Source organism: Ipomoea nil, unplaced genomic scaffold (genome assembly GCF_001879475.1).
Source record: "Ipomoea nil cultivar Tokyo-kokei standard unplaced genomic scaffold, Asagao_1.1 scaffold3198, whole genome shotgun sequence".
NCBI lineage: Eukaryota > Viridiplantae > Streptophyta > Magnoliopsida > Solanales > Convolvulaceae > Ipomoea > Ipomoea nil.
The window spans coordinates 1-56,407 of NW_017619626.1; the positions used below are offsets into that span (position 1 = coordinate 1).

Below are 56,407 nucleotides of genomic sequence, written 5' to 3' on the forward strand. Positions count from 1 at the left end.
TCTTTCCAAGCTTTCTGCATTCTGCAATGTAAGCAGCATATAGATCCCTGACATCACAAAACAGAACAAAATGTAATTAGGATGATCTGAGCAGCAAAATCAGCTTTCTTTTTGATGTGTTTCATGTAGTTGTGTCAACATACATGGATTTCTTGATAGCAGCAACAGCCTCTTCTGCAGGCTTGAAGTCTTCCACTTGCACTGATTTTTTCTCATTCTTCTTGTCTATTCACAGATGGTGAAGGATTATTGAAGATGAAACAAGCATGAAGCAAGTGCAAACACAAACATGCAAAACTTCTGTAAGTGCATATAGTAATGGATACAGTCCTCAAAGAAACTGCGGATCTCAGCAAGGCGATGTGGAGGGAGTTCCCCGATCTCATTGTAATGACGAAACTCAGGATCATCAGCACACACTGCTATTACCTTGTCATCTCTTTCGCCCTGTAAAATCATTATATTACCTCTCTCGTTTTCTCTGCTACATGTAATTCAGGGGAGCAAACTTTAGCGATGAACTAACCTGATCAATCATAGGCATCAATCCAATTGCACGGGCACGAAGAAAGGTACTGGGTAGCACAGGCTCCTGCAATGAATGAACATTTAGAAAGAATGAAGTAAAGAGATTCAAGAAAATCTTAACCCCAATTCAAGTAACCTGCATAAGTATCAGAACATCCATGGGGTCACCATCTTCACAAATTGTCCTTGGAATAAACCCATAATTGTGTGGATAAACAACAGACGAGTAAAGAACTCGATCAACCTACCAAATAGCATATGAGAGACCATGGCAGTGGCAGATTGAATTAAAATTCCAGGCTTTAATTAGCTGAACTCACTTTGATCAGCCCACTGCTTTTATCAAGCTCATACTTAACTTTGCAACCTCTTCCAACTTCAACCACCTTCAACATAAATAAATAAAAACCTTTGTTCACATTTACAGAAACACTGTAACCTTCCAGCATATATCAGTATCTATCTAATACAGCAAAGAAACACTTACACAATTAAAAACCTTTGGTGCATCTGGCCCTGCAACCACATAACATTGAACATATGAGCACTAAAGATAAGTGAAAAATAATAAAAAATTTCCTTACAAAACTTGAAGGTGTATACTGTAAGAAGCAATTATTACCAATTTCTAAGTCATGCCATGGATGAGAAACAACACAAGTGCGAGACATGGAGGACAGAATCCTTGGATTCAGAGGGGTCCCCGAGTTTGTTCCACTAACTTCAGTGCTTGTTTTAGCCATTTTCAACTAAGATAAGAAGCAAGGGAATAGCAGCAATATAAGTAATCCTCAAAAAGAGCTTCATGGAATTCAAATTTTCTTGATCTCTCCTCATTTATCATTGGAAACTAAAACTACAGTAATTGGGGCAAGATAAATTAAAGAAACCAGAGCAATAATACAGAGATGATCAGATAAAAATAAATCAAATAACACAAACAAAATATGATTCTTTTCAGTGTATGATATTCATTGTTTTAACACACATTATTATACTATTACAGCAGTGAACACAATCCAAAGAACAAAGTTTTTACGGTAATTTAGAGCTTATAACATCGTCTACATGCAGTTGTGACGAACAATCCAATAAGAAACATTACGAAGTCATATTCTGCAGATCAGAGAAACTTATTGAATGAACAAAACAAAACAAATTAAAGAAAATGAATCGCTTACAGTGAGAGGAGAGAGATATGATAATGAGATGAAGGATGAAGCTTTTGTTTTCGGATTCCGGTGGTGAATAGCGCGAAGAAGCTTTGCGTTTTTGAGAGGTCGAATATATTCATTGTGGCGGTTAGTTGGACAGTTGCCGTTTTTCAAGGAGTTAGTTAGTTAGCCAGTTTAGAGTCAATGCAGGTCGTTGGATTATCATTGTGCTTTGATCGAACGGACAGTGGCGCGGCAGAGTCGGGCTTGCTATTTTTATATTAATATAATAATTAAAAAAATAAAAAGGAAGGAATAGCTCTCTCTCATCATCAATCCAACAATAAACCACCAAATTCCTAGATCCTAACGACTCCCCACTCTCTCAAACCGCATCGGAATGGCGGAGGGGGAGCCGGTGCCACACAGCTCAACCTTATCCCCGCCGGATTCCTACGCCGCCGTGGTTCTCGGCGGCACCTTCGATCGCTTACACAACGGCCACCGCCTCTTTCTCGAGGTTCTTTCAGCTCCTCGCTCCGGTCAAATTTGCGGTGTTCCCTTCTATTTTTGGTGAATATCTTACCTGCTTATTTTGCAGGCGGCAGCTAAATTGGCCAGGGAGCGAATTGTAGTCGGCGTTTGCGACGGCCCAATGTTAACTAAGAAACAGGCATTAGTTTTTTTATTTATTTATTCTGGCGTTTATTCATTTCTAATTACATTTTTAAGAATTTTAAGTTTTTAAACTCAGATCAACAGTTCAAACTTGGAAGCTTTTGAATTTTGACTTGGTATTAAGATTTTCTGGGAAATTGTGGCACTGCATAATCACTTTTTAAGAACTGATATAGTTATTGCCTCATTTTGACCATATTTGCTGCCTTTTTAGCTTTCTGTAGTTCTATTCTTGTTCTGATTATAGCATTTTGATCATCCACTTGAGGTACTAGGGCTAGGGCCATGCCATGACTGGGTCTCTTCCTTTTTCAGTATGCTGATCTAATAGAGCCTATTGAACAAAGGATGGAAAATGTCAAGGGTTATATCAAGGTACTAAAAATTGTTCTAAATTGCGTCTTGCTTTGCTCTTTCGTGTTGTAATCGGATGTTGAAAATGTGATCAAGGTACTAAAAATTGTTCTAAATCGCGTCGTGCTTTGCTCTTTCGTGTTGGAATGTGATTTAATCCTCATTCAGTTAAAGTTCTTTGTGCTATACCAATTTCTAGTTTTACTCCATAAGTCTAAGTATGCGGATGTTCTTCTTCCAGGCCTGAAATTATTCGGTTGTTTACAGTATATAGCAACTAAGCAGGCGATTAAACTTGCAAATAAATGAATAACAGATAAAGCTGGTCCAAAATAAGGAGTTTCCCTTTTGATGTGTTATGATAGTGACATGTTCCTTTAATATTTTTTTTTTTTTTTTTTTTTTTTTCATTTTAGTCTATCAAGCCACAGCTGGTTGTACATGCAGAACCTATTGTGGATCCTTATGGCCCTTCAATAGTTGATGAGAATTTGGAGGCTATTCTTGTCAGGTTCTTACTTCTAATCTTTCCATTTCTAACTTTGTTAACCTTCACTTATACAGTTATACGTAGTCTTCTGTTTCTCTACTCGTGAATGCTTTTGAAGAATAGAGAAGATTTCTGTACTGTTTATGAATATTCTCTCTTTGCTCTTGATCACCAATTCACCATTCGCATCTTTCTTATATGTTGTTGATCAAGTATAAGTGTAGCATAATTGAAATGTGTTTATGTCATTTGTGTGATAGCAAGGAGACATTACCAGGTGGAATCTCTGTCAATAAGAAGAGGGCTGAGAAAGGTCTCTCGCAACTAAAGGTCTGTCTCGGGGACAATTGCATATATACCATTCTTGATACGAGACATCTAGGTTGCTTTATTGAACTAAAAAGCCTCATTCTTTAGCGTATTCTGCAGATTGAAGTTGTGGACCTAGTCTCTGAAGAATCAAGTGGAGAAAAACTGAGTTCCTCGGCTCTGAGAAAACTTGAAGCTGAGAAGCTCAGGAATACTCATCCTGAAGTTCAGATATAGTACAGTTCATGTGGCCCCTTACACAACTGGAAGGGGGTTGTTCTTAGCTTGCTAGTTTTTGAAGTTTTTCTTTTTCTTTTTTATGCAAGAGGAAATTTATATTTGCCCTTGTTAGTGTATGAGGTTTTCAGAAGCCTGTATATTTCAGTACCACTCATGAATGGTTTCTGTAAATCAGAATTCTAAAGATATTCTTTTGATTTATCCATTTCATTAAAAAATTTTGGAAAGAAATTAGAACTAGGGATGTTAATCTTAGCCAAAAACAGATAGAATGACCTGATAAGTCAAAAAAATTTTAGAGTTAGGGCTAAGAAATTTTGGCTCAATAAAAAAATTAGTCTGATAAGCTCGATGCTCAAAATTTAGTGGGTTAGCCTGATAGGTGATAGCCAAAGCCATTTGCTATTCTTTGTTTCACAAGTGATGTTGAACAAACTATATAGTAAATTTATCTATTCATCTTTAGTAGTAATTTTTATTATATTTGTAAATAAAATTTAAATAAATTTATTACAAAATAAAATATTTTTATGAAAAATTAAAAAAAAAAATTATAATTATTATATTATAGTTTGAATATATTAACTGTTTTTAGTTGGAATTTAGAAATGGAGGTTTATATTGATTGAAGTCATTGAATAAATATAAGTTTATATTTATTAGTGTAAATAAAATAATTTATTAAAATTTAAAGTTTAGAATGTTAATTTGAAAATATTAAATGAGTCCGCCACAAGCTTCAATCATATTGTGTGGACCATAGTCCACACAAGTTGTATAGACCATATTTTGTATAGTGTAAAATAATGTACATCCAATACAAAAATAATGTACATTATATTCAAGGGATGTACATTATTTTTGTATTCAAGGGATGTAAAAATAGTGTACATTGTGTTCAAGGGATGTATATTATTTCCGTACTGAGTGTACATTATATTGTATAATGTACATACAGTACAACAATAATGTACATTTAATATATTAAAAATGTACTTTTTATTATGGTCCACATAACATTGTATGAACCATGATTCACACAATAATTTGCCTAAGCTTGACAACTAAATATTCTATAATGTAATTTGAATTTGAGACAAGTTATTAAATTACATTATTCTTCCAAAAGGTTGAACCCAACCCTCATTAAATTACATTATTGACCTTATAGTTTAACGGAAATTTTAACGAAGGATCACTAGTGACAATCAAATTAAAGTCAAGAATGTAATATGGTAAAATTAAAAGAGTATGACTAAATGCGACAATGCCACAATAGTCGAAGACCAAAAAATAGAATTTGCTCTAATAATAATAATAGTAGTAATAATAATAAAATCAAGATAATAATAATAATAATAATAATAATAATAATAATAATAATAATAATAATAATAATAATAATAATCCTATATATAATAAAGCCATATGGTCTTGTGAAAATTAAATGGTGATAATTAACATTGAATTTTCACAAGACCATAATAATATTGTTAATTATAATAACAATAACAATAATAATAATAATAATTGAAAAGAAGCACAACATTTAAAAAATAAAATAGCTATATATTATATAATCATATAAAAAATATACTTTTGAAAAATAAAATAGCTATATATTATATAATCATATAAAAAATGTGTTCAATTAGAGTTTAAATTTACACATACAAAATTTGAAATTTGCTTTCCAAATGTAATTATCTTAGTTATTATTCGTATTGTGAAAATTATAATATAGATGAAATACAATTAAGAATAAATCAATGTAATTATGTAAATTCTCTCTATAAATTTATTTGAATATGCACATAATTAGAGATTATATTAATCATACAAAATTATAATTATAATTATAATTTTAATTGTAATTTTGTATTCTATAAAAATAATAAAAATACTTGACTAATGGAAGTTCAAAAATATTATTATATTAAATAATTTAAAATATTTTAATTTTTTATTTTATATATATATATATATATATATATATATATATATTTCAATTTCTACTGGCAAATTATTGTGTGAACGATGGTCCACATAATTGTATGGATCATGAATATCAAATACATCTTTATTATATTAAAAATACATTATTTTTATATTGAAAGTACCTTGCATACATATATAATGTACCCTTAGTATATTTAAAATATACTTTTTATTGCATGCAACCCCAAAGTTCATAAGTTTGAAATTAATATATGGCATAGCTAGGCGGCCTAATATTTAAGATTGTTGATGTGCATATTGAGGACTACGGAGACAAAGATGCGTTATTCGTGGATTCATCGGATACTATCCAACAACACTCTCCAACTTAATTGACGTGAAGTAGGCTTAGTAACATTAAGATTATATTCTCAAATTATTAGTTCTCATCTTTTATTGATTACACACTTAATTCGATAGTATTTGGAAGAAAAAATCAATGTTCGAACTAAGATTGTGATTTTGGTCTTTAAAGGTCAATTGTATGTTGCTACATCTAGAGTTAGAAATCTCAAAGGTCTAAAAATTTTGGTCCGTAGTGACTCTAAAATTGTAATTCAATTACTATTGTAGTTTACTAAGTTCTTAAAAATTTGTAATATTAAATACTATGTACTAAGTTTTTAATATAGTTTAAGATTTGTAGTAATCACCCACCTTAAATATAATTTTAATTGTAAATATATTTATGTTCATAATTTTATCATAGGAATTCACACATAATAATTATTAAATAACAAAAATTTTATATATGAATAAACCTCATATAGGATATATTTTTATAACATATTTTTCGTGCATCGCACGGGACAAATACTAATAATAATAATAATAATAATAATAATAATAATAATAATAATAATAATTAGCCTGCAGTGAATAAAAATAACAAACCGGTTAAAACGGGTTAAACGGCTATGATTTCAAATATTTGAAACTGAAGGCTTTTAATCCTATCATCTCCTTATAACCTCCTCAAGTTCTTCATATTTGGGAGAAGTTCTTCATATTCAAACACAGAATATCATTTGTTCATAGTGCCAACCGCAAGTGTACAACATAATCTACTTCATAGTTCATTCATCTGGAAGGAGTTTTTGGAAGTGTTGGTTTTTGAGTAAGTTTTATGGTTTTCTTGAGATCATTTGTTTTGTACAGTACAAGCATCATTGTTCCTTGATCAAAACCTTAATCTGCGATTTCTTGTTCCTTAAATTGTTAATTCTCGTTTTCAGGTTGTGAATTTCTGCGTATTCCGATTCTGAATCTTGAAGGGTATGAACATCAATGGATTTCATCATCACTTCTCCTGTATGGTTTCTCAAATTCAGAAACTTTATTTAAAAGGGTGTTTGATTATGGTGTTTTCTTGGATCCATTGCAGGTTCATATTCTGAAAAATGAATGATTTGATGACCAAATCGTTCTTGAGTTATGTGGAACTGAAGAAACAGGCGCGAATTGACATCGAACCAGAAGAAAGAGACATAGAATTAGGGCAACTCAGCAATGAAGATGCCTGTAATCTCTCCCAATTCTTCCAACAAGTTGAAGTAATACAGACAGACATAAAAGGGCAGATCTCCTGTCTGATCTTCAATCCCTGAATGAAGAGACCAAAACCACCCACAGTGACAAGGTTTATCGCGGCCTCAGGGACCGGATGGACTCAGACATGGTTGCTGTTCTTAGGAAAGCCAAGATTGTCAAGACCAAACTCCAGGAACTGGATCAATCAAACCTGGGAAACCGGAAAATATCAGTGGCATTCGCAAAAGGAACTGCAGTTGATAGAATCAGAGCTTCCACCACTCATGGACTGAGAGTCAAGCTTAGGGACATAATGAACGATTTCCTGGCTCTGAGACAGAAAATTGTCCTGGGGTACAAGGAAGATCTAAGGAGAAGGTACTACAATGCAACAGGAGAGGTTCCCAGTGAAGAAGTGATAGAGAAGATGGTTCTGGGAAGGGAGGATGTTCAGATCTTTGAACAGAAAGCAGAAATGAAACAGGAGAACAAGGAAAGGCATGAAGCTGTGATGGATATTCAGAGGAGTCTGGATAAGCTCCATCAAGTGTTCCTCGACATGGCTGTCATGGTTGAAGCTCAGGGTGAACAGATGAACAATATCGAGCGGGCAGTCTCCACTGCTGGAAGCTTCATCAATGGTGGAACCAACAATCTTTTCTATGCTAAACAGATGAAAAGGGAGAAGAAGAAGTGGCTGCACTGGGTGTTTGCTGTACTGGCTATCACCTTACTGGTATGCCTCATTAGCTTGCTAGCTTCTTGAGAGAATCTACGATATCTTTAGGCAATAAAAGATCATCATATCAATGTTCTATGTTCTATGAATCATCATGACAACAATGGAGAAATACTCGTGTTATATATACCATGAAGGGCTATGCTTGATGCACACCTTTATTTGCATTTTGCATTGTTGTCCAAATCGAGGAAAAATCTAGGAAAGCATTACAACAAAATTGAGAATTATACTCGCAATTCTTCAAGGAACACTTAAATGTTGCACAGCAGTCCAGGATTGGTTCGGCTCTAACTCAACTTGTCCAATCTGAGGTAAACAGAGTAAAAAACATACAAAAACTAAATGAATGACACTTTCAGGCATTTCAAAATTCTTCCAGGAATGTTAGGGGCAACCCAGCCAAGTTGATCAGGTTGTTGGCTTGGTAACCACAGGGTTCCAAGTTTAACTCCCAATGGGAGCGGCCTATTGGCCTTCTTGGTTTGACCCGGTCAGCTAGGGTCACAATGCGGGATTTACCCGGTGCACACTCTCAGGTAGTGGCCGCGGGTTTCCCTCGTCATCCAAAATTATTAAGGAATCTCGGGTAGAGCACGGGCAAAATTTCCAAATTGTTAAGTAGTGAAATAAAGGCAGAAATAGTATAAAGAATCATCAAGTGCCACTCTCACCTTGGCATTTTCAACACAAACAAAATCTTTGTAGCACGCTTCCATTGTAAGATGTGGGTTCCACAGAACAGCATCCGACCAACTGCACAAAGTAGATAGGCACGCACCAAAACTATAATAAGTGTTTTCTAGACAACATTAGCAAGGACTTTGAATTATACATAAAAATGGAATTGCAAAGTTAAATGAATGTTGAGTCTCAATAAAGAAGGGAAATTCTTGTCTCGTCCACTATTCCTTTCTCGTCACCAATTTGCATTAACTTACTTCGTATTCTTGATGCTTATTGTGTCACCCAAACCATTATCCAGCTGTAACTCATTAGGAGCATCGAGATAAATGCAATCTACAAAGCCAGGAAACGTAACAACATCCCTGAACCATGAAATAAAAGAAATAACGAGAATAAGCACGAAATAATTAGCCTAGGTAACAACTATACTCTCTTTGCTCTGAATTTGCTGAGATATTGATACAGACCTTTCCTCGCTACCCTCCACAGGATTTTTAGGATCGGGATGTTTGTTCAGTGTTTTACAACCCTTTAAGCCTCTAACTGACACACTCCCAATAGAACCCTGCCAAACAGAAACTTTGAACCTTCAGGCTTTGTGCAGATGGCACGACCTCTAATAATCATCTGCAATTATACAGAAGTTTACTTACACGGAAGTAAGAATGCAAGGCAGTAGTGAAAGAAAATGGTTTTTGGTCAGTATTTGTAACTCTGAATTCCGTAGAAAGTGTCTTCTCACCCAGAGTAACCTGAGAAAGAAATTCCATTCATGAAATGGTTTGGCATACGTGGAGTAAATAACATGATAGTATGTTATTATTTAGACACCGAACCTGTTCTTGCAATTAGAATATCTACCGACTATAAATTCCAAGTTGTGAACTTCAAGCATAAGGGATAAATAATCAAGCCACTAACCTTATATAAAGCTTGGAAACTATAATCCCACATAGAACGGCTATAGGGGCCATCCTTCAGCTCGACAGTAATAACAGGATTTCCTTCGACATTTTCAGAATTAACAAGCGACCAGTCCACATTCCTTGCAAATCCATGCTGTAAGCAATACAAGCATCCTTAAGAGTCAAAATTAACACTGAGAAAGTGACCACAGTTTGAAACTATCGTAACAATTGTAGTGGATTTACCTGCTGAATTTGACCAGGTCCAAACTGCGGGAAACAATGTGGTATTCCTCCACTGTGCCAATGGGAAACTGTCAGTAACTTGGTATATTGGTGAATCTCACATCTCTAATCTCTCCTAGAATTCAAGCCTAAGAAACAGAAAATCCCAGAGATCCTTTAGCAATAACAAGTCATTAAACATTATTTTCCCAGTAATCACGAATGTATGAAAGCTTTCGCCATTTTAATGAGAAATGACAGAGAGGTTATCAGACTAAAAGTTTTCAAGTGAAATTAAACATTTTGATTACGGGGAATAAGAGCAGAAAAGGATAACCTGATCGGTTTTTGCCCATTGAATACAGCATCTGGCCGAACAAAAAGGAGATCTTTATTGCCTACTTTCCACGATGTAATACACCCTCCAAACAAATATAGCTCCGCCTCACTGCAAAATTTCAAGAATCAGATAAACCAAGGCACCAACAAGTGCATTCTTAAAGTTGCAACTTAATATCCAGGAGAAGAAACATAGCCAGCAAACCATAATATCACATTGCAGTAATCAATGTAATAGTAAAAACGTTTGATTTATGAAAATAAGATGAAATTAAGCAAGAACTATAACACAATTAAACTCAAATTAGTAATGTACCTTCCAGGAGAAGAAGTCAAAACAACCTTGGGCAAATTCCCAAGCCCTTCAGTAACCTTCACGCCAAAACAAGGGCTCTCCTTGTTCCCACTCGCAAATGCCATTCTAGAATACCTATCAGTTCGAGCAATTTCTCAAATAAAAACAAGAAAAGCCCCAAAGATTGCATTTTTCTTATCTGGGTTCTTTATTTTCATCTTATAATTAGCTTTTTTAACAGCAAAATGTGATTTGACTGACAGAGAGAGAGAGAGAGAGAGAGAGAGAGAGACAGACTCACCGGTTGACTCGCCGTAGTTTCGGCGAGGTTAGGGGAGAAGCAGACCACGTCACGGACATGGAGATTGTCGCCATCGTCGACCTTTTTATGGTGAGTTTGTATAGATTTTGAGGTTGCTGGAGCAATGGATACAGTCGCTTAGAACCCGAAGCTCAACAAGCAAACGCCAAAACACGGCTCATGGTATATGCTTTTGCTCGGTAATCATATGATGTTTCACTAGAAATTCGCATATTCTTTTGTGGCTCTATGCCATTGATGCTCTATCTTAATCTGGTTGGTGCGACACCTGTTTTTTTTAGTCACGATGGTAACTGGACTATTTCATTTGAGAGAGATATTGGTATTTTTGGTAAAATAGTTAGGCTATAGATTAATTTTGATTTATTTGACTATTATTATCATTAAAAAATTCATAAGTGCTTGATTAATTAGATTTTTGTAACTTCAAAATGTTAAAAATTTAAAAAATTGCTCAAAATAACTTTTTCAATTAACTTTTTGATAAAAGAAATTATACTAAACAGTTATTAGCTAACAACTAATTTACCAAACACCTTTCTATAATGAGCTAATGTTATCAACTAGTTTTACACTCTTATTAACTCAATCAGCTAACAGCTAACATCCATTTACCAAACAGGATTATTGTACTATGTTTAGACAAAAATCAAGCATATAACATTTAAATACGAGAGTCATATTCTACTCTTTCAAAACGTGCAACACATATCAAACTTGTAATTTTCGAGAGCGCTCCACAAGTCTCACATAGTCGCATCAAAGAATCAAATGAAGAGAAACTACAAGAACATCCCATAGCTATATTCTCGTTTGCACCGAGGACTAATTAATGGACAAGGGTTTTGAATTCTCAACTTCTCTTAGGAGCATCTCCATCTGTGTAGATTTTTATGGGCTTTATGTCATAAATTAAAAAATAAATAAATAAAAGAATTGACGACCACCCTCAACACGCCCAATGGGCGCATGTGCGTTGCTGATGCACTTAACGCGCACCAATAGTAACTCTTTTTTATATTCATTCTGTGGGGCCCACCTTTGAGATAAAAATAACTCTTCCTCACTTTTTGATTCTCTCTCCATTTTTTATTTCTTCCACCTCAACCACAAACTCTAAAAAACCAAGCAAAATTTATAATTGAGGATGTCAAGGATGAAATTGCACAACCACAGACCACTCAAGCCAACCAAGTTGGTTTATTAGTTTTTTTTATTATTATTATTTGAGAGGTTTATTAGTTATAATATAATATAATCCATGAAATTTTTGGTATGATATAAACTTGGTTTAAATTTTAGACATATTTAATTTAAATAAAGAGAAAACATATTACAAAATGTAATCAATGTTTATTTTGAAAAGAATAGAAATATTTAGGATACAATAATATTTGAACTCAACATGAGAAGACAGAAAACAATGAAGAGCAAAACAGTAGGCACTAACTTTGCGGTCAAGCACGGACAAAATGATACAGCTAACTGCATATGCTTCAGCTTTGGTGTCATCTCAAATATGTACGTATACATACATGTATATATACCCCAATTCCAGCAAATACTATGTTTGGTACACACGTTTCTAGAACAACCTCAGATTTGATATATACAGGTTTTGGATATGATCTATGTATATATCCATTGGTTTCAACTTTCAAATTGGAATATATATATATATATATATATATATATATATATATATATATATGAAAAAATATATATATATATGAAAAAATAATAAGTCATTGTAAATTTGATGATGTCGAAGTATGGTCTACTTTTGAAAGTAATAAAATATTGCAGGATAAAGATATATAATGCTTTTATATTTTTATTTAAGGGTCCATTATTTGGAACCCAGAAAATGACTTTCGGAAGTCATTTTCAGAATTTTTTCGTGTCTGGGTATTTAAGGAAAATAAAGTCAAAGAAAATATTTTTTATGGTCAATGGAGAAAATACTCAATTTGATTGAAAATGCTTTCCTAGATTTTTATTTTTTAGTTGGAAGACATTTTTTGGATTTTTTATTTTTTTATATATTTTTTTTATTATAAAGAAGGGGATACCCTACATATACACACTACTTGCCTCAACTAAGGTTCCCACTTAGGAGCAACCGGATACCATTGTATTTTTCCATATTTATTTTCTCTCTTATCTCTTTTCAAGTTAGTTTTCGGATTATTATTACCACCACAACCGCCCCTTATTATTATTGTTGTTATTATTATTATTATTATTATTATTATTATTATTATTATTATTGAGAAAACACCCATTTTTGTCCCACGAGTATTAGCAAAATGACATTTTTGGTCCATATGTTTAATTCCTACCAATTTTCATCCACGACTATTATTTTAGTACAAAAATTTATCATGTTGGTCACCCCTTCGTTTAAGACATGCCGAAATATGAAATTATTAAGGGTATTTTTGTCCATTCCAAATTAAGATCACAATTTGAACATGAATAAAATGATTTAAGCCATCGGATCGATCTCAATTCGCAATTCTCCTCCTCAAATTAAGGTAGGATGAAGATGAAAACTGCGAATTGAGATCGATCACAGGGCTTAAATCCCTTTATTCATGCTCAAGTTGGGATCTTAAGTTGAAAATGACGAAAATACCCTTAAAATTTTAGATTTCGACATGTCTTAAACGAAAGAGTTACCAGCGTGATAAATTTTGACACTAAAACAAGACAAATTATTGTGTGGACCATGAATATCAAGTACATTTTTAATATATTAAAAGTACATTATATAAAATAATGTACCCTTAATATATTAAAAATGTACTTTTAAAAAATGTACCTTACGTACATAAATAATGTACCCTTAGTATATTAAAAATGTACTTTTTATTTATGGTCCATACAATTGTGTGGACCATGGTCCATGCAATAATGGTTGCTAAAACAATAGTCTTGGATGAAAATTGGTAGGAATTAAACATGTGGACCAAAACTGTAATTTTGCTAATGCTCGTGGGACTAAAATTGGTATTTGCTCTATTATTATTATTATTATTATTATTATTATTATTAATTTTCACTTGCAATCCTCGACTATTGTAGTGTAGTCACATTTAGTCTTTTTTTTTTTTTTTTAATTTTGCCATATTACATCCATGACATTCATTTGATTGCCACCATTAGTATTCCGTTAAAAATTTCGTTAATTTACCGTTAAAAATCCTTACACATATCATAACTTATATTTTGAACACATTATAAATATTATAAATATCATAAGATGTAATATCGTAACTCATAGAAATACGAGTTACGATATGTGTAATGATTTTTTCATTTGTTATTGGTCAATTTAAGGATATCACTGTGTTTTAATATCGTAACTCATATTTCGAATACATTAAAAATATCGTAAATATTAAAAGATGTAATATCGTAACTCATAGAAATATATTCGGAATATGTGTCTCACTAGTAACAGTGTGGGAGCAATCTCTCAAAAGGACAATTCCACTTTTTATCACAAGAAAATGAAAATGATGATGGATCTTGACAATGCATTGATTCTTTTTGGTCGCTTAATTCTTTTACATTATCATAGAGTAAGAGCAATTACAATAATTTCACATATATGGATTTCGCTTAATTCTTCTGCATCATGGAATAAGTGCAATTACAATAATTTCACATCTTTTATATATATATATATATATATATATATATATATATATATATATTATAATCGTTAATCATTCTAAATTGATTTTAATCGGTTAATATGTAAATTCTCAAAGAAAGGCTAGTTTTTATTTGAACTTAATATTTCTCTCACATGTGTGTCACGTGTGCTCGCGCACACACACATATAGGTAAATTCAGGTGCGGCAAACCCTTCTCGTGCGGCAGTGCGGCGTCACCAATAGTTAAGCAAATATACACCATCAACGTTAGGAAATGCACCACAAAAACACACAAATTAAGTACTCATCACAAAAAACACACCATTAGGTGTGAGTAAAAACACATCCAGTGTTCGGAAATACACTATTAGGGGCGTGGTGAGTTATATGGTGTGTTTTTTTGAGTGTGTTGTGTATTTTTTGGTGTATTTTTATATTTCATTGTGGCGCGTTTCCATTTCACTGTTGATGCATTTCATTAACACTGTTGTATTCTGAAACTCCGCCGCACCGCCACACGGAAAGGTCCCGTCGCATTTGAACTTTTTCATATATATATATATATATATATATATATATATATATATATATATACACACACACATACACACACACTGGTCTTGTCAATCATAAAATTAAATGTTAGAAATTATATATTCAACATCACTTATTGATAAGAAAAGAAATACATGATAATTTTGAGTAAACAAAAACGAAAAAAAAAAAGGAAAAAAAAATCTGAAGTGAATCTTGCTAATAGTGGATGGAATTGAGTGATATATAATATATGATCGAAATGAGTGAGTTGGAACTTGAAAATGAAGGAAAAATGTCATCTCTGCCGGTACACTTTTGCTGTAGTGAGTGGGATTGGGATATCCACTATGAAAATGATTGGTATTCAACACGGTTAAAAATTTGGATGAGACGGTCTTACAAATTTTTGTCTATTAAGAAAGAGTTGGGTTAAAATGAAATGTAATATTTATACTAACAAATGTAATGCTAAATCAGGAACATGGTCGGATTTTAGGATGGGCAAGCAGAGCTACCGTACACAGTCCTAAATTTTAGAGGGCCTTCAAATTTTAGAGGGTCCAATATTTAATTTTTACCTAGCTAGTTTGGAAATAAAAACTAAAAGTTTTCAATTAAACTTAAAAGGCTTCATGAAAGAGTGGTAGGAACATGTGCTTATTGTATTTCAACTTGCAGGTTAAAGGTCTGAAGCTTAAGTGTTGCTCCAATTTTGAACATTTTTTTTTAATCCTTTTGCATTGCGAGTTCCGCACATTATTATTATTATTATTATTATTTTCTTTGCGCACAGCAACATTTCACCACCTTATTATTAGAAAAAAATACGGTATTGATTTTAAAGATTGTGATTTTGGTAGGGCCTTATTTATTTACCAGAACGGGGCCACCAAAATCTAAAATTGGCCCTGATTAGGAATAAAATATTTATTACTTATATGAGAAAATGTAATACTTTTGATGAAAATGTAATATTTTACATTTTGATGTAAAAATATTACATTTTTTCATCAAATGTATTACATTTTCCTTTGGCTAAAGTGTCATTTCGCACCCTATACCATAAGCGATTCTTCATGCCGCACCTTGACCTTTCATAAGTGCCGATTATGTTCACAAACTAAAATTTTTTGTCGCCTAGAACTTTTTGCAGGTTTTCCTGTTGCTCAATGACATGTCATCGGTAATATGATGATGTGGACCATTTATTAAGCCCTAGAAACCCCTGTAAAGTCCATGTATGCATTTTTAACGGCGATGGAGCTGAGAGGCGACAACAGCAACACTGGGGAGTGAGAACCCCGTGCCGGCGACTGCGCCTCAATCGTACCAGAATTCTCCCCTGCTGTGGAGCAGCTTGTCGGAGATTTACCCAACCTCTCTCCCCCCCCCCCCCTCCGACGTTCTTGACCTCGAATCAGTTCTCTCCAATCTGCCCGTGTCATTGGATTACGGGCTCCGTCGTTACCACCCTCTGACAGTGGGTTCCATGTGGGGCGGCGCTGACGAGTCTCCCGGGTTGCGATCGGACCCTGTCCCTGGGACTGGATACCAAGTGACGAGTGACCTATTGCCAGGAAACCACCACACTCTCCCATTCCCTAATTTGCCAAAATTTTGCTCAATCTATGGATGGTTCAATGCCCAGAAATATGAGCTTTTCAAATGCTCTGACCTGTAATTTGAACAAGAAGGATGAAATTCATCAGGGAACCTTGAATCTTGAGGATATTCGAGGAAAGATAGTGTCTTTAGCAAAGGATTAAAATGGGAGCAGAACATTGCAGGAAATCTCGTTTTCTTGGACAATGAAGGAATTGAGATTGTGCTATCTGAGGTTATAGAATACGTGGGTGATTTGATGAAGAATCAATCTGAGAGTTACCTTATTCAGAAGCTTTTCTCAGTGGGCAGAACAAAGAACTAATATTATTATTGCAGTGGACGGGGTGGTTGGAGGTGTCTAGGAGCAGCGACGAGACGAAGTGGAGTTGTTGCCATCACCGTTGTCCGTTGCCGACGAAGAAGATGGAGGGCGAAGACTGTGTTGATGAAAAAAAAATTGAAAAGAATTCCATGTCAGCAAATTATAACCTACAACCTATAAGTAACCTGCAAAAAGTTCTAGGTGACAAAAAAAATTTAGTTTGTGCATCGAATTTGCACTTATAAAAATTCAGGGTGCGGCATGAAGATTCACTTATGGTTCATGGTGCGGAATGACACTTTAGCCTTTTCCTTTATAAGTGCAACATCTTACATATAATAAAGCTATATGGTTGGGAAATAATTAATGTTATAATTAATTACCAACATTATTATTATTACTAGCTATAAATATAAAATAGCCACAACATCTTTTACTAAAAAAAAAAAAAAATACAATATTTGAAAAATAAAATAGCTATTTTTTTTTCTCGCCCATAACAAAGGATTACATTTATTTAATTAATGGAGTTATTAAATGTTATGATATTAGGATTAAGGATTCCGATTCTTGATTAATAGAAAATATGAAACGATGCAATATTAGTTAAATCTCTGGTTTTACAATGAAAGTCTATTTGATATGCTTTTGTTATTTATGGTGGTTCTTGAGATTATAATATTAATTAAATTTTTGATGAAAGCATGTTCAATATCTGAAACAGTGCAATTAATGCAAGCCTCTACATATAATTTTTCTCCATCTCAAATGCTTCAAAGAAATGGCAGAAGCGAAAATGGATGAAGAAAGCAAATGTTGCAGGCCGTGGGTCAATTATTGGACTTCATAATTAAAAAAAATCATTTAAGCCATAAATAAAAATTTAAATATATATAAATGTATATATCGTATGGGTCTTTAATGTTTTTCTCGATTTCTAAACTTATGACTTTTAAAAGAAAAAAAATACATTTGAATTATCTCCACAAAAAGTGGTCTTGGACTTATAAAATGACATTTGAGTTTATGAAATGCCATGTGCATAAAGAATATATTATATAATCATATAAAAAAATGTGTTCAATTAGAGTTTAAATTTACTCATACAAAATTTGAAATTTGCTTTCTAAATGTAATTATCTTAGTTATTATTCGTATTGTGAAAATTATAATATAGATGAAATACAATTAAGAATAAATCAATGTAATTATGTAAATTCTCTCTATAAGTTTATTTGAATATGTACATAATTAGAGATTATATTAACCATACAAAATTTTAATTATAATTTTGTATTCTATAAAAATAATAAATACTTGACCAATGGAAGTTCAAAAGTATTATTATATTAAACAATTTAAAATATTTTTATTTTTTCTATTTTTTTAATTTATATTTATAATAACATAAATTTTTCCCTGTGCATAGCGCGGGTGAATTACTAGTTACTTATAAGGGAAACTATAATACTTTTGATGAAAAAAGTAATACTTTTACATCAAAATATAAAAGTATTACATTTGTTCTCAAAAGTATTATGTTTTCCTATATAAGTAACAAACATTTTATTCTCGAATATATATATATATATATATATATATATATATATATATATATATATAAGAGATCATATGCGGATACTTGTTCAGGTAAAAAAATGTGGTTCACCTCATCCATCTAATCCAAATCAACAATCCATAATGAAGAAAAAGTTTAAAAAAATATGGTGGCATTATAGTAATTTTGTGTAAGTAAGATTTTTGTTTTTGTTTTTGTTTGTATTTGGTGCATTATTTCTCTTTTTTGAATGCATATTTTTTCGGGTGCACAGTTTCCTTTAAGAGACATGAATATTTCTAGTAAGCATATTGTTAATCAAATCCAGCCAATAGCCAATACAACTTGTTTTCATTTAGCGATCTGTATAAAAAGCAAATGAAAAACTCAAACCTATTAGCATATCACATTCACCTTTAAAGTCAAAAAACAAGAATTAAAGGTTTCGGAGTCATGATACACTTCTTGCTTCTCAACATATAGGTTCATTATTTTTCTATCTTCAAGTGCATATATTTGTCTCTTCGAGTGCATATTTATCTTATTAGCTTCTCAAACAATGGGTGCATTATTTTATTTATTCAAGTACATATGTTTGTCTCTTCGAGTGCATAGTCTATTTCTGAGTGCATGTTTACTTTATTAGCTTCTCAAAAAAATGGGTGCATTATTTCTCTTTTTTGAGTGCATCATTTTCCATCTTCAAGTGCATAACTTTGAACATTGAGGTGCATAATTTTACACTGTTGGGTGCATACCTTTAAAATGTTTAACTTTGAGTTTAGCCTACGAGTGCATAATTTTTAATCATCAGTTGCATAACTTTGTTGCCTTAATATGCATAACTTTGACTCTTCAGGTGCATAATTTTAAACATTGAGGTGCATAACTTTGGTTGATATATTAAATTGTTAATTCCAATTACTTGACTAAATCCTGATGAATCAAAATGCATCCAAGATATAATTGAAGAAGTGTGCAAAAAACTGGAAGCCATTAGGGAAGAGCCTTACAATAATAATGTTGCAAAATATGATGAGGAAAGAAAAACAATAGCGAAATGCAACAAAATACCAAATGTTTTTTGTTGTGAATTCAGTGTGCGAATGGTTGAATTTAAGTATTAGAAATGGTTGAATTTGATCTTCAAACTATTATTAGTAATATAATCGTAGTGAATTGCTCTAGGAAGCTACGTTTTCTTTTTAAATTTTTTCATTCATTCTAGACAGTTGATTTAAATTAGATCAACGGTTCAGATCTCACTCTATTTTTCACTGAGAGTCCTTTTGCACATGAACCATCTCATATATGTGTGTGTGTGTATAAAAGACATTTTTGGTCCTAGACTTATAGTGACACGGATAATTTTGGTCCTCCAAAAAAAATTTATCATTTTATGGACAGACTTACTGTGACGAGGACATTTTTGGTCCCTCGTCTGTAATTCTGTTAAATGGCCATCTAAGAGGATGGCAATTGCAGCAATTAAGCCTATCTCCTATAATGGCCGCCTGCTTTCCTCCTTCCCGGGGATGATGATACCTTTCTTCTACAATATTCCTCAGTTGATGAAAGAATCCAGAAGAACCAATACCCTGCTGCTCTCCTTTGTAAACTGCTCACCGACTGGAAAATCTCCGGAGATGTGATTGATGGAGATTTGTGCGAACAGTTCCCAAGTTTGCCTATGGACATGCAGCGCAAAATTGCAGATGAGCTAGATCGAACATCAGGGGAGATTTTGAAAAAATTTGGAAGAAATAAGGAACAAAATCATATGAGAGATAAATCTTCAACATAGGTAACCTTAACCAACATTTATCTCTTTTTTTTTTCTTTTTTTTTTTTTTTCACGCAGCTAGTTGAAAAGATATAGCATCATCTCCTTGTCTTTTACAGTAGAATTTTTTTTTTTAGTGTCAGTTGCTTAGTCCACATAATTCTTCCGCATTTATGCGTGGTCACCATATGACATTACAAGTCCATACGATTAATATGTCCATCAATACATCCTTTAACAACACAAGCATTTGGACATTTGTTTGTACAGATCATGGTTTGCGTTTCTATTAAACTACATCTAATGGTGACTATAAGATGATGGAGTGTGCTGCATACGAGCCTGAGGCTGATCCATCCGTTTTATCAAAGAATGCAGTTGCAGGAGGATTTCCATTTTATAAAAATGTATATATGCAGCTTCAAATGATCGCTTGGGCTAAAATTGCAGTCCCTTTGTGGTACCAACAGCAAGAAGTGCCCTGTGCTCCTTATCATGGAAATTTACAGTGCATATACTGAATGCAACTTCATTGTTCTGAAGTTCTCTAAATTGCCATTGGCCCCCATTCCAGCATCAGCAAAGCACTCCTTTTTAGCATTTTCACGTTCTTCTGCAGTAAGTGCTCATTGATCACTCTCAATGATTACCGCTAGCTTCCGTTTAGGTTGAAGCACAAATTTCCTTGGGCTATACCTCAAATGTATAGTTGTTTCATTGAATGCTTCCCCTCATCTTTCAATAGTAAAAACCCTCAAGGCATCACCAGCAACAACAACTACACCTTCAGCACACTAATCAGATGAAAATGATGCCGCCGAAGTGGATCACGTTCCTTCACCACCACGGCCACTACCGTTACCACGGCAACGGTGAAGAGAAGCTCGCAAAGTATGTGTCAAAATACTCATCGCTTCGATCTCGAGAAAATTGAGAAGAATTACGTTTTGGAAAGCGAACTCGCCGCAAGTTCCTGAAGTAGTATCTTGATTGAAGATCATGACTAAGGGGATACTCATGCACGCGGCACGTCGTCTGAAATCAAGAACAAAACAGGCATGGATGAAATATAGAGAAGGAGATAACATGAAATGACGCAATTACCCCTCACTTACACGGTCATTTAACAGAATTACATACGGAGGACCAAAAATGTCCTCGTCACAATAAGTCTGTCCATAAAATGGCAAAATTTTTTATAGAAGACCAAAATTGTCCGTGCCACGATAAGTCTATGACAAAAAATGTCTTTTACTATATATATATATATATATATATATATATATATATATATATATATATATATATATATATATATATATATATATATATATATATATATATATATATATATATATATATATATATGGTTGCATTCACATGCAAACACCTTTAAAATACAAACATATGGACATATACCGTGCGCACACCTAAATACGGGTATGCACAAATCCGTGGACGACAGTGCACACATCCAATGTAGTATGCATGTGTGAATCCACAATATTTGGGCCGGTGTGCACACGTACATAAACGACAGTGCACACAGGCAGGCAGCACACAAAATCATAAAAACTAATCACAATCTTAAATAACTAAAATCCAACGATCCAGAAATGCCCACACGTTTATATTTTAAGCCCTGTTTTTACATGAATGTAATTTTCTTTCTCTCTCTCTCTCTATATATATATATATATATATATGTATATATATAATCAAACGAGAACATGATTCTCCTGTAAAAAGTGAAGACTGATCTTAGTCATCCATTAGGGTTCATAAATTGTTTATGGTTTTAGTAAAAAAACACGAAGTCAATTTTATAATTATTGAAAATTTTTAAGAAAAATTTAAGAAAAATATTGTGACATTTTAGTAAATTTTTTTTAACTTTGAAGTGCATAATTTTTACATTATTACAAAGAGAAAATTTCAATTTTGGTCAACTGACTATTGGGGTTGTGTTAATTGCAACACTTGACTTTTAAAAATGTTTATTTAGTACCTTGACTATGCAATTTCTATCAATTTTGGTCACGCCGGCCAAATTGCCGGTCAAATCTCACCGGAAAATTTTAATAGGTCAATTTATGAGGGTATTTTAGTAATTTTACTCCTCTTTTATCTTCTCCGATGAGCTTCTCCATTTCCGGCGATGTTCTTCTCCGGCCAGTCAATGGCGATTTTGGGGAGTTCTTGTTATTTCTCGTACATCTCTAAGAAATCAAGAGTTCAAAGACATGCCTGAGTTTATGCATTCTTAAACACTCTTGGATATGAATGTACTGCTATATTCTGAGATTACTACTATATTTCTCGTACATCGCCATTGTCTGTAAAGCTTGCTTCTTCTCTTGAAAACTGTGCAGACACAAATTCCTGAAGAAGCTACACGTTTGCATATTAACACGCGGGCTTGAACACGACTCGTCTTTGGGTTCCAAGCTTCTCAATAGCTACGCCAAGTTCGACCTTTTAGCTGAATCCAAATGGATATTTCACAGAATTAGCGACCGCGATTTTTCTATTTGGAATCCGACTTTTGTTGGGTATTTTAGAGCGTTTCACTACGATGAAGTCCTCGGGTTGTATGCAGAATTGAAGAGAAGGAGCATCGGAATCTATGGCGCAGCCGTGACATTTACAGTGAAGAGCTGCGGCATGTTGGGCGACTTGAAATTCCCCCCGCTGAAGAACATCGCCGGAAATGGCGAAGAACGTCGCCGGAAATGGAGAAGCTCATCGGAGAAGAAAAAAGAGGAGTAAAATTACTAAAATACCCTCATAAATTGACCTATTAAAATTTTTCGGTGAGATTTGGCCGGTGTGACCAAAATTGATAGAAATTGCATAGTCAAGGTACTAAATAAACATTTTTGAAAGTCAAGTGTTGCAATTAACACAACCCCAATAGTTAGTGGACCAAAATTGAAATTTTCTCTTATTACAAATGTACAAATTCTCTACTACATGTGCATAAATTTCGTACTAAAAGTGCATAATATTTACACATGCACAAAAATGCACTCATTTTTAGAGCCTTTAATATGGACGCATAAGGTTATATTACGCGTGCACATAACTATTCTCATTTTTAGAGCTAACCGTATAAAATATATCTTCCCGTATATTACATATTTACATGTGTCCCAATCCAACCGTATAAAATACATATATCAATTTGTTATCAGAGTCGATCTAATCTTGGAACTCACACATAAAATAATTTCATACTCAAAAAGATATTTTATTACGGAGTATTAATTTAGTCCATTAATTAAAACAAAACATAACCATTTTTACAAATTACGAAATCTCCTCTCGAGTTTTCACACAATATTTAAAACATCTATCCATATATCCATATATCCATATATCCATCCACCCATCAATCCATCTTATCAATGGCTGGTAATTGATATGGAGATGACACATGCACATCCTTCATGCTAGCAACCTTCTGATTGTTCCTATGTAGACGATGATGAGAGCAAAGGCCTACCTCGTTGACGTCTTCTTCTTTTATTATTATTATTATTATTATTATTATTATTATTTAATTCTTTAATTTCTGTCGTCTTAACCATAGATACATCTTTTCTTTCTTGTAACCCGGGATCTGGTTGAGTGAGAGTGACTCATGACTCATCCATTCTTAACTAAAAGTTAAATGTTTGATCTTTGGCTACACCCAAAAGAGATGCATACAATTCAACGAAAGGAGTAGTCACTGTGTCTGGCGATGAAAATCCGGGGTATACCAAAAAAAAAATAAAAAATCTTCACATATAAGTATGCTATTTGCACCCCGATTGTCAACTTCATCTTCCTTCCATATTCTTTTGTGTCTTATTAAACATTATTCTTTGTGTGAATAACATCAAAGTCTTAATATATTTCAGTCAAAATTGTAGCAAGTCAAAAATAGATGCCCTTCTCGAGTAACCAATGCTCTAACAATTTTGACTGGACCAACATCCTACAAAGTTTGAAACTTATGAAAGTTTTTAAAGTTTTATTATATTGCACTTTTTTTTAGTGACAAAAAAAAAAAAAAAATCGATGTCACTATTTGAATGTTTGCACTGGGTAAACCTTATTCATTTGTAATAGCACGTAAATCATATAAGAAAAGTAAATTATATTAAAAAGACTCCATGTGACGAGCTCGATCAAAAGGTTTATTGCACTTTTAATGCTTAAAATAGGAAAGAATGATGAAATTAATTTATTAACTACCCATGCTAGAGAACCATAACTATTATTTCTTATTATCCGCCCCTGATGTGTCATCTTTTTATTTGATTTTTAGATTCTTTATTAAATCACGGGTGAATTAACCAATTCACCCGTAATAAAAAGAATAAATAATTTTTGTTTTAATTATAACAATCCGTTTGGTTGACTACAAATTCTTTGAAGTTTTAATTCCTTCAAACATGAATTTTCTTGGTTGGTAGTATGAAAAAATGTTCCTTTGAGTTTTTTTTTTTTTTTTTTTTTTTTTTTTTTTTTTGGAAATAGGAAATTAATTCATAACTTCAGAAAGAATACAATCAACGAGGAACTGGGGAGGATAATCAAACCACTCCCCGCAACCAGACAAAGAAACGACTTCCCTAGCAATAAGGTGGGCAGCACGATTCGCTGATCGCTTAACAAAGTAAAAGTCGACATCATGTATATAGTAGATGCCACTTCTTTAAAACATCGTACACAATAAAACCAAAAGCAAAATTAAAAGAGTCGGAAAGTAACAAAATGTTCCTTTTGGAGAATTGAAATTCTATTGACTGTTTAGTATTTTAAATTTTCATCACTTAAAAATTAACATAATGAAACAATATTATTTTCTCACACTTTTATTAAGTATAAATATTTGAGTATTTATACTAATTATAGATAGTAATTTTTTTTATATCAACCAAAAAATAAATCTAAAATATGCATTAATTCATTTCCATGAAATCAAAAAAATATATATTCTTCATAACTTTTGTTGTTGTTGTTGTTGTTGTTTTGTTTGCGATATCTTTAATGCTAATTATTATGAGTAAGTCACTCTTGTAATTAAAAGGATTACTGCTTTAACCATTCTTACATATCTTAGGTTGAAAAGTGCAATTAACCCACAAATTTGCCCAACATTGTTATGACAAATATTTTTTTGAAAATTTACACCGCATTTGGTTGGGATGAAAAAATTAGAGAGGAAAATAATTATAATTTGATGTGAAAAGAATAAGATAGAAATTCAAATTACATTATTTGATTGGAAGAAATAAAATTATTAAGAATGAAAAGGGAAGAAGTGATATAAATAATAAAATGTCCTTATGTAATACGGAGTAATAAAAATAATACTCACTGTCATATTTTATCTGGCATACTTACTATTCATTGGTCAAATCAACTCTTTCTTCTTTGTATATTTTTTTTAGTATTTTTTACTTATTTTTAAATTTGATTTTTTTTTTTGTGTTTAATAGTACTTTTTAGTATAGTTTATAAATATATAAATGTTGTATACTAATACTAAACTTAATATTATGAAAAATTGGATTAAAAATAACTTTACTCAAGTATTGTTAACCAAACGCAACACATAAAATGGAACGGAGGAAGTAACTACTAAGGGTAAAAAAAAGTGTTTTTCTTATCATTTTTTTCCACGCTTCATTGAATTGAAATTCATAACTCATAAAGGAGGTATGAATTCTAATTTACAGAATTACAATTCCTTAAATCAAACAATGTAATTTGTCAAAGAATTACATTGTTGTTGAAGGGAAAAATAGAATAGAGAGAAAAAGGGGAATCTCATCTGTCACTCTATACAACAAGTATGAAATATATATACATACAAAGTAATTAACAGAAGCAATAATAAGAGATAATTATATAACGTTACAAACGTTATAATACTATATAATAATGTCCATAATAAGCATAATGTTTATAAGAATTGTAAAAAAAGAATTGTAATTACATTGGGAGAAGAATTGTAATTAGAGTGTATCAAACATCTACGGAAAGGATTGTATGTATGGAGATTGGGATAGGTCGAAATCAATGGTTTTATGATAAGCCACGTCATGGGTCAATTTTGGGTATTTGATTTAAATAAATAAAAAAGGAAATGAGCTTAAAAATCTTACTCGTATTTAGTTTTAGTGGAAGTGGATTAAAGACCACACAGGTGTGAACATACTAGTTTTTTTTGCTAGAGAGAGAAAGAGAGAGAGAGAGAGGAGCTGTCTTGTCCTTTTGGTCTGAGATCCCTTCTTTCCTTTTCACCGGACGGCGGCGGAAGAGAAGGCGGTTGGTTTTAGTGGTGGCAGCAGCAGCTGTGGCTCCGGCGATGTGAAATCCGAACGGAACATAATAACAATGCGTAGCCGATTCACTGTTCCGCCAGAGAACACGGTCTGCATTGGCCGTGCTTCTCCGATCTAACCGTTTTCTTCCGCGATCTCTTGCGTTTTCTGATCGATCTCTTCGTTATTTTCTTTCCGAGGTCCACCGTCTTTACCTCACTCTTGTCCCGATGAATTTCGCATTTTTTTTTTTTATTTTTTATGTTTTTGTTTTCAGTATTTATATTTCCAGCTGCGAAGTTTGTTCTTTTTCTGTTTTCATCTCTTCTTTAATCTTTAATTAATACGAACTGGTTTCTTCTAATGTCATGTCAAGCTAGGGTTAGCTCGGTTTGGTTTCTAGGTTATTTTTCTTTCCGTTTATCGCATTGTCCTGCGAGGTCTAGGCTTTCGAATAGATCGATTTTGCAAATGTGAACAGTTTCAATGGGATAATTCCTGATTACGTGAAACAGCGTTGCTTTGATTTAGCTAAAAGATCAGTTTTCTATTTTAATGTGTTCTAGTTCTAGTTAAAAATGAGTAGAAAGTTTGAAACTTTTCTATCAGATATTCAGATCTAACTCTGAAAAGCCCCGAAAACATGTGGTTAACGGGACAAAGATGAGTTAAAGTTTCGTTTTTGAGAAAGAGCAGTCTGATTTCCTGAAGTGTAACGGAAATTAATAAGATTGGTTTCAACTTCTGATTTATTTTTCATTTTGAATCACATGATTAAAGGAAAAGGCTTGATTGATATGATCAGACAACATGTCGTTCAAGAGCATTGTGCGCGAGCTGAAGGAGATGAAAGATGGGATAGGGAGCATATCCAGGAGAGGGTCAGAAGGGAGGCATTGGCGAAGCAGGACACGGTCACATATAGCGCCCGATGTGGCGCCTTCTGATCCAATTGAGCAAGGCCAGTGGGCAAATTTACCCCCAGAATTGCTTCTGGATATAGTTCGGAGGGTTGAAGAGAGTGAGACATCATGGCCTGCTCGGACTGTGCTCGTCTCCTGTGCTTCTGTTTGCAAGTCATGGAGAGAAATCACTAAGGAGATTGTCAAGACTCCCGAGGAATGTGGGAAGCTTACACATCCTATTTCGCTTAAACAGGTAGCTGCCTGCTTGCTTAACTGTTATGCTGTTTTGTCATCTGACTGTTAAAGACACAAAATGAAACTGATAGGAATACATGTTCTTCTCTATATCTTGCAACAGCCCGGACCCCGTGAATCTCCTATCCAATGCTTTATCAAAAGAGATAGAGCTACTTCGATTTATCGCCTCTACTTTGGTTTGACTCCATGTAAGTTATTATGTTCTAGATTGAAATGTTTCCTTAGCTTCTATAATTTCCTACTTTTGAATCTTATCAAATGAATACTGTCTGTGAGGATTGTATGTGATGAAAATATGCACCTGTCTACCTGAAAGTATGTATCTTATGCTGAAATTCTATCTATATATGTAAGTCATGATATTAGTAATATGGAGAGCTCTGCAAGGAGGATTCTGGTAAAGTTCCTGTAAGGTATACTGCTAACCTTCTTACCACTTGACAGCTGAGGATGCGAGTGATAAATTATTGCTGGCAGCCAAGAAGATCAGACGGGCAACAAGCACGGACTTTGTCATATCATTGGTTGCAGATGAATTTTCACGAGCCAGCAACACTTATCTTGGGAAGCTGAGGCAAGTTTTCTTATATTTCTGTCTGCCCATCAAGAACTCTCTGCTTACCCCTCCACCCCACAGGCCACAGAACAATCTTTCTATGATAGAAAAAAAGTAAAAAGCTTTTGTATTTTGGTTGTTCTATAACTGATATTGGAGCAATTTGAGCAGGTCTAACTTTCTTGGTACCAAGTTCACCATATATGATAGCCAACCCACCACACATGATTCAGTGGTTCAGCACACTCAGCTTAGTCGAAGATTCCATTCTAAACAAGTGTCTCCTAGAGGAGTATCTGCTTGTAACTACAGCATTGCCACTATTTCCTACGAGCTCAATGTCCTTCGCACCAGAGGGCCTAGGAGAATGCAATGTGTTATGCACTCTATCCCCGTCACCTCTATTCAGGAGGGAGGCACAGCTCCTACACCAACATCATTCTCGCAGTTTCTCGATGACAGGCCTTCTCACACACCAGTCTCGAAAGCTAAGGATCCAAACATGGATTCCAGCTCCCCTGGACATTCAGGTTCTCTCGTGCCAGAACCACCTTCTCAAGAGCCCCTTATGCTTAAAAACAAGGCCCCTCGATGGCACGAACAGTTACAATGCTGGTGCTTAAATTTTAAAGGCCGTGTCACGGTGGCATCTGTCAAGAATTTTCAGCTCGTGGCCGCTGTGGATCCTTCTCACAACATACCCGCTGCAGAACAGGAGAAGGTAATCCTGCAATTCGGAAAGATTGGAAAAGATATCTTCACCATGGATTATCGCTACCCGCTCTCCGCTTTCCATGCTTTTGCAATCTGCTTGAGCAGCTTTGACACAAAACCAGCCTGTGAATGATTTTCAGGTGGTTTGTAAATGATGAACATCTCTTGCTTTTTGTTGCTTCAGAATCTTGAATTATGCTTACTATCTATGAAGTATATCCATTGGCCATAAATTATTACTACTTCTTTAGCTGCTAACTCTCTGCTATGAACATTTTCAATCCAACTATAATGTGTTGTGAGTAATTTACATGCAGAAAATGGATTATGAATAAAGTCCCTTTCTTGAAAATAGTACATAATATCTAAAAAATAATTTTAATTATTTTATGGATCGCCATCAATTTTCTGCAAGTAGCAATCAAGCTGCGCTGGTTCTCCTCCCCTATCATGTTTTTTTCTATTCATTTTTTTCTTTAGCTTCAGCCATGAACAACTAAGCTATTTTTCTCTTTTTCTCTGCCTCACGTTTCTATCCTTCTCTGCCTTTCCTTTTCATTCTTTCTTCTCTCGCTTTCATCAAATTAGGGTTGATACTTGATAGTTTTGTATATTAAACAGGATTTATTTTTAAGTTAAATAGAGATAATTATATTATAAATTATAAATTACGAGTATTACTTCTTGGGGCAATTACTAGCAAGTTGTACGCTCGGCAAGCTGGCATCAAATCATTTTTTTTTTTAATAATCAGGGGCGTTTTAGGGAAATTTAATTTCTCCCACAACGCTAACTGCAAACGCTGCATTTTGTTTGCAAAAGTAGCGGTTTGGAGCAACCGCTGTTCTAAACCGTTGCTTTACCAATCATGTTTTGCGGATCTGTCATTTATCAAACATAGCCAATATCCAAAGCAAAACAAGACGATAGCCGAACAAGTAGCTGAATCATATACGTCCAAAAAAAAGTCGAATGGCTAGAATGACATCAGAATTAGTTATGTTCAGTATATTATGTGACGATACATGCCAGAAGGCATTGTAGTAGGCACGAGCACAGAGGACAAGCGTAATTGCCTTATTTGTAACCATTTTGCACATTATAAGAAGTAGCTAGTATAAGTATTATCTTTGTAATTGAGCTAATTTCAGCAATGGTCCTCCGACTATATTGATTTTTCAAAATTAGTCATCGACTTTTAATTTGGACACTTTACGACCCTTGACTTTCAATTTCTTTCCAATTGAAGTCCTTTCGTCAAATTACGGTAAATTGGACTTTAAATGAAAGGGTAAAGTAGTCATTTCATCTGCTTAATGTATAATTATTCGTATTTCTCCCTTGTATGCGCGACTTCGGACTTTAAATGAAAGGGTTTGACCCGTTTCCTTTTACCTCAACCCGTAGATCGGGACCGAACCGCTTGACCCCGACCCGACTATAAGCGGGAACACGGACCAGGGGTATATATCCTACCAAGAAGCCCTCTCAGTCTGTGCCCTAACGACGAGTTAACAAGGAAGGGTTCGGGCTGGAAAAACTGGTTACGCGGTCCGTGACATGCGCCGGTTGCCTCGTTAAAAATCTTAGGGTAATAAAAAACCCAGTGGGAAAAAATTTCAGCCAAGGAAATACCACGTGGTCGTGGGTTCGATCCCCACAGACGGCGCCAAAATGATGGTAATAATTCTCGGTTGTACTCGTAGAATGTATGTACCGTATGTATGAAGAACATAGTAGACAATAGAATGTAGCTCAAGTCTTCTTTTATTGATATTCTTGTAGTTTTGTAGAGAGAGCACTTTGAAGTGAGAGAGAGTGGAGAGGGAAGGAGTCCCCTCAGTTGGAGGGCTAGAAGCCTTTTTATAGGGGCAAGGAGGTGGCGGGTTTGACCCGTTTCCTTTTACCTCAACCCGTAGACCGGGACCGAACCGCTTGACCCCGACCCGACTATAAGCGGGAAAACGGACCCGGGGTATATATCCTATCAAGAACCCCCCCCCCCCCCAAAGTCCGTGCCCTAACAACGAGTTAACGAGAAAGGGTTCGGGCTGGAAAAACAGGTTACGCGGTTCGTGACATGCGCCGATTACCTAGTTAAAAACCTTAGGCTAATAAAAAACTCAGTGGGAAAAAATTTCAGCCAAGGAAATACCACGTGGTCGTGGGTTTGATCCCCATAGACGGTGCCAAAATGATGGTACTAATTCTCGGTTGTACTCGTAGAATGTATGTACCGTATGTATGAAGAACATAGTAGACAATAGAATGTAGCTCAAGTCTTCTTTTATTGATATTCTTGTAGTTTTGTAGAGAGAAGGTAGAGCACTTTGAAGTGAGAGAGAGTGGAGAGGGAAGGAGTCCCCTCAGTTGGAGGGCTAGAAGCCCTTTTATAGGGGCAAGGAGGTGGCGGGTTTGACCCGTTTCATTTTACCTCAACCCGTAGATCAGGTACCGAACTGCTTGACCCCGACCCGACTATAAGCGGGAACACGGACTCGGGGTATATATCCTACCATGCCTAATGTATAATTCTTCGTATTTCTCCCTTGTATGCGCGTCTTCGGACATCAGATTCACTTAATTGCTTAATCCCTAAATCCACTCGAAGAACAAAATTCCATTAGGGATTAAACAATTAAGTGAATCTGATGTCCGAAGTCGCATATACAAGGAAGAAATACGAAGAATTATACATTAGGGAGATGAAATGACTACTTTACCCTTTCATTTAATGTCCACTTTACTGTAATCTGACGAAAGGACTCCAATTGGAAAGAAATTGAAAATCAAGGGACGTAAATTGTCCAAATTAAAAACTGGAGACTAATTTTAAAAAATCAATATAGTCAGAGGATCATTGCTGGAGTTAACTCTTTGTAATTTAACAAAGTCTCTCTCAGCTTTGATAGCTCCAAGCTATTCAAAGCATTCTTCATTATTACTGTTCGATTGATTATATTTGATGGCAAGTTTAAATGACATCTATAGTTTGATGTTAAAGCCATAGGGTTTGTATTTACACTAACATTATTTTTAATGTTTCATTTCATAATAATATTATAATTTAGTTGAAGACAAGGCACTTAATATATGAATTGGAATAGGTTTTTAAAGGTCTATAAATTACATATTTAGAGCTAATTTTCTTTAACTTGAATGAAGATACAGAAGATAATAAGATTTGTAGAAAAGAAATCTAAATTAAAATACATGCTGCTTTTTTTTTTTTTTTTTTTGAAGATATATTTGTAATAAATTACAAACTAATAGTAGTTATATCATATTTTCTTGTTAAAATTACCACTTATTAATTTCTTTTGATATATAGAGAAAAAAAGATCCAAAACAAATAAATTACAAAAATCTTAGACTAGATGGCCTACAAAATTTGTATTTTGTAGCTAGAAGATTCCTAAGTTCCTCTAGGGGTTGTTAAATGTTAATAATGTTTATACACTTTGAGAATGAGGATTGTGTTTTACCCTCAATCAATCTGTACACTTATTTACTTTTCTATGAACTTGTTTAAAATTGTCTCATAATTTGACCTTTTAAAAATAAAAAATAAAAAATTTTATACACTTTTTTTTTTTTATAAAAAAATTGTATTTAATAATTGCATAGATCCCCATATATAATTAATTTGGTAAGTGTCAACAATTTATGGGTATCAAAGAGTGAATTCCATTTTTGGTCCTACTGTTATAGGGGCATTTCCAATTTCAGTCCACTTTAATTTTTTTTTGCCACTTTACAACCACTGTTATTGAATGTGTTCCACTTTTAGTCCACCGTTAATATTTCCGTCAAGAGGCCGTATAATCAAAGGGTATTTTGGTCTTTTTATATTTGTCTCTTCTCTTTTAATCCAGGCGCTTTGTCCTCCTCTTCCGATATTCGAAGATGGCTCTTCAAACAACGAGAATGGGAAGCTAAAGCTACATTGTTTCGTTCGTTCCAACATAGGCCGACGAGGTTTCTTAGGTTTTAGGTTCAATGTTCTCATTTCTTTAGTCAAACATAGCCTTGTATGAGAAGAAATGTCAAAATATCCCTAGATTACACGGCCTCTTGATGGAAATACTAACGGTGGGACTAAAAGTGGCTAAAAGTGGAACACATTCAATAATAGTGGTTATAAAGTGGCAAAAAAATTAAGGTGGATTAAAATTGGAAATGCCCATATAACAGTAAGACCAAAAATGAAATTCACTCAAAGAAAAATAACAACTTTTCATTGTTTTAAATGACTGATAATGTACAAATTACTATGTAGTGTGATGACATCTGTTACTATTCCAAATAGATGGTCACATGATCAAACAACACCGTGAGTGTTTAAAAAAAAAAAAGACGGATAATGCCATATTAAGGGATGAGCCATTTAATATAAAATTAAAAGAGAAAAATAACATTGGGATACTAGGAAAAACATAACCAGTTCAACTACGGCAAATTATTTTGTGAACAAGGTAGACTTGGGTCCAAAAATACACAATTTACATACCGAATGTTCGTAATTCAAATTGCGTACATTCAGTATGTAAATTATGTATTTTGAACCCAAATCCACTTAGTAAACCCGGGTCCATGGGTATAACTGTTGTTCAACCACTATTTAGGATGTACACAACATAAATCCCGTTTTTATTTAATATAATAATCCACAATCACACAAGAACTTGCAATTAATTTTCACTTGAGAAACGTCCCTCTCAATCTTGTTGGGATAAAAATAAAAACAACAAAAAAAGTTTTCTACCTCAAATTTCCCTCTCACTAACAAACCAATGCACAAAAGAGAGGCCCACCAATGTAGTGCAACTTGGTGGGCCTAAAGCACCCGGCCCACAGTGTTGAAGCTGATGGATTGAGCTGTCATCCAACCCTACCTCACTGGAATTCTACCAGCAGCGGGAGCACCCTGGTCCCGCCGCCCGCCCCTTCCTACTTCCGCCTCTATCCTTAATCTTTAAGCCTTTCGGGGTGGGTCCTTAATCCAAGTTGGGAAGCTATGGTGAGACCTCTCCCAATCTGACTGATTATTCGGGTCGATTTTTAAATTTTTGTGACCCTATTTTTATAAATAAATGAGGTCCTATCAAAAGTATAATCACAATCCTTAATAATGAATAGTGAATGATACAAATTTCAAGTTATTTCTGTAAATTTAGGATTTGAGACATTATCGGTGCCTCGATAGAGAAATATAATGATCAAAATTGAAGACCTGTGTTGTTTTTCATATTGGGTAAACCATAATCAAGTTGGGGAAGCAATATTATATTCCATGAAATTTGAATTGGGATAGCAGGAATAGAATGCAACAGAAATAATGTGCAGTGAAGGAGGTTGGGGCATGGTGTTGATCAACATTTTGTATGGTTGTCATGTGCAATAAAAGGTTAGTAGTCAATTCAAAAGAAACAATGGTATTTTAGGTGGATTGCCCCATTGGAATAATTAATGCAATGTGGTCTGTACTCCATAGAAAGCAGACCAAACAAGCAATCCATTCACACAAAAAAATGCAAATTGGACCACTTAACCATTGCCATCTTGCATTGTCACTTATCCTTTTTCGCCTCCAACCATACATCCAGATGATAATTTCATATACATAATTACTTGCGTCCTTTACGGTGTAAAATTGTGTATTGATACCAAGAAAATACATACATATATAACCAAATTATAGTTTATTACATACTGCATCAGTGACATTTTGCAACATATATGGGCTATACATGCATACAAATTCATCTGCTCAATCGGTCAAAACTCGAAGCTAGGCAGAAAAGAATTTTAATGAGAAACAAAAAAAAAAAAGAAAAAGATGATATAGTGTTGTTAATCGATAATCTTCAAGAACGCTGTACTCTATCTCAAGATTATTCTGCACTTTCAACCTCGGATAAATAGGGTAAATGAAGAAGATGATGATGATGAGTGCCACCTTCAATTCATGGTTTCCTAATCAGTGAAAGCTGCCATTAAAAGGGGTTTGCCAGCACTCACTTTCCCAACCTTGCAGCTGCTGCAATTAATGCCAGACGATCTGTTAGAGTATGTTTGAGCATATAACCATTAATGTGCAATTCAACTATCAGCTTAGCTTAGGTTTTTAGTTGAGATGAAGTACATGCTTCAATTTGGTATCAGAGCCCGTTAATTTACCAAACATGCACTTTTTCTACATCCCTTATAACTAATTGCCAAACACCCTTAACATAGTAAAAAGATATTTGTACAGTAGGCCGGCCGGAGAGTGCCGGAACTTACCGGAAAATATGAGGAATCGAGGTAGGCCTCCGGGATGGATTCAGATGGATTATTTTCTTTTCTTTGGTGGTGGGGCAACATTATCTGTACGTCTGATCTAACCATATCAGTTTCCATGCTGGCGGCGCCGCCGCGGCTGGTGGCTGTAGCAAACTGTTGCAACGGATTGTAGTGGAGGAATGCTGCATTAACTGCTTCTAACGGCATAGCCGCCGCCGCCGCCGGAAAGCTGCCCATGTACGCCGGTAGCTTCAATGATTAAAATTAAGCGCCGCCATGGAAAAAGTCAGTATCAGACAGTCAAATTAAAAACCCAATCTTGAAAATCAAACAAGATCGTAATCAGTATATATATATATATACCTCTTTTGGAAATAAGTTATCCATGTTGAATTCCAGCCTGGGGTTCAAGGCCGCTAGTTTCATAGACAAGAACTGCAGTTCACAATAATACACAAACATTAATTAAGGGTCTAGTAATTCCAGAAATGTACGTGTTGCCAGTACTAGGTAATTAACATATACGATGATTAATTACCTCGACTTGTTTCTGAAGAGATTGAACGTAGTTAATGATTTCGTCTAGCATTCCTGCTTTTCCGACCACTTTGTTACACCCCGGAACTAAATCCTGTAGGCACTTCATTTTCTTGCTAATTTTCTCCCTTCTTGCCTGCAACATTATTGCCAACGTAATTGTTATAACTTTATTTGGTTATATTTTCAGGGATTTTATGAATTGAATTGTAAGTTTTATGGTTAAGTTTAGTGGTTTGCAGTACTCACTCTCTCTGCTAAGCTATGGCTGTCGGTGGCTTGGCCACGGCGAGCTCTGACGTGAATGTAATCAGATTTTTGAACGTCTTCGCCGGAGCCGCCGGAGGATTTCTTGTTCTCTTTGGAAGCAGAGCTTCCGGAAGTCTCCCGTTCGCATTTCACGGTGATTTCTGATTGAACGTCGGTGGTTTCTCCTTCCCATTTCTTATCTTCCAAGCAATGCTGTCAAAAAGAAGAGAGAAGAATCTTTACGTTTGCTTGATTAATTATTTTGAATTCCGGCGGGGTTTGAAGTTGAAGGGCCCAAACCTCTGCTTTCCTCTTTCTCGTCGACGTCGCGGTTCCGTTAGCTCTGCCGCCGCCGGGGGTGGCGTTTTGGTCGTTTGCTTTTGACGACGTCGGTACCGCCGCCGCCGTTATAGATGAACTGGAACGCGACAATTTCCCGGTTTCTCTCCCATGCACGTCCACGACGGCGTTCGGGGAGTTTTCCTCGGCGTGCCAGAGCGACGCCAAGTTAGTCAAATTACCGTCTAGCAACGCCGGAAAGGGATTCTCCGGGGCCGGAGCCCCGGCGCCGGCGAGGTGATTGTCATGAATAATGGGCTGGTAAAGACGCTGGAAAATGGCCCTCTGCCTTTCCAGTACGCTCAAATCGGCGGCGGAGTAGGAAACATTATTATTCTCAGGCGAAGACTGCGCGCAGCGAAGCATTGTCACAGTTCCGGTAGGTAGTCGCTGACGTAATTCTCAGGCGAAGGAAAAGCAAACCAGTCAAGTCTCGACTCTGATCCGTTGTTCTGATGAGAGGAAAAGAAAGAAAGCAATGAGTTTTATAGGAGAGGGGAAATGGGAATGCAATGAAGAATGTGTTGATTGGAAGGAAGGGAAAAACCGGTGGGGACAGGCGGTGTGGACCACTTCGCTCTCCTTCCCACTACTCCACCGCTACAGACTCCATGTGAGAATGTCTGGTTCGACGGTACGGTGAACGGGAAAACAAGAACGGGGGTCTTTAAGGATACCAAATATGCATGCCAACAATAGTCAAAACCATTCCTTTTTTTAGATGTGCCAACAAAAACGGGATTCAACAATACCAATTGTTTACATAGGGACATATTTTTTTAAAAAAATAGCTCCAGAAACTAGCTTAATTGGTTTGATCTATCACCCTAATATTGTTTGTACATAAAGTGTACATGCAAAAGGTAAATACCTAATAGAGAGACCATTCAAGATTTACCTCCTCCAATTACTCTGATAGATATTTTAGGTATTGTTTGTACAAATTTAGTTCACTGGTTCGGCAAACAATGTTTAGGACAAAAGTCCAATGTTCGAAACTCAGAACAATGTGGAGGTTATGCCCAACCCGCCATAGTGTGGGGGGCTTTTAACCTTTTGGGGCAAAAAATTTTGATAATTTACAGAGCGTTTGGTTGGGAGTAAGGAATTATGGTGGAAAGGACTTGCAATTCGGTGGGAAAAGAATAAGGTGTGAATAAATTAGGAATTCAAATTACATTGTTTGGGAGGGATGAATAGAATTATTGGGTAGGGAATAAAAGAAGTGATATAAAGACTAAAATATTCTTGTGTAATAATAATAGTAGTAATAATTAAGGGTACTTTTGTCATTTCATTCCTTTTTCCTTTTTCCTTTTTCCACAACCACCGAATTGCAATTCATAGGGGGTGTCCATGAATTGCAATTCAGCAAAAAGAGGGAATTGCAATTCTCTCCAACCAAACAGCATAATTGTGACTTTCACTGAATTGCAATTCAACTTCAGCCAAATTACGCCCAACCAAACAGGCCATTAGAGTTAATCTAACAAGTTGAAAACTTTTTAAAAAAAATTTAAGAATACTTTTATTTTTAAAGATTTAAAATTAGAAAACCTGAAAATGGACACAGAGAGAATGGAGATGCTAAAGGAGTTGAAGAGTTTCTTCCTAAATAAGAGTAGTTTTAACTTTTAAGTCTTCATTTATTTAGGAAAAAACTCTGAATGGGAGGGGCATGCCAAATAATGAGTAATTTTACTTGTATCATCATTTTACATTCTCATTTTCTACCATTTATGATGTGACATGCTTTGATTGTTTAATATAATAGGGGTCATAATTTTTATCAATTTTTTTTTTTTCATTTCATACTCTCATTTTCGACACCTTATGGTAGCAAGCTTTTTATTTATTTATTATTATTATTATTATTATTATTATTATTATTATTATTATTTTAGTATTATGACTCTATTACAATGTAGTATCCCTCGAGAGCCACAAAAGAGCCAAAAAAAAATATTGTTGTCATATAATGGAGTGTTTGATAAATAACTTATCAACTAACTTCTGAGTTATTTGAGGAATTTTAGTTGTCTGATCAATCAAACAAATTACATAAATGTTTGGTAAAGAGTTTTTCTTCTCCCAAAAGGTTGAATTCTCAACCCTAAGGGCCCTCCACACCCCGGCCCGACAGAGCATTTGGGAGGGTGTAAATCACGGTGACTTAATAATTCAGCGAACATGGCCAAATGCCGGTGCGCACAAGGAATCTGCCCACTTTAGACATAATTCCCACACTATCGCCGCGGTAAACAGTTTTTTGAATTAACTAATTGATGTCAATAAGTTGGGTCAAAGTACCCTATGAAATCCCTGTACTATAGTATTTTGTTCAATTTAGTCCTTGTACCTTTATTCTATTCAATTTATTCCCTCTACTTTAAAAAGTGGTGAAACTAATGACAATTATCCAAATCTTATTAGAAACATGGTAGTAATTATTTAGTTTGGACATACTAATTTAATATATTAGTGGTAAAAATAATTAATTTTAAATATTTATAAAGTAATATATGAGTAGGAATATAAATATCGTCCGCGTCACGTAACCTAAGTTAACGGTAATATTGAAACCGTTAACTATTATCCTTAATTGCACCATTTTTTAAAGTACATGGACTAAATTAAATAAAATAAAAGTATAATGACTAAATTAAACAAAACCTATAAGTACAGAGACTTCGTAGATACTTTGACCCAATAAGTTGCAAATAAAATTCTATTTGGAGCATATTTTAGTATCAATTGATACTCAAATTTACATTTTCAATATTGAATTAATTTTATTTAATAAAAAAATAATACAAAGTAATAAATAACAACAGTGAAATTAAAAACAACAACAACAATAATTATTATTATAAAAATAAACTTATTTTAAAATTTATACATAAAACTAAAAATAATTTAAAGACAATTCAATAAATATAATAATATAATTATATCATTTAAAGTCATTTTACATGTTATTTATTGATTTATCAAATATTTTTCTACAAACCGCTAATAATACTAGCTGTCAAAATAATTAACACAATCGGTTATCAGTTATCAACTATAAGCTAATTATCAAACACCTCCAATATGTTTATACAAAATAAAATGGGGCTATTGAAAAGTATATTATTACAAATAATCATTTTATAAAATGTGGTACTGGTCAAAAAAAAAAAAAAAAAAGAAGAAAGAGTCGAGTCGAGTCGAGCAACTTTGAAAGGCCCTCAATTACTATTTTACTCAAAGGGACATATGTGAGGGATGTAAATAGTATGATATGATTCAACAATGCTGAGGTAACTCTCACTACCTCAAAATAATTAGATACGAGCGAAGTACCATGTAAGGAATGCACATTCAAAATGAATTGAGTGAGATTGATTTAAATTAGACCAAGTCATATTTAAAATATTAATATAGCTTCGATTTAAGTTATCACATTTTAAATTCAATTAAATTTTGATTAATTTAAGGTAAAATCGAAATATATAAATTCACACTAATTTGCCTCAAGACAATTAGGTATGAGAGAAGTACCGTATGTAAGGAGTGTGCATCAAAATAAATCGAGTTGAGTGAATTTAATTTAAATTAACCCAACTGAAATTAAAATTTAAAATATTAATTTAGCTTCGGTTTAAGTTGTTACAAAATTTAAAATATTAATTTAGCTTCAGTTTAAGTTGTTACAAAATTTAAAAATTCAGCTAGGTTTTAATTTTTTTTTTTTTGAATGTTACTAGCTCTATTACATTGTAGTATCTGTTCATATACTTTCTCAACCTACTGAAACACAAAGAGCTAATAACGCCTCCATTAAGGCTTGAACTCACAACCTTCATAATGGAAGTCCAATCCGGGTATCATTGGACCACATAAATATATAAATTCACACTAATTTTGATTAATGTTATGATTTATTCGTGTTCTTATACGGTTCAAAAGAATCAGATATATTTCGCTAGGAGGAGGGCGTGTTCTTGTACGGTTCAAAAAAATCAAAATATTTCGCTAGAAGGAGGGCTTGAACCTCCGACCTTGTGGTTAACAGCCACACGCTCTAACCAACTGAGCTATTACAGCTATATGTTTAACTTTTACAGAATACATATTTTATAAATAAACAAAAACGAATAGACACGACAAAATAAGTACGGAAAATTGTATTTATGTCTTCACAAATATGTCAATTATCAATGTCACCCTTGAATTATTTGTGGTGTAAATATAATCCCTCAATTTTCAAAATGTGACGTATATTGTCTTCCCCTAATGGAAAGAAGAAGAAATATTGTTGTTGGTAGAAGGAGAACAAACGAAGAAAAAAATAACATTGATAATTGATATATTTGTAAGGAAGATCAGTTACAAATTTTCGTATTAAATATTGCTATCTAACTTCGGACTAATTGAATGATGTTTGGATAAAAAGAATTGACAACTTATAGGCATCACATTCTGAGGCCCCACCCCTGCTCTCATCCTTTTCTTATCCCCTTTCACAATGTTTTTCTCCATTTTTTCTTCACAGCCAAGTTTTCTATTACTTTTCAATTTCCTCAACTTAAAAAGGTGAATGAATATTTTAGAATATCAATCTTTGTTAGAAGTAATTTTGAATGGATTATCATAAGTTTTTCATATAAGAATATACTCATTACGTCTCATTTTATATGTCTGATTTGATTAACAAGGAGTTTGACTGAAGCTATTTACAATTTAATTGTTTTGTAATATTTTATTATAGAAGTGGCGGTTTTCTCCCTGATAATATTAAATGGACATTTCTACCCTTAAAACAAATTTATTTATTTCTCTTCTTCACCAAATTATTGCTTATACGTAGGGATGATTACGGTTCGGTTCGAACTGAACCAAACACTATAGCAATCAAATTAAAAAATTTCGGTTATGATTCATAACATAACCCAATATTTGGGTTTCCGTTTATTAAAATCGTGAACTGAAAAAAATGGATCCTGAACCGTGAACCGGAGGTTCAAATCGGAACAACTACTAGCAATAGCTTAAATTAGAATTAGGGAAAATGGCACTTTTTACCCCTGAGTTATATACTTATAGCACTTTCCTCCCCTCAATTATTTAGGTAAGCACATTAGCCTCCTAAATTATTCTAAAAGTGGTGCTTTTTCCCCCCTTATATATTAAATTGACATTTATACCCTTAAAGTAAACATTTTATTTATTTTACTACTCCAACAAATTATTGCGTATACGTAGGGATGACCACGGTTCGATTCGAATTGAATCGGATACTAAAGCAATCGAATTAATAGTTTACGGTTATAATTCAGATCTAGAACCCAATATTTAAATGTCAATTTATTAAAATTATGTATCAAAAAATTGAATCTTGAACCGTGAACCGGCGGTTCTGGATCTGATTCGCGGTTTTGAACCATCTTTATTTTAAAATTTTATTTTTTATTTTAAAATAGTCTAAATTCAACAATAAATGTATTTTATTTTTTTTCGGAACATGAACCGTCCGTTCCGGTTCACGATTTTAATAAACTCTAAATATCGAATTTCGATTCTAAATTGTAATTGGAATATTTCGGTTTGGTTGCTATAGTGTTTGTTTAGTTTGAACCAAATTATGGTCATAATTTGTTGGAGAAAAAAATAAATTAAATATTTAGTTTAAGGGTAAATATGTCCATTTAACATTTCAGGGGGAAAAACAGCCACTTCTATAACTTAGGGGGAAAAAAATGCTATAAGTATATAACTCAGGGGGAAAAAGTGCCATTTTCCCTTAGAATTATAATATTTGCAAATAGTGTATGTTTTTTTTCCGCATTTATATTGGCTCTCACATATAAGTATATATAATCGCGATTTGAGTTTTATTTTGAACCATCGGTTCACGATTTTGGATCCAATTTGAACAGTTGGTTCAAACTTTCTTTTAAAATTTTATTTTTTTATTTTTAAAATATTCTAAATTTAACACTTAATGTATTTTATTTTGGAGAAGAAAAATAAATGAAATATTTATTTTAAGGGTAAATATGTCCATTTAATATATCAGGGGAAAAAACTGCCACTTAAATAATTTAGGGAGAAAAAGTACTATAAGTATATAACAAAGGGGGGAAAAGTGCCATTTTCCCTAAAATTTATATATTTAAAATTTATGTTAAAACTACTATTAAACACCACAAAAAATTAAATTTAAAATTCTAAGAAAATAATTAAAGAAAGAAGAGTTGATTGACCAATGAATAGTAAATGAAACATGTAGAATGTAGTAGAGGAAGTATTTAATTTTCATTCATTTAAAACACTTGTAATTAACTTATTATTATTAAATATATTTAGTCATTTTTGTATTAACTTTAAATTTTAAATTAATTGTAATATAGTTTATACTTGTTTTTTTTTTTTTTTTTTTGTTTTTTGTTTTTTTGTTTTTTGGAGGGGTCGTGTGTGATATTGTTTCTTGTGAGATGAATCTCAAATATGTAATATTTTTTTTTTAAAATAAAAAATATATATTCTGTAATATTTTTTTTATAGGTTAACAAGTATTACATCTTCACTAGTACTTTTCAATGAACAAACTAAATACTCCGTAATATTTTTGAGTAAAAAAATGTAATATTTATTAACTCATAAGTCATAATAAATAGAATAATACTACACATAATTTTACTCCATTTTTTACTCCATACTTACATGACATGTTCTTATTCATCCAAAAAAAAAAAAAAAAAAAGTGAGCCTCAATTTTTATTACTTCCTTTCTCTAATATAAAAAAATCACCGACATGCTTTGAGAATTTCTCTTTAGATTTCATATATCATTTTCCTTTAAAATATTACATTTTTGTTAAAAAAAAAAAATTGTACATTTGATATTTATCTTATCCGAGAGTCAAAGACGACGATCCCCACACAAAAGTTAGTGTTCCCATTATTAGTATTACACAAGTGGCAAATGGATACCAAGTTAAAAGACATCATTTATTAGATTGAGACACAAGACCAACAAAATGTTAACATTACATACATAAATTATAAATATAATCCAAATAATCATATAACTAATTGAAGTAGATGTACAAGAAACGCACATACATATATGGGTCATCAACACTATTCAATTCTCCCAACAGCATGGCTTGCTATCAATGTCAAGAAAATGCACTCTCCATATCCTCCCAATACTATATAGAAATTGATAGGTCCATAAATCTCACATGCCATGTTTGTGTGTTAGGAGAGGAGAATATTCTCACAAAGTACAATTTCACTAATGAAAAGAAAAATCTATATACGTTGGCACCCACTTAACATTAATTATACTCACGTTATGCGTGATATCAAATGTATTATATGATACTTTTTATTTTAATTTGTGATGTAAAATATTTTTATTCAGATATTACTGTTTATAATGCATGATAAACATATGAATATTATATTATATCCGAGTATGTAGGCACTATAGACTTTGGATTGAATATAATAAATAATAGGAAGTGACACCCAAATTCTATGCACCAAATAAGGTGTAATATATGGGGTATGATATGGCTTTATTGAATGAACATTATATCCCAAACAGTAGAGATTTTGGATAAGGGAGAAGCAACAAAAAAGGCCTCCTTATCAGTATGATCTTAGAGAGTATATACATATATACACATCATTATTGCATTCATATACAACTTGGTAATATTTCTTAACTTAATTGTTTGCATTAATAAAATACAAGGAAAGTCTACCATATCGATGAATATTAATTTTTTTTTTTATATCATGCCATGAGGTGTTCTAAGCTGGCCCTAATCGTAGGACGCTGACCAGATTGATTTTTCTATATGAGAGGAGGTTTAAACTCCCGACCTCTCTTAAAAGATGAGAGTGCACGACCAGTCACGCCAACCAACTGATTATTAATATTAAAATCTTTAGTTACTAATTATATCGAATATTATACTACTACACCCAGAAATGAGAAATCATTCTAACAAAAAGGAGTAAACATTTACAAATACATTGTATTTGAACCTCACAACTCACAATCAAATTTGTTTGTAAAGACATTCAAACTCCTAACATTAGATCTACCATAACACTCAAAATCCCATTTTTAATTTTCATTTCCTCTATTGTAAGGTGCATGAGAGAGCTAGCTAGGAACATTGAATTGAACAGTTCCTTTGTGTTAAAGATATGAAATATGGTGAAGCTAAGCCATTAAGCTAAGGAAGATGATGATTTGAGGGGAGAGAGACAAGATCACATGATGATTAGTTAAAATGGAGAATATTGAGGGTAAGCTTTAGGGGCCAAGTGCCCACACATGCATTTAGCTAAAAAGAGAACTAATAATAATAAAAATAATTGAGAATTGAATTGAAGAAGAGAGAGATGAGACATTGACTAATAAATGGCCAATATTATTATATTTCAAGTGTTGAGAGTAGTGTGGGTTGGCTATATGGATGTCCATCACCTTCAGATGGGGTTGTCCCCTTGTGTTTCCTTCTTCAAGCCTCTCTCATCTCTTTCTCACCTAACGCTCACACCCATCTATTTTACACTAATTTTTTTCCCAATATTATATTCCACAAACATCTCCTAACTGCAACCACCAACATCCTGTTTTCTTCAACTAATGGTTGGAAACATCATGACAATCTTGATCATAAACCAAGGTTTTTTACTCAGATATAACATTATATTGTCACTGTGACCTGCTCTGATACCAAATGTCAAATCAAGCGCTTACCATTACGTTAAAAGTTATAATTAGTATGTAGTAAATGAACAATTTTATTTCTTTATACTTGTGTAGCAGTTATTAGTGCTACGTTTTGACAGCAGAATGCTGGACTCAACTCTCCAAGTTGTTGCCAAACAAACATATATAATATACATTTTTTTGCACTTTGATAACTTTTTGGATGAATATATGCATGGTAAACCAGATATTGAAGCAGCAGAAGTCAACCTGATGTAGTAGCTTGCTGGAATCAGTTACCCAGAATGGCAAATCCTCATCCTATCTGATCTATCAGGTTTCATAGGCCAGTGTTTATCATCTTTTCAATCATTTCCAATCTAATAGAATAATAAAGAATAAAGAAATATAATGGATGGATTCTTTTATTATTTTAACATATTATTTATATACTAAAGAGCTAGATAGCATATATACATATTCATTCTGAAATTGCATGAAGGGGGGAATGAATCTAAGAACAGGTAGGACCGAGCTGCACGTCAGTCGCAGAAATGAATGCCAGTTCATATACATATACTACAGTGTTCCCACAAACTAGTTTACAAAGCAAGACTCATTTAAGGCTCTGCCTCACTGCCGGCTTGATACGTCCCACATTGGTTATTGATGAAAATTCGAGTCAATACGATAAAATTTCAATTAAATCTGAACTAACTTTTGTAGTGAAAATAAGTTCTGAGTTCCTTTCAATCGATCGAGCCACACCACACAGGGAGCAAGAAGTCATCGTTTGTAATATATGGATCCAGAGATCAGATTGAGTCCTGACAGTCACAATGTGAGAGTGGTTCATTGTGGGCACTTTGATACTAGGCCTGTGCACAACCCGATCCACCCGAGCAAACTGACCGACCCGACGACCGAGAGAGACCAAACCGGCACTACCCGAACCCAACTCTCCATACCCGATCCGCTATTCAAAACGTCGTCGGTTAAGAGGGTTCGGGTGGGGTATGATATTTTTCCAACCGACCCGTCCGAATATCCGAACTATCCTAGGGTTCACTAAGGCTATGTGCTAAACGGCGTCGTTCCATCAAGGTATATATACATGCCTTCCACCAACCTGGTCTTCATTCTCCCATCTGCGCAGCTGACCTAGGGTTTGAGATCTCATCTCTCGACTCTCGACTCTCGACTCTCACTCTCAACTCTCTCAGACTCTCACTCTTTCAGAGTCCCAGTTCTCTCACTCAGTCACTCATCTCCGATTCTGTAAATCTGTAAGCCTCTAATATCTTACTCTCTATTTCTCTAATCTCTAATCTCTTACTTTCTAATCTGTAATCTCTAATCTCTTAATCTCTATTGTCTAATCTCAGGCTTCTCAGAATCGAAGCGTTGCAATCTCTAATCTCTTACTCTCTGTCTCTGAGAGTCTAAGTGGTGGAAGCCGTGGTGAACTGGTGATTAGAAGCTCTTGTTCTCCGGGGATTATTTGGGAGAAATCAAGTAAATCGTAAACCCTAGTTTATATTAAGAAAATGTTTGTGGCTTTGTGTTATATTATATTATTATGATGATATGTGGTGAATATTTTGAGAAAGCATTGTGAAATCGAAAACCCTAGTTTTATATATCTTGATTTATGTGAGATACTGAGATGTATTGTGTTCTGTCTCTTCTACTGTGATGAATATTTGGTGATATATTCATATATTATGCCATTATTTCATTTATTGGTGGAAGCCTTTTAGAAATTGATTTCTAAGTGTTGATTTTGTGAAATCTGGATTTTCTGCCTTGTAAATTTGTAATCTACCAATCCGAGTTAAAGGCTTAAATGTGAAATCTCCAGTGTGAGAATTTCCATTTAGTGGTGGAAGCCCTTAACATTTAACTCAAATACAGATAATGATGATCTGTAGTGAATTCCTGAATCTGGATTTGTTTGTTTAATTGTATATGTTATTATGTTTATCAGTTTATGGATGTATGACCCTTAATTGCTAATTGTTAAATCTGGAAAAATGACGACAGAAACTAGTAACTACTGTGTCTGATTCTGGATATCTTTGTATGTTTAATTGTTTATTAATAATTGTTCTAGTGTTATGTCACACTCACACAAACTGAAAAGTGAAAACTGGTACCCATCTTTGTAGATGGAAAGTGCCACTCAAATGACTCAATCTGGACTTCCACCCTCAACTGAGGAGGGGCCTGGAGGAGTAACCCTAGGCACTGAGACAAATGCTCCTCAGCAGCCTGAGGTTAATCCTGCTGTTCCTGCAAAGAAGAGGAAGAACGTGGAGTCTAGATCTAAGGTCTGGGAACATTTTGAAAAGATCTATGATTCTGAAAACAAAGTAATAAAGGGGAAATGTATATACTGTGCTAAATTCTATCAATCTGAGAGTAAAAAGCATGACACTACCTCTTTAAGAAATCATATGTATGCCTGTCTAAAAAATCCACACTCTAAGGAGACTAGGAACTCACTGCTTACTTTCACTGCTGTGACAACATTTGATACTCAAGGGGGTTCTGAAGGGGTTGTTGGGGAGTTAGGGACTTGGGTTTTCAATCAGGAAGCCATTAGGAGGGCATTATGTGAGATGATAATTATTGATGAGCTTCCATTTAGGTTTGTGGAGGGGCAAGGGTTTAAAAGGTTTATTTTGGTTGCTTGCCCTAGATTTTGTATACCTTCTAGGTGGACAATTTCAAGGGACATTTACCAAATTTACGTACCTTGATGAAAGATTAAACCTTAAGAAGCTGTTTAGACTTAACACTCAAAGGGTCAGTTTGACTACTGATACCTGGACCTCTGCCGGATCAATTATATGTGCATTACAGCCCATTTCATATATGATCAGTGGAAGCTGAATAAGAAAATCATATCCTTTGTCCCTATTTCTTCTCACATGGGTGAGCATATAGCTAAGGCATTAGAGAGTTGTTTGATTGACTGGGGGATTAGGGATGTTTTTTCTGTCACTGTAGATAATGCTTCTTCCAATGATACTGCTATGGGTTTTTTAAGTCCAAATTGTTGTCATGGGGTGCAACCACTGTTAAGAGTAAGTACATTCACATGAGGTGCATAGCCCACATTTTAAACTTGGTGGTCCAGGATGGGTTAGGTTTGCAGATAGTTCTGTTAAGAAGGTGAGGGATTCTGTTAGATGGATGAGGAACTCACCTGCAAGACTAAAAAAATTCAGAGATCTTGCAGAACTGCTTGGGGTGGAAGCCAAAAGTTCTTTACAACTAGATGTTCCAACAAGATGGAACAGCACCTACATGATGCTTAGCACTGTCATACAATACAAGGTTGTGTTTGATGCATATTCATTGAATGAGCCCTCATTTGCTGCTGATATGGGTGATTCTGTCCCTTCTTTTCTTGACTGGACATCTGTTGAATGTTTGGTAGTTCTGTTGAAAGGGTTTTATGAGATGACAATTAGAAACTCTGGTTCTCTATATGTCACCTCTAACAATTTCTTCAGTGAGATATCTAATTTGAGTTGCATGTTGAGTAGCATGATTGTTGCTGGTAGTGCTACAGAGGTAATGATTTTATCATTTTCAGTGGTTAATATGATTATTTATGAATTTGTGTTTGGCTATTTGTATTTAATTCATTGTTTTCTTAGGTTATGGGATCCCAAATGAAAACTAAATTTGAAAAGTATTGGGGAGATCCTGAAAAAATGAATTCATTGATCTTCTTTGCCAATATCTTGGACCCAAGAGATAAGTTGGAATATATGTCATACCAGTTTGAGGAACTGTATGGTAAAGATAATGGGAAGAAGTATTTAGAGAATGTCCAAGCTGCCATGGTAGAATTGTTTGGTGACTATGCAGCAACCTACTCTGTCAATGTGCAACAATCATCTTCTGATTCATCTTCTGGTAGCCAACCAGATGTGCCTCCTATCCAGTCTCATACCACAATTGGTAGACCTCAAAATATGTTAAAGAACAAACTAAAAAGGCAAAAAATGGAGGCTAGTGGAAGCTATAAAGAAACAGAACTTCAAGTCTATTTAAGTGAAAAAATTGTGGAGGACACTCCTGACTTTGATATCCTTAGGTGGTGGAAGCTAAATAGTGAGAGGTTTCCTACTCTCTCCAAAATGGCAAGGGATATCCTAGCAGTTCCTATTTCCACTGTTGCCTCGGAAAGTACATTTAGTACTAGTGGGAGGGTATTAGATGCATTTAGGAGTTCTCTAACTCCTAAAATTGTGGAGGCCTTAGTATGTGCACAAGACTGGATGAGGTTACCAAATCAACCAGTTAAGGTTGAGGAAAATATTGATGATGTTGAAAAGCTTGAACAAGGTAATTTATTTAAATTTGTCATTCTGTTTTTACCTTTTTAACTTTGCATTCAAATTCTAATTTATTTGTTTCTAACTTTCAATTTGCACTTTGCAGACTTGGCTACTGGAGTAAGTCGATTTGGAACCACAAGATTTGGTGCTGCTGGTTTTCCCCTTCCTACCATTTCTGTAATGTTTTATTTACACTTAATTCTGATTTTATTTTCAATTGTTGGATTTGTTGGATTTGTTGCTGCCTATGGATTAATGGCTTGGTAACTAACTAACAATTCAATTGTTGGATTTGTTGCTGTCTAAGCCTATGATAAGTATGACCCCAGCAGTATCAGCCTACTGCTTATATGAATGTCATCTCATCTGGTAATAACAGTCACTCTACCTTAGTCCCTTATTCTCAAGTGCTCACTGCTCAGTATGTTATTTCTCTTTAGTCTTTACTAATTTGGCTATGATGATGCTTCCACCATTGTCTGAAAACATAGCAATCTGAGCCTTCCATAGTTAAACTTTTCTGCCCAACAGCCCCAATCCCCAAAGTATTTAATTGGTTATATTTAACTTGTGTTTTGTCTTTACACACACTTGTACAGGAAGATCATGAAAGCTGAACTGCTGAGTGCTGAAGGCTGAATAGACGTTATGATTATGGTTTTTTTGTTCACAGGAAGATGTTGATTGGTATTATGCTGAATGCTGAATTGCTGATATTTGAATTTTTTGTAGAGTAAATACCCAAAATGGTCCCTCGACTATAGCTAAATTCACAAATTGGTCCTCAACTTTCAATTTCACCCAATTAAGTTCTTAAGTTTGCAATTTTGACATGATTTGGTCCTCCATCTAATTGACCGTTTGTTGACCGTGATCGACGATCTGCAGAAGAACCTTCAGCTCTCGTCGGAGCACGTGGAGGCCTCCAGGATGACGTTGCACCGGTTCGGAAACACGTCGTCTTCTTCGCTCTGGTACGAATTCAACTACATTGAATCCAAAGGGAGGATGAAGAAGGTGACCGAGTTTGGTAGATTGCTTTCGATAGTGGATTCAAATGTAACAGTGCGGTCTGGAAATACAACCGGAACCTTAAAAAACCGACGATGGACCATGAAATTACATATATATCCTCAAAAATCACAGTCAACAAACGGTCAAATAGATAGAGGACCAAATTGTGTTAAAATTACAAAGTTAAGGACTTAATTGGGTGAAATTGAAAGTTGAGGACCAATTTGTGAATTTAGCTATAGTCGAGGGACCATTTTGGGTATTTACTCTTTTTTGTATGATTATCAGGATTCAATGACTTTGACACTTTGTAAAGCATTTTGCATTTTTTGTCATTTGTAAGTAGTTGACTAGTTGTAACTAAGTACTTTGACTGTTTGACATAAATTTTAGTTAGTTGTTGTTGTTTTTTTTTTTTTTTTTTTTTTTTTTTTTAAAATTTGTTGAATATGAAATCCGAAGTTACCTGAACTATAATCCGAACCGTCCGAAATTCGAATAAAAAAAACCCAAATGGATTATAGTATAAAAAATGTCGGTTAGGGCTTTGATTTATAGAACCGAAATCCGATCGGGTGGACTAGTCCGGAAATCGAACCGTCCGAACCCGAACCGTGCACAGGCCTACTTGATACTCACATCTAATGAGTCACTGAGTCTTGTGATTTACCTTTCCACAATTTTGTACAGGTCCTTGGGGCGAAGAATTTCTCCTTTTGTGGACAAGGAATACGCCAAATATATATATAGTCAGAGGTGTTGTGATTGAGCCTAACTTAATTGTCATCAGAATTCAGAAATATAATTAATTGCAAGGATAATATAATAATGATGTGTAAAAGCATGCATGCATGCATGCAATTCAGCAAGAAGTCAGCCTAGTAAAGGAAATGCATGTAATTATTAAAGCTAATAATTAAGGAGTTTGAATGATATGTTTTGCAAATGACTAATTGTCATTATTGAAGGAGATTGAACAAATTTTTTATAGTTGAAATAATGATACAGTAGTACTTTAGGGAACGTTTTCTATAGGCACTGAACGCCTCTTTTAGGTGCTTAATTATGTGCTCCTTAATTAGCCTAATAATTATATTGCCAAAGAGACTTTATGATCTGGTCTGATTGCAAGACTTAACTCTTCCACTATCAAAAAGTGATAATATATAGCGATTAATGTAGACAAATCGTGGTGAATAAAGAAAATAATGATTGTAGATGGTTGCATAGTACAAGTTAATAGTTGACGGTGGATATATAGGGGAGTGATAATTATTGTAATAGAGATAGTGATGGTGGAGCCATGGAGGTAGTCCGTTAATAGTGCATATATGCAAGTAAAATGATGGTTAAGTTACTTAAGTGCCAAAATTAAATAGTCAAGTAGGTAATTAAAGATGATAGATAAGCGAAGTGAAAATTTACAAATAATAATTATGTCGATTAAAAGTGAATTTATATATACTAGTAATTGTTCCGTAAGATGCACAGGCTATTATTAATTTAATAAATTTATCAATTAAATTTTTGATATCCAATTGAGGTTTAAATGAATATATACATAAATTATAGGCTCAAGTGTCAAATCGCACCATGAACCAATTGCGATTTGTCATGTCGCACCATGATCTATTATAAGTGATGATTCGATACACAAACTAAAAAAATTTTGTCACTTAGAACTTTTTGCAGGTTTCCTACAAGTTGTAGGTAATAATAGGCTGATGTGGAGTTTTTTTTTATTAACCTATTTTAAATAATTATTAAATGTATGACATGGCATGCTTGTTTTTTGACTTTTTTTCACTCGCACAGATTGTTGAACACCCAAAACTGTTTTTCCATCTTCTTCGGCGCATCCATTTTTGAGCATATGGATTCAGTGCAGCTGCGACGTATCGTACGCCTTCGGTATCTACTCCCCCGTCCTCAAATCTTCCCATGAATACGATCAATCCACCGTTGACAGCGTATCCGTCTTCAAGGACATAGGCGGCCAACGCTGACATTCTCTCCGGCCTCCTACACTCTGCCGTCTAAAATTCCAGCTCCCCCGCAGAGGCCCCTGGTTGGTCCACCTCGCCGGAGCAAGTGATTGAGAAAATACTCAAAGCAAGTGATTGTGTTCCCATGCAACCCAGTTTCAATAACCACTACTGTATTATATGTTTTTTTTGGCATCTTACATTCTTATGCAACCATTCATCTCAGCTTGTCGATTGCTTTGAACATTCATCTAAGCTTATCCCCAAGTGATTGCTTTGAACATTCATCTCAGCATATCTATTTCTCTCTAGCTGAGGCGCAATGAACGCGGTGTCGAGCACTCCGCCGGAATTGAACCAAGGTAATTGAGGATTAACCTTCTTCGCGGTATTTACCAAATCGAGTTTTTATTTAGTTATTTTTTTGTGCTAGTGAACGTCGGAGAAAGCGATTCAGATACGAACTCCGACGAAGCTCCATAATACTATCAGCCAATCTCCTCGGGCGACGGAAATGACGAGGACGAAGAATTCTTTGATCAACATTCAAATCTTGGTGGCAGAGATCGAGATCCTTCCTTCTTCTTCCTCCAGATTTTCTTGATTTCCCGTCGGTGTTGCCGCCGTGGCTGCGAGGGAGTAGTTGCTGTTGTCGCCGTGGTCGAAGAACAGGCGGTCGGACCTCACCGCTGTCGAAGAAAAGGGGTTCACATCAGCACATTGAAAAAAATGAGATGAAAATAGGAATTGACTTTAATAAAAGGTCCACGTCAGCAGATTACCGGTTCCATGTCATCCGAACAACAGGGAAACCTGCAAAAAGTTCTAAGCGACAAATTTTTTTTAGTTTGTGTTTCGAATCATCACTTATGAAAGATCATGGTGCGGCATGACAAATCACAATTGGTTCATGGTGCGATTTGACACTTGAGTCTAAATTATATTAAATATAAAACTTTACTAATAAATGTGAACACATAAATGCATTCATGTTCCTAATGCATTTATATTCCTAATGTGAACACATAAATTTCTTTTCATGCCAAACTTACACCTTTTCCAATCAATTTAAAACATTTGATTTTTTTCTTTGGAACCATTTTTGTTAGAAAACAAATTTCTTTTCATGCCAAACTTGCACCTTTTCCAATCAATTTAAAACATTTGATTTTCTTTGGAACCATTTTTGTTAGAAAACAACAGATATATACATATACAATAATGAAAAAAAAAAAAAAAAAAAACTAGGACTAACTCTATTACATTGTAATTCGATCTCATAATCTCCCACATGAGAAAGGTCATTACATGTCATCTGAGCACAAGGTGCTTGACATATCTTTCTTCTTTTTTATTTTTATTTTATTTTTTATATAGAGAAAATGACAATTATAATCCCCTAATTATGGTGAAACAATTGACTCAGCCCCTCATTCGCCTCAATTATTGGGGCATTATCCATATTCTGTCCCTCAATATATATTATGTCATTGAAAGACTATATCCGTCATCGAGATAACAATTGAATGACTAAATTTGAATGCCCTATTAATTAGAGGATTGAGTCAATATATCTATAATTGGGGGACTAAAAACGTCATTTTTTTTATTTAGAAAATTTAGAAAGCATTATTCTTTTATAATAAGTTGGAAAATAATGCATTTTGTATTAAAATTTATAAATTGATAAATAATTGATTCTGAATAGGATTCCATGTTTAAATAATAGAGTTTTAAAGGTTGGGACATGGAATTTCCAAAAAAAAAAAAAAAGTTGGGACATGGACAACCTATCTAACTTTCTACCGTTAGCGATTATTGATTGGATCGCATGATGAAAATATATACATGGATGGTACAAGACATTGTTGAGTGAGTTTGACATGATGTTTGGATTGACAAATGCATAAATCAACAGTGGTAATGAGATACCTCTTCCATAACTGGAAAAAAGGCAGATTTGCACATCCATCATCTAAGTACAATTCTCACAAAAGGGACTAGGGGTGAGTCCCTTTGACCCATTTTAGAGCTATTCAATCGTTATGCTGTGGATACGATTCTATATTCATAATTACTGAACTATATGTTCATAATTATAAAACTATATATTCATAATTTTTGAACTTCATATTTACAATTATTGAATCTCTATATTCATAATTACAGAACTATATATTCATAATTATGTTCACAATTCAAAAATCATAATTATAAAAATATATTTTCATAATTTTTGAACTATATATTCATAATTATGAACAGTTTTGGAACCACAAGGTAGGCACGGTTCCACGGCATAATTTGCCAAAGCAATTCTATTGAACGTTTTTCAACTCCGATATTTTTTCTTTAAGAAGAAGAATAAGAAAAAAGAGAAAGTGAGGTGGCAAAGTAGAAAAATGTTAATGTTCATATACTAAAATATTATTCAAGAATCCTATCAATGAGGTTGCTCTTAGTATTTCCAACTTATCAAAATTAATGATTTTTTTTATTTTTTATTTTAGATTTAGGTGCGTGGAGAGACTAATTAGTGTATAAATTGAGTTGCTACAAGGTTCGAAAATTTTTAACTAAGTCTCTCTGTATTTGATTTCTCCCGTAGCAAACAACATTTGTAGGACTTTATCACAATTTATGTAATTTGTTTACATTTTCATCTAGAAAAAACTATTATTAATGAAATTTCTAACACGTACTATTAATCTAGTTTGCAACAACTCAATCACAAAAGCCTTATAGAGATTAAAATTTTGATTTTTCCTTTAAAAGTTAAGTGCATCAAGAGATTAATTAATATATATGTGTACAAACTAGACGAGTACCACTTAGTACACAAATTATGCCGTGTAACCATGTGCACCATGCATGGTGCATACGGTTGCAAAAACGGCGTCATTTTGATTAAAAACGACGCGTTCGATTAAAAAAAAAAAATCATTTTCGATTGCCGTTAGGCGTTATGCTGTGCTATATATCCAGAATTAATGAAATATATATCTACACAGGTTACTGTTATTTTGTTTTGGCTTATGACAGTTCGCTGCATCTGTGTATTCAGAATGAATGAACTATATATTTAGAATTAATAAACTATAAATTCAGAATTAGTAAACTATATATCCAGAATTAGTGAATTATATATTCAGAATTAGTGAACTATGTATCCAAAATTAATGAACTATATATCCAGAATTAGTGAACTATATATCTAGAATTAATGAACTATATATCCACACCGAAAATGGTGGAAATCCCGTCAATTGGAGTTTTTTTAAAAAATTGATTGGTGGAGTTAAACGGTGCCACTAAGGCACCGTTACTCCACCATAGTGAAACAACGTCGTTTGCAATCGTGTGCACCATGTGCACACGGTTGCACAGCATAACGATTGTAGTTAGTAGGGGTGTTCGTTTGGTTAACTAAGTCTCCACATGTTTGATTTTTATTTTTTAATTTCTTTTTGTGTAAACCACCTGATGTTCCAGGTCTTTCTCTCTCTATCCGTCTTACGGGACGTTGCTTCGAGAGGCACGGAAGTTAGCCCAGGGAGAATCATCACTTATGGGAATCAAACACGGGTTATCTCGAAATTCTTTCTCACAGAAAGAGCTCATTTGCCACTCGAGTTATCCCATTAGGTTTACTAATGCAAGAACTCACAAAAAGAAGTTTATATTTACACAAGGAGATTAGAGATGGAACTTGTGACCTTAGATCGTTTTGACCATGAGGTCATTGGCAAAAAAAACTCTAAAACACTTAACACAATTCTATTCTAATGCTCCAAAAGGGTGTCAACTATGGTCCTCTGTAACAATTGACAAATTGTTAAAACCTATGGGAAGTGACAGACCATCCATATAACTGTTCAGGCTTGCAATGGAAGCAGATGAAGCTT

General features: G+C 34.1%; 5 protein-coding genes, 1 non-coding gene and 1 pseudogene across 10 annotated transcripts; 3 read left to right on the forward strand and 4 right to left on the reverse strand.

Annotated features, from left to right (window-relative positions):
- Window positions 1-4: 4 nt before the first annotated feature.
- LOC109168382 (soluble inorganic pyrophosphatase 4-like) lies at window positions 5-1,322 on the reverse strand (the record flags this gene model as incomplete). Its single annotated transcript, XM_019317393.1, has 8 exons — window positions 1,151-1,322; window positions 1,016-1,044; window positions 849-914; window positions 665-772; window positions 527-592; window positions 327-447; window positions 144-225; window positions 5-47 (listed from the first exon to the last, which is right to left on the reverse strand). Coding segments are annotated over exons 1-8 (636 nt in total), but the record flags the coding sequence as incomplete, so codon positions are not given.
- Window positions 1,323-2,000: 678 nt separating this feature from the next.
- LOC109168386 lies at window positions 2,001-8,052 on the forward strand (annotated as a pseudogene).
- A 72-nt stretch (window positions 8,053-8,124) lies between these two features.
- On the reverse strand, window positions 8,125-11,063 carry LOC109168385 (putative glucose-6-phosphate 1-epimerase). The gene is made up of 10 exons (XM_019317396.1): window positions 10,773-11,063; window positions 10,493-10,606; window positions 10,175-10,285; window positions 9,859-9,910; window positions 9,629-9,766; window positions 9,361-9,459; window positions 9,175-9,272; window positions 8,962-9,069; window positions 8,695-8,776; window positions 8,125-8,329 (listed from the first exon to the last, which is right to left on the reverse strand). Exons 1-10 carry the CDS (start codon window positions 10,844-10,846, stop codon window positions 8,264-8,266), a joined length of 942 nt encoding a protein of 313 aa, XP_019172941.1. The 5' UTR covers window positions 10,847-11,063; the 3' UTR covers window positions 8,125-8,263.
- A 15,432-nt stretch (window positions 11,064-26,495) lies between these two features.
- Window positions 26,496-29,257, forward strand: LOC109168384 (tubby-like F-box protein 5). The gene is made up of 5 exons (XM_019317395.1): window positions 26,496-26,784; window positions 27,366-27,741; window positions 27,847-27,934; window positions 28,191-28,320; window positions 28,474-29,257. The coding sequence occupies exons 2-5, from the start codon at window positions 27,394-27,396 to the stop codon at window positions 29,147-29,149; spliced, it is 1,242 nt and encodes a 413-aa protein (XP_019172940.1). The 5' UTR covers window positions 26,496-26,784; window positions 27,366-27,393; the 3' UTR covers window positions 29,150-29,257.
- A 5,412-nt stretch (window positions 29,258-34,669) lies between these two features.
- On the reverse strand, window positions 34,670-37,108 carry LOC109168381 (transcription factor BEE 2-like). 5 transcript variants are annotated; one of them, XM_019317392.1, is made up of 7 exons: window positions 36,388-37,104; window positions 36,088-36,300; window positions 35,840-35,974; window positions 35,665-35,736; window positions 35,399-35,550; window positions 35,302-35,362; window positions 34,670-35,053 (listed from the first exon to the last, which is right to left on the reverse strand). In XM_019317392.1, exons 1-7 carry the CDS (start codon window positions 36,790-36,792, stop codon window positions 34,997-34,999), a joined length of 1,095 nt encoding a protein of 364 aa, XP_019172937.1. In that variant the 5' UTR covers window positions 36,793-37,104; the 3' UTR covers window positions 34,670-34,996. The 5 variants fall into 5 exon arrangements, with proteins under 5 accessions (XP_019172937.1, XP_019172935.1, XP_019172934.1 ...); XM_019317390.1 differs by having other exon boundaries at window positions 34,670-35,056; window positions 36,388-37,102; XM_019317389.1 differs by having other exon boundaries at window positions 34,670-35,056; window positions 35,302-35,550; window positions 36,088-36,291; window positions 36,388-37,108.
- Window positions 37,109-40,441: 3,333 nt separating this feature from the next.
- Window positions 40,442-40,515, reverse strand: TRNAN-GUU. The gene has a single exon. It is a non-coding gene; the product is annotated as a tRNA-Asn (tRNA).
- A 6,801-nt stretch (window positions 40,516-47,316) lies between these two features.
- On the forward strand, window positions 47,317-50,142 carry LOC109168383 (zinc finger BED domain-containing protein RICESLEEPER 2-like). The gene is made up of 8 exons (XM_019317394.1): window positions 47,317-47,764; window positions 47,868-47,956; window positions 48,034-48,190; window positions 48,291-48,730; window positions 48,817-49,510; window positions 49,607-49,680; window positions 49,836-49,924; window positions 50,103-50,142. Exons 1-8 carry the CDS (start codon window positions 47,317-47,319, stop codon window positions 50,140-50,142), a joined length of 2,031 nt encoding a protein of 676 aa, XP_019172939.1.
- The last annotated feature ends 6,265 nt before the right edge of the window (window positions 50,143-56,407 follow it).

What these genes read in the sequence shown, in the direction of transcription:
- LOC109168384 (XM_019317395.1), top strand. Translation starts at nt 27,394, where the DNA reads ATGTCGTTCAAGAGCATTGTGCGCGAGCTGAAGGAGATGAAAGATGGG. An exon ending in CTACTTTGGTTTGACTCCAT is followed by an intron (nt 27,935 to 28,190) that starts GTAAGTTATTAT and finishes ACCACTTGACAG; the next exon opens with CTGAGGATGCGAGTGATAAA. An exon ending in ACTTATCTTGGGAAGCTGAG is followed by an intron (nt 28,321 to 28,473) that starts GCAAGTTTTCTT and finishes CAATTTGAGCAG; the next exon opens with GTCTAACTTTCTTGGTACCA.
- LOC109168381 (XM_019317387.1), bottom strand. Translation starts at nt 36,792, where the DNA reads ATGCTTCGCTGCGCGCAGTCTTCGCCTGAGAATAATAATGTTTCCTAC. An exon ending in ATAACTTATTTCCAAAAGAG is followed by an intron (nt 35,551 to 35,664) that starts GTATATATATAT and finishes TAATCATTGAAG; the next exon opens with CTACCGGCGTACATGGGCAG. An exon ending in TCGATTCCTCATATTTTCCG is followed by an intron (nt 35,057 to 35,301) that starts GTAAGTTCCGGC and finishes CATTAATTGCAG; the next exon opens with CAGCTGCAAGGTTGGGAAAG.
- LOC109168385 (XM_019317396.1), bottom strand. Translation starts at nt 10,846, where the DNA reads ATGGCGACAATCTCCATGTCCGTGACGTGGTCTGCTTCTCCCCTAACC. An exon ending in AAACTACGGCGAGTCAACCG is followed by an intron (nt 10,607 to 10,772) that starts GTGAGTCTGTCT and finishes TCGAACTGATAG; the next exon opens with GTATTCTAGAATGGCATTTG. An exon ending in GTGGAGGGTAGCGAGGAAAG is followed by an intron (nt 9,070 to 9,174) that starts GTCTGTATCAAT and finishes TTCATGGTTCAG; the next exon opens with GGATGTTGTTACGTTTCCTG.
- LOC109168383 (XM_019317394.1), top strand. Translation starts at nt 47,317, where the DNA reads ATGGAAAGTGCCACTCAAATGACTCAATCTGGACTTCCACCCTCAACT. An exon ending in TTCCAATGATACTGCTATGG is followed by an intron (nt 48,191 to 48,290) that starts GTTTTTTAAGTC and finishes TTGGTGGTCCAG; the next exon opens with GATGGGTTAGGTTTGCAGAT. An exon ending in TGTTGAAAAGCTTGAACAAG is followed by an intron (nt 49,511 to 49,606) that starts GTAATTTATTTA and finishes TGCACTTTGCAG; the next exon opens with ACTTGGCTACTGGAGTAAGT.